This window comes from Prionailurus viverrinus, chromosome X (assembly GCF_022837055.1).
Source record: "Prionailurus viverrinus isolate Anna chromosome X, UM_Priviv_1.0, whole genome shotgun sequence".
NCBI classification, from domain to species: domain Eukaryota; kingdom Metazoa; phylum Chordata; class Mammalia; order Carnivora; family Felidae; genus Prionailurus; species Prionailurus viverrinus.
This window is the reverse complement of record NC_062579.1, coordinates 75820396-75892484: the sequence shown is the minus strand read 5'-3', so window position 1 is coordinate 75892484 and position 72089 is coordinate 75820396. Positions and strand designations below refer to the sequence as shown.

At 39.4% G+C, this 72089-nt stretch overlaps 1 protein-coding gene and 1 pseudogene across 1 annotated transcript in view; one reads left to right on the top strand and one right to left on the bottom strand.

Moving 5' to 3' along the window:
• Positions 1-19840: 19840 nt before the first annotated feature.
• On the top strand, positions 19841-62217 carry LOC125157019 (NADH dehydrogenase [ubiquinone] 1 beta subcomplex subunit 5, mitochondrial-like; annotated as a pseudogene).
• A 7274-nt stretch (positions 62218-69491) lies between these two features.
• Positions 69492-72089, bottom strand: part of LOC125157104 (endogenous retrovirus group K member 7 Env polyprotein-like) — a 3826-nt gene continuing 1228 nt past the window's right edge. Inside the window, exon 2 of the mRNA XM_047843327.1 lies at positions 69492-70810. Within this exon, the coding sequence (XP_047699283.1) occupies positions 69843-70649 (807 nt within the window). The 5' untranslated portion in view covers positions 70650-70810 and the 3' untranslated portion in view covers positions 69492-69842. The remainder of the gene's footprint in view (positions 70811-72089) is intronic.

Genomic DNA, 72089 nt, shown 5'->3' with positions numbered 1-72089 from the left:
AATAGAAGGAGAGATAAAGGTCTTCCAAAACATACAAAATCTGAAGGAATTAATCACCACTAAAACAGCCCTACAAGAGACCCTAAGGGGAATTCTGTGAGTGAAATGTTGCAAGGGCCACAAAGTACCAGAGACATCACTACAATCATGAAAACTACAGACATCACAATGACTCTAAACCCATATCTTTCTAAAATAACACTGAATATAAATGGACTAAATGCTCCAATCAAAAGACATAGGGTATCATAATGGATAAAAAAAACAAGACCCATCTATTTGCTGTCTACAAGAGACTCATTTTAGACCTGAGGACACCTTCAGATTGAAAGTGAGGGGATGGAGAACTATCTATCATGCTACTGGAAGACAAAAGAAGGCTGGAGTAGCCATACTTATATCCGACAAACTAGACTTTAAATTAAAGGCTGTATGTAACAAGAGATGAAGAAGGGCATTATATAATAATCACAGGGTCTATCCATCAGGAAGAGCTAACAATTATAAATGTCTATGCACCAAATACAGGAGCCCCCAAATATATAAAACAATTAAACACACGCATAAGCAACCTTATTGATAAGAATGTGGTAACTGCAGGGGACTTTAATACTCTACTTAGAACAATGGATAGATCATCTATACACAGGATCAATAAAGAAACAAGGGCCCTGAATGATACATTGGATCAGATGGACTTGACAGATATATTTAGAGCTCTGCATCCCAAAGCAACAGAATATACTTTCTTCTCGAGTGCACATGGGACATTCTCCTAGATAGATCATATACTGGGTCACAAAAAAGCCCTTCATAAGTATACAAGAATTGAGATCAGACCATGCATACTTTCAGGCCACAATGCTATGAAGCTTGAGATCAACCACAGGAAAAAGTCTGGAAAACCTCCAAAAGCATGGAGGTTAAAGAACACCCTACTAAAGAATGAGTGGGTCAACCAGGCAATTAGAGAAGAAATTAAAAATATATGGAAATAAATGAAAATGTAAACACAACAATCCAAACACTTTGGGATGCAGCGAAGGCAGTTCCGAGAGGAAAATACACTGCAATCCAGGCCTATCTCGAGGAACAAGAAAAATCCCAAATACAAAATCTAACCGCACACCTAAAGGAAATAGAAGCAGAACAGCAAAGACAGCCTAAACCCAGCAGAAGAAGAGAAACAATAAAGATCAGAGCAGAAATAAACAATATAGAGTCTAAAAAAACTGTAGAGCAGATCGACGAAACCAAGAGTTGGCTTTTTGAAAAAAGAAACAAAATTGATACACCTCTAGCCAGGCTTCTCAAAAAGAAATGGGAGATGCCCCAAATAGATAAAATCATGAATGAAAATGGAATTATTACAACCAATCCCTCAGAGATACAAGCAATTATCAGGGAATACTGTGAAAAATTATATGCCAACAAACTGGGCAACCTGGAAGAAATGAACAAATTCCTAAGAACCCATGGACTTCCAAAACTCAAAGAGGAAGAAATAGAAAACTTGAACAGTCCCATAACCAGCGAAGAAATTGAAGCAGTTATCAAAAATCTGCGAACAGGGGCGCCTGGGTGGTGCAGTCGGTTAAGCGTCCGACTTCAGCCAGGTCACGATCTCGCGGTCCGTGAGTTCGAGCCCCGCGTCAGGCTTGGGGCTGATGGCTCAGAGCCTGGAGCCTGTTTCCGGTTCTGTGTCTCCCTCTCTCTCTGCCCCTCCCCCGTTCATGCTCTGTCTCTCTCTGTCCCAAAAATAAATAAACGTTGAAAAAAAAATTAAAAAATAAATCTGCCAACAAATAAGAGTCCAGGACCATATGGCTTCCCTGGGGAATTCTACCAGACATTTAAAGCAGTGATAATACCTATCCTTCTCAAGCTTTTCCAAAAAATAGAAAGGGAAAGCAACCTTCCCGACTCATTCTATGAAGCCAGCATTACTTTGATTCCTAAACCCGACAGAGACCCAGCAAAAAAAAGAGTACTACAGGCCAATATCCCTGATGAATATGGATGCAAAAATTCTCAATAAGATAATAGCAAATCGAATTCAACAGCATATAAAAAGAGTTATACACCATGATCAAGCGGGATTCATTCCTGGACTGCAGTGCTGGTTTAACATTAGCAAATCAATCAACGTGATACATCACAGTAGTAAAAGAAGAGAAGAATGATATGATCCTGCCTATCGATGCAGAGAAAGCATTTAACAAATTTCAGCATCCTTTCTTAATAAAAACCCTTGAGAAAGTCAGAACAAGGAACATACGTAAACATCATGAAGGCCGTTTATGAAAAGCCCACAGCTAATATCATCCTCAATGGGGAAAAACTGAGAGCTTTCCCCCTGAGAACAGGAACACGACAGGGATGTCCACTCTCACTGCTGTTGTTTCACATAGTGTTGGAAGTTCTAGCATCAGCAATCAGACAACAAAAGGAAATCAAAGGCATCAAAATTGGCAAAGATGGAGTCAAGCTGTCACTTTTTGCAGATGACATGATATGATACATGGAAATTCTGATAGACTCCACCAAGAGTCTGCTAGAATGCATACATGAATTCAGCAAAGTCGCAAGATACAAAATCAATGTGCAGAAATCAGTTGCATTCTTATACACTAAAAAAGAAGCACCAGAGAGACAAATAAAGAAACTGATCCCATTCACAATTGCACCAAGAAGCATAAAACACCTAGGGATAAATCTAACCAAAGATGGCAAAGATCTGTATGCTGAAACTATAGGAAGCTTATGAAGGAAATTGAAGAAGATATAAAGAAATTGAAAAACATTCCGTGCTCATGGATTGGAAGAATAAATATTGTTAAAATGTCAATACTACCCAAAGCCATCTACACATTCAGTGCAATCCCAATCAAAATTGCACCAGCATTCTTCTCAAAGCTAGAACAAGCAATCCTAAAATTTGTATGGAACCACAAAAGACTCTGAACAGCCAAAGTCATTTTGAAGAAGACGATCAAAGCAGGAGGCATTACAATCTGAGACTTTAGCCTCTACTACAAAGCTGTAATCATCAAGACAGCATAGTATTGACACAAAAACAGACACATAGACCAATGGAATAGAATAGACACCGCAGAATTAGACTCACAAAAGTATGGACAAGTAATCTTTGACAAAGCAGGAAAGAATATCCAACGGAAAAAAGACAGTGTCTTTAACAAATGGTGCTGGGAGAACTGGACAGCAACATTCAGAAAGAGGAAACTAGACCACTTTCTCACACCATTCACAAAATAAACTCAAAATGGATAAAGGACCTGAATGTGAGACAGGAAACCATCAAAACCCTAGAGGAGAAAGAAGGAAAAAACCTCTCTGACCTCAGCTGCAGCAATTTCTTACTTGACACATCTCCAAAGGCAAGGGAATTAAAAGCAAACATGACCTATTGGGACCTCATGAAGATAAAAGGCTTCTGCACTGCAAAGGAAACAATCAACAAAACTAAAGGCAAGCAACGGAATGGGAAAAGATATTTGCAAATGACATATCAGACAAAGGGCTAGTATCCAAAATCTATAAAGAGCTCACCAAACTCCACACCCGGGAAACGAATAATCTAGTGAAGAAATGGGCAGAAAACATGAATAGACACTTCTGTAAAGAAGACATCCAGATGGCCAACAGGCACATGAAAAGGTGTTCAACGTCGTTCCTCATCAGGGAAATACAAACCAAAACCACACTCAGATATCACCTCACGCCAGTCAGAGTGGCTAAAATGAACAAATCATGAGACTATAGATGCTGATGAGGATGTGGAGAAACAGGAACCCTCTTTCACTGTTGGTGGGAATGCAAACTGGTGCAGCCGCTCTGGAAAACAGAACATAACAAAACAATTTGGAGGTTCCTCAAAATATTAAAAATAGATCTACCCTATGACCCAGCAATTATTGCACTGCTAGGAATTTACCCAAAGGATATAGGAGTGCTCATGCATAGGGGCGCTTGTATCCCAATGTTTATAGCAGCACTTTAAACAATGGCCATGCTATGGAAAGAGCCCAAATGTCCCTCAACTGATGAATGGATAATGAAATTGTGGTTTATATACGCAATGGAATACTATGTGGAAATGAGAGAGAATGAAATATGGCCTTTTGTAGCAATGTGGATGGAACTGGAGAGTGTTATGCTAGGTGAAATAAGGCATGTAGAGAAAGACAGATATCATATGTTTTCACACTTATATGGATCCTGAGAAACTTAACAGAAGACCATGGGGGGTGGGAAGAAAAAAAATAAAAAAGAGGTTAGAGAGGGAGGGAGCCAAAACATAAGAGACTCTTAAAAACTGAGAACAAACTGAGGGTTGATGGGGGGTGGGAGAGAGGTGAGGGTGGGTGATGGGTATTGAGGAGGACACCTGTTGGGATGAGCACTGGGTGTTGTATGGAAACCAATTTGACAATAAATTTCATATTAAAAAAAAATTGCACGGCAAAAAAAAAATCCCATGAGCAAACTAATGTAAAAAATTACAAACAGGGCACAATACTTACAAGGTAGGTCAGAAGGTTTGTGTACCTTGTAACAGAGATTGTGGAAAAGCAAGGGCAAATCACAACATGTGAGGCAGCAAAGGCACTAGATACAAACAGGTGTTTCACCAAGAAAATTCTTAAACATATAAAAGAATGCTAAATCTTACTCTTTTTTTAAGTTTCTATTTTAATCACCCAGTGCTCATCAGGACAAGTATACTCCTTAATCTCCATCACCTATTTCACCCATCCCCTCCACCTCCCCTCTGGTAGCCATCAGTTTGTTCTCTATAGTTAAGAGTCTGTTTCTTGGTTTCTCTCTCCTGTTCTCTTTTTACCCTTTGCTTGTTCGTTTTGTTTCTTAAATTCCACATATGAATGAAATCATGGTATTTGTCTTTCTCTGACTGACTTATTTCACTTAGCATTATACTCTAGCTCCATCCATGTTATTGCCAATGGGAAGATTTCATTCTTGTTTTTATGGCTGAATAATATTCCATTGCATATATATCCCACTTCTTTATCCATTCATCAATCGATGAGCACTTGGGCTGCTTCCATAACTTGGCTATAGTAAGTAATGCTGCAATAAACATAGGGGTACATGTATCACTTTGACTTGGTTTTCTCATATTCTTTGGATAAAAACCCAGTATTGCAATTACTGAATTGTAGGATAGTTCAATTTTTAACTTTTTGAGGAGCCTCCATACTGTCTTCCACAGTGATTGCATCATTTTGCATTCCCACCAACAGTGCATGAGTGTTGCTTTTTCTCCACATCGTCCCCAACACTTGTCATTTCTTCTGACTTTGATTTTTAGCCATTCTGACAGGTGTGAGGTGATATCTCATTGTGGTTTTGATTTGCACTTCTCTGATGATAAGTGATGCTGAGAACCTTTTCATGTGTCTGTTGGCCATCTCTCTGGATGTCTTCTTTGTAGAAAGGTCTGTTCATGTCTTCTGCGTATTTTTTAATTGGATTATTTGGTTTTTGGGTGCTGAGTTGTATGAGTTCTTTATAGATTTTGGATACCAACCCTTTATTGGACATGCCATTTGTAAATATCTTCTCCCATTCAGTAGGTTGCCTTTTAGTTCTGTTGTTTCCTTCACTGTGCAGAAGCTTCTTAGTTTGTTTGATGTAGTCCAATAGTTTATTTTTGCTTTAGGTTCCATTGCCTCAGGTGACCTATTTAGAAAAAAAAAAGTTATTAAGCTGACCTCAGAGAAATTACTGCTTTCTAGGATTTTTATGGTTTCAGGTCTTACATTAAGTCTTTAACCCATTTTGAATTTATTTTGTGTATGGTGACAGAAAGTGGTTCCAGTTTCATTCTTTTGCATGTAGGTGACCAGTTTCACCAACACCATTTGCTGAAACTACTGTCTTTTTCCCATTGCATGTTCTTTCCTGCTTTGTTGGAGAGTAATTGACCTTATAATTGTGGGTTTATTTCTGGGTTTTCTATTCTGTTCCACTGATCTGTGTGTCTATTTTTGTGCCAGTACCATACTGTTTTGATCACCACAGCTTTGTTTCATAAGTTGAAGTCTGGAATTTCGATGCCTCCAGGTTTGCTTTTCTTCTTCAAGGTTGTTTTGGCTATTCAGGGTCTTTTGTGGTTTCATATAAATTTTAGGATTGTTTTTTTCTTGTTCCGTGAAAAATTCTGTTGGTATTTTTATAGGGATTTCATTAAAGGTGTAAATTGCTTTGGGTAGTATAGACATTTTAACAATATTTGTTTTTTCCAATCCGTGAGCATGGAATGTCTTTCCATTTCTTTGTGTTGTCTTCAATTTCTTTTTTTTATTTCGGTAATATTTATTTATTTTTGATAAAAGGAGAGAGAGAAACAGAGAGAGAGAGAGAGAGAGAGAGAGAGAGGCAAAGAGAGAAGGAGACAGAGAATCTGAAGCAGACTCCAGGCTCCAAGCTGTCACCACAAAGCCTGATGCAGGGCTCGAACCCACAAATCGTGAGATCATTACCTGAGCCAAAGTCAGATGCTTAAATGACTGGGCCACCCAGGTGCCCCATCAATTTCTTTCATCAGTGTTTTGTAGTTTTCAGAGTACAGGTCTTTCACCTCTTTGTAAATCTTACTCTTGATAGGACATGCAAAGAAAAATAAACTGTGATGCCTCTTTTCATTATTTACCTCGCCTGTGAAGAAAGAGGCAGTCTCAAGCATTGTTTGCAGTAATGGTACATGGTACAACCCCCATTCAGGGGATTTGATATTATCTTATAAAATTAGTAGGGTACTTACACTTGGAACCAGCAATTTGTCTTCTAAGAATCTATCCCCCCAAAGAAATGCAAAAAAAATAAGGCATAAGCACAAAGCCATTCCTGGCATAACAATTCATAAAGAAGACAAGAAAAAGAGACATGTCCACCAATAGGGGGCTGGTTGAATAAACAATGGTATGTATACTTCCTGGAGTACTATGCAGCCATAAAAACCAACGACTCTACCTATAGTGCTTTGAAGTAATCTCTAAGATATATCGTTAAGTGAAAAAATCCAGGTGCATAAAAGTGTGCAGAGCTGCTACTGTCCAGTATGGTAGCCACCAGTCAGGAACAAGTATTTACATTAAATTAAATTAAAGTACACGGAATTTCAAAATCAGTTGCTCAGTCTCAGTTGCGACATTTTGGGTGCTAAATGTTTAATTCCCAAATAAAACATTCATGTAGCTAGTTGCCACTGTGTTGGACAGTGCAGATACAGAATATTTCTTTCTGCGGAAATTTCTACTGCACAGCACTGGTGTAGAATATAACAACTTTTACCTATGAAAGGTATAGAAAATTAAAACACATGATGTATTTCCTTATATTAAAAAAGAAACCTCTATGGTTAAAACAAAAGATGATAAAAAATGCTTGCCTATAAAGGGACAGGGGGACAGCCCAAGATGTAAGTTGATGATGTATATTCTCTAAAAAATATAACATAGATTCACGGGGTCCATGCCCTGGAAAAGGCAAGAAACAATGAGAAACCCAGTAGCAAAGAGCAATTCTAGTCCCCAGACGGTATCCTTTAAGCACATTTCCCACTAAATGACTGATTCCTGGTCTAAGTTGGGGTTGTACCAGGTGAGTCTGGACTGAACTCATGCCAGAAAGCATGTCAAAAAGAGTAAGAAGCCAATTTGAAGGGGCTCCCACCGGCCAAAGATACTAAAGCACATCAGATACAGAAACATCCCTGAACTCATGATAAGAATCTGAAAAAAAAAAAAAGAAAAAAAAAGCCAACTCATTGCTCACCTTTGAGGATCCTAGGAAAATAACTCATCGTTTTAGATTGTGGAAATATTGCAAAAGAACTAAGCATTCGCCTTACCCTCCTGTGCTTCCTATACTTAAGCTTAACCTAACAGTTGATGAGGGGACGTTTCTTTTATAAAAGGATGTCAGCTAATAACACGCAGAAGAAATCAAAGAATTAGTACATCGTGCTTTTGTAACCTTACTGAAATGTAGTCCTAGGCCATAATCATTAGAAACGGTGAAAAACATGAGGTGAAAAGCAGGCAGGAGATTTTATACTGGCTGGATCAGGCTGACAACAGTTGAGCCCAGTGATCGATCTCATCATCGCAGGAGGAGATACCACCAGACACTACTAGGCTCCTGGTGCAAGGCTATGGGAAGTCCATCACCACATCTGAGGTACTCTTGCCAAAAGATCCAAATCTAAGCAAGGCTCTAAATCTAATTACTGATTTAAAGGAAAGAAGAAAGCCATAGGAGCATAATAAACACAATAAGGATACAATTGGCAAAAACCCAGAATGCAAACTCCACAGGAAAAAGATCCAGTTTCTTAAGTAAATAAATCGGGAGGTTAGAAAAAAAAGAGGGTGGAATTTCTTTAGAGTAAAAGAGACTAAAAACTTCAGAGAGAGTTAAGTTCAAGAGAAATTAAAACAGATAAATTAAAATTAACACCGCAATGGGATACCACCAAAACAACAAAAATGAAAAAGATGGAAAATACCAAGCGTTGGTGAGGATGTGGAGCAGTGCAACTCTCACACACTGCTGGTGGGCATGCAGATTAGAACAAACATTTTGAAAAACTTCTTGGCAGTATCTTCTGAGCTCAATGTGAACACACTCTATGACTTGGAAATGCCACCCTTTGAGACATGCCCAAGAGAAAGAAAATAAATGTCCACCCGAAAGACATGTACAAGAATGTTCAGAGCCTCATTATGATAATAAGTCAAATATGGAAAATACCCAAATCCCCCTAACAAGCATATAGGTTGTGAAATAGCCACACAATGCAATACTCTACTGTTGTGTTAGTCCCAGCCTAATGATAGTGATAGCGTCACTATCAATATCACAAGGGCCAGCCTATTGATAGTGGCTAGGAATGCCTGATGCACTCATCTACACCCATATTGCTCCTAGGAAGACCCCACAGACATTTCCCCCACAGGGGCCAATGTTGTGGCTGGACTGGCCCTTGTGGTTCTTCCTTGTGGTTTATTATGATTGCATTATTATTGCAGGATGTGCTTCAGCAAAAAGCCATCAGGGAACTTTGAGGAACGAAATCTATTACTCACAGATCCAGGAGGACACATGGAACACCTGAGGGCTGCACAGCATGTTGTTGTGGGGGGCGAGGTAAAGGGGGGGGGAGTGAGCAGGGACCTGGGATTTGCCTTTATTAGCGTTGAAGACTGGCGTGTCTAGGGTTTTGTGTGTTCACTCTTTATTGGCTAATTTAAATCATGACAGCAGGAATTAAGACATAGGAAGGGAAAAGTGGGGTCACTCAAGGGCTCAGTTATCTAGGTTTATCCAGGGCTTTCTGAAAAAGGGATCTTCATGGGTGGAGGTAGCCCAGCTCCTTACCTGGTTGTTTTGCTAGTAGTTATGTCATACAGCTGGAAAATGTTTTTTCTAGATGGTTGGAGAAAGAGAGGAAAACAAGTACTTTGTTTCCTTTTATTTCAATGTACTTAGAACATCTATGATGGTTAATTTTATGTGTCAGCTTGCCTTGGCCACACTATCCAGGTATTTGGTCAAACATTATTGTGGATGTTTCTGTCAGTGTTTTTGAATGGGAATAACATGTAAATTGGTGACTTTGCATAAATCATTATGTGAGTAGGCCTCATCCAATCAGTCGAAGGCCTGAATAGAACAAAAGATTCACCTCCCCCAAGCAAGGGTGAACTAGGTAGCAGATGGCCTTCAGCCTCCATACCCGTGTGAACCAATTCCTTCAAACCTATGTCTACCTATATCTATCTATCTATCTATCATCTATCTATCTATCTATCTACCTATCATCTACCTATCTATCTATCTACCTATCATCTATCTATCTATCTATCTATCATCTATCTATCTCTACACACGTAGAACACATCCTATGGGTTCTATTTCGCTGGCGAATGATGACTGATACAGTGTCTTCTTATATTACCTGCAGGGTAATCTCAAATATGTATCCTTTGAATCCTTGCAAAGTGACTTACTAAACATAGGAACAAAGTTAATGCTGTCTGATGGACAGGCAACTGGGTGCATGACAGGAGACATACCTGGCCACAGTGGCAGACCTAACCTACTACCTCTAGATGACACTCATCTGACCTCATTTGCCAAGGAGGATCAGTCCAGCCCTGCCTGCCAACAAGCAAGGTCTCAGACATAGAGAAATGCGATCCCCATCTGGAAATTGGCACTCTGAGTTAATAACAGGGGGCAAAAAATTAGCCATGGGTGTCCAAAGAATTATCTTAATAGCCAAGTTGTCTAATGTGTAGTGACTGTGATGATTATTAACTTTTCTGTTTTTATGATTGTTACCTTTCTGTTTTATTAAATAATTACCACCTAGCACATGGCAAAATGCTTCCCAAATATAGTATCCACCCAAACGGGCCCTGTGAGCTACCTCAGAGAGTTGGTTTTGTTTATTTATTTATTTGTTTGTTTGTTTGCTTGCTTTTTAGAGTACCAAGAGACCCCAGCTTAACATCAACCACCATGGGTTGACATAGTTCAACACATGTCTTTTTCGTCTTGCTAAGTGTACTGGTTAGGAATGTGGGCTCTGAAGGTAGACTAGGTCTAAACCCTAGTTCTGCCACTTATAAATTGCGTGAATGTGAATACTTCATTTCTTCTTACAGTCACTGGATTGGCTCTTGTCTTCCTATTTGACTTCATCTCCTATCTTCATCTGTATTGTGTCTGACAAGCTCCAGCCCATTGAAGTTTTTCATGTGTCTATTTGTGTCTGCTCCTAGAAAACTGGTACTCACACACTTTGCTCATGCATACACAAAAAGGCCTGCCCAAGCCTGTTTTTTTTTTTCTTGTTGTGCAGGATTCGATTCAAATGTACTTCCTGAGAAAGAGCTTCACTGACAGTCCCATTTATAGTTGTCCCTGACCGGTCATTTTCTACTCGATTCATGTGTTCATGTTTCTTAAAGCACAAATCCCCATATAGAATTCTCCCACTTATTGATTTTTCTGCTTATTTCCAGTGTTCCAAAACTAGAATGAAAGCTCCTGGGACCCTTTTTACCTTGTTCTCTGTGCTGTGTCCCCTATTCTGGTTCAGTGCCTCACATATGAATCACTGAATAAATATTACTTACAAGAAGGGATTGATTCCTATGGGACACACTGGAGAAGACACAGATATTTAGAACTGAATGGCAGGAGAAGTTGACAAGGAGATTAAACATCAGGGAATTCAAATTTTTAAATGAGTGTTTATTGCAAACCCTCAGCAGTGCTTTTTAAACTTGGATGGGTGCCAGAAACAGCTGTAGATATCACTCGAAATGTAGAGACTTCCCATGCCACCTCTCTGGTTTTGAGTCAGGAGACCTAGGGTGGCCCCAGGGATTTGGAAATTTAACAAGCACTCCCTGTTTATTAAAGAAGTGCTCTGAGAACCACACTTGGAGAAATCCTGACCTAAACAGCTGAAATTTGTGTAGCATTAATGTGATGTCTACCATGCAGACTTCTGTGATATCAGGGGGGTGTCTGAGTGTCTGCTAATATGATTACTCAGAGGGCACTGGTCTTTCCTTCCTACCTATGACCAAAGATTTCTTTTCCACATGGAATCACACTTAAAGTCTGCAATATTCCTGAGTGGTTGGATTGGGTATTGTTACCCCATCATATAGATGAGGCTAGTGGAAAGATAGTGATTTAACTAAAGTGCACCAATGATGGGACCCTGATCTCTTCACTCTTGCTCCAGAAAATTGTCTAGGACACTGGACATCACACGTTTTCCTTCTCTATCACCTCCTGTTTCTGGGGCTCAGAGTTCACACACTTTCTCTGATGTCCCACTAAAAGGGAGAGTCAGGAGATCAGAGAGCACATAGAATAGAGAGGAAGGGGAGAGGAAAGGAGAATGCGTGAAAGGCAGAGGAAAGGGGTGAGGACGTGCTTGCCTGTCTCCACTCAGGTCACTGGAAGCTGTGCAATGACACTGTGCCTCCTTGTCAGCTCCATTCCACAGCCTCTTCCTGCACACAGCAGTGGCACTGAAGTTCTCACATCATGGAAATGTGGGCTCATGTCTGCTTGCAGCTCCATATCCAAGTATTTTCTCTAGGAAGTCATGCTATGATGTTCATGTCAGAGGCATCACACTGACAGAATGAAGGAGACAAAGCTGGAATGGGCAACTAATCATATTTGCCGAGGGCTTTCTAGATGCCACACATAGTGGGTTGTTATTTTCAGACTTTGTCAATTCAAGTCCTCAAAGTAGTCTGCTGAGGTGGCATCACTACTTCCTTTCTACGCATGGAGAAATAGGCCCAGAGAACAAAGTACATATTCAAAGAAATGTAGGGAGGTGTCGAATGGATGCAGAGGCCAACTTGAAGAGCTAACACTGCGCAATTCTGGGACAATTCCAGAATCAAAATAAATAGAGTAACAAATGCTAACACTCTGGGACAAATAAGAATCTATGGGTCATTCTGACATAAATAAATACTTGAATGAGCACATAACTAAATAAACCTTAGAGCAGAAGGGAAGGTCTACCATACAGTCAGATGCCAACTATATCCAGAAGGAATAACAGAATTAGAAAAACAACACTTGACCAACTATCATAGTAACAAGTGATTCAGGCAAGAGCCCTGAATGGAAGCTCAGTCTGCGCCAAATCCCACAGCAGGCACAGTCACCATGGAAGCCATGCTCACCCAAGAATGCTGGAAAAACAACAAGCCACCACCACTCTCTTTTCGTTCCTAATATTACTAAGATCTGTATAACACAGACACGATGTGAAGCAATTAACACCACCTATTTCTCAAAATAAATACTCCTCGCGGTTTTACCGATTTAAGCGTACATGCATGCAAACATACATAATTACAAACATGCATACAGACCCCAATACATGCATGCTTTGTCCCACTTTCTCTTTTACTATTCAAGTTTCCAGGAATTCACGGAAGTGGATTTACGGAAGGGTAATGAAGAAAAAATCCACAATTCAACAAACTCAATTCTAATCACACCTACCAAGTGGAAAGTACCATAACAACTTTATTTTAGTGATTTATTTTTCTGTAGTAGATCTAAATCTGTCTCTGGGACATTTTTCCATATCTTTGGGTTGGAAAACTCACTATTGTTAAGACAAAAATTGTTAGGATGGGAAATCCCCACACTCATCTATGGATTCAATACAATCCAAATCAAAATCTTAGTGGGCCTTATCATTATTATTATTATTTATTATTATTATTATTGGAAATCAACAGCTGAATTTAAAATTCACGTATGGATAGCAAAACGACCTAGAGTATAAAAACAAATAGAAACGGCGATCCATATAATCACCCCATATAGAAGTCTAATGAGAATGGACCATAGACCTCAATATAAAACCTAAAGCTATAAAAACATAGAAGAAAACACAGGAGAGGAAAACATGGAAGAAAATCCTTCTGACCTTGGCTTAGGTGAAGATTTATTAGATACCACACCCAAAACACAATCCACAAATAAACGAATTGATAAATTAGACCACCTCAAAATGAAAAGAAAAAAAAAAAAAAGTCTACTCTTCCAAAGACACTGCTGAGAGAATGAAAAGCAAGCCACTGACTGGGAAAAAAATATTTGCAAGTCATTTATCTGATAAAGGACCTGTATCCAAAATATAGAAAATATAAGCTTGAATCCAAAATATGGAAAATCCCTGGCGTGTTAAGTCAGTAATAGACATGCCATTAAATAAATGAGCAAACAATTAAACAAACACTTCATCCAAGAGATTATACAAGTGACAAATAGGGTCATGAAAAGATGATCAACATCGTTAGTTAATAAGGAAATGTAAATTAAAACTACAATGAAATATCACTACACCCCTGTGAGAATGGCCAACATTAACAATACTGACCATACTAAACATTGTGGAGGATGGAACCCTCATAGAATGCTGGTGGGAATTAAAGATGATACAAAATCTCTAGGACTAGTTTGGTAGTTTCTTACATTGTTCATCTAACATCTACCATATGATCCAGCCATTGAGCTCTTATGTATTTACCCTACAGAAGAAATATTATCCATGTAAAGATTTGTATACAAATATTCACAACCGTTTTACTGAAAAGAGCTTCAAGCCGAAAACAATCCACATGTCCATCACCAGATGAATGGCTAAAACAAATCGTCATATATACATATAGTGGAATATTATTTAGCAATACTAAGGAACTATCCAACCATGCAACAAATGGATAGCTTGACACATAGTTAAGTTGAATGAAAGAAGCAAGAAAACAAAAGTGCATTCTGTACAGTTTTATTGACAGAAGGGTGTTTTTTTTTTTAAGAGAAATTAATGGTGACAGAAGTTTAGTGGTTAGCTGGGAACAGGGAGAGGTCCCAGGGGAGGCAGTCGGAGGCTACAGGAGGGTACAAGAGGATGAAGAGATTACAAAAAAGCATGAGGAATCCAAGAATAGAGTCCAGGGCCTGGCCTGTGTGACATGACCTTAACATTACTACTTTCTCCACTGCTCTGTGGCCTTTCTCATGAGGCTCCTCTTTGAGGGGACTATTCAGGAACTATATTTCTGGTTGTCGGTATGGTGGGACTTCTCAAAAGGCTACAGAGGTGTACATCCTTCACACCAACAATTTCCCTGATAGAGATTTAACTTAAGGGCATAGTTAAGGATGGAAGTAGGATTTGGTTCTAAGGATTGCCATCTTGATAATTCCCTACCAGTTTTTCTCATGAACTAGACCTCTCCCAAGACAGTGTTCTGTGCTCAAAGAGAACACATTTGGCTCACCAGTGCAAAAGCCACATGAACTGTGCTCTTCAGCACAGTCAGGTGCCATCCACAAAGTGTTGATAATTGGGAATATGAGAAACACTCTGAATTCCAAATAACATAGGGCTGTGACAATTGATTATGTCCCATTGAAAAGGTACAATTCTATGCAGGGAGCAAACATGAGTTGTAATGAAAACAACCAGGAGGGACGATTTGTTGCCTATCAGATTAGCAATGATTCACATTTGTAATGTGTGGGGAAACAGGCACTATCATACAGCGTTGTTAGAAATATAAAATAGTTTCTTTCAAAGTTGTGTTCATATAAAATGCAGTTTTCATGGTTTTGAAAAAAACACTTTCAAGAACTTATTAAGAGAAATGCTTACTAAAACATCTGAATGCCTATGAAGAAGAATGTTAAGAGACTCCCCGGGAAGATGGTGGAGTCAGAAAACTCTAAGCTCACCTTGGCTCATTGATACTACCAGATAACATTCATATCAGTGTAAATAACCCATAAGACAACCCAAAGACTTGCAGAAGAAACTCTCCACAGCTAAATATAGAGAAGAAGCTGATGAAAGAAAGTAGGAAGGGTGAAGATGCAGTGGGGTACTAAGTGGACCCACGAGACTGCCCTCAGGAGAGAGGGCTGCCCAGGTGTGGAGAGGGGAGAGAAATAGACTCTCACACTATGTAGCCCGCACAGGAAAGACAAATTCTCATCACATTGGCTGCAAAAACCAGAAGGGCCAAATTTCACTAGTTTGTACAACCAGTGGGACTTAAACCCAGCATGGTGAGGGGGAACTGAGTCCCCACCCTTAAAGAGACAGGACAACAAACAGCCCTGTGGAGATACAGCATAGAAGGGGCAGTTTGAAAATCACATGGGGACATGGGAGGGAGATTTATTTACTGATCTCGGAGCATGTGTTGAAAGGGCAAGGATGTGTGGGGGACTTGCCCACAAACAAAGGAGCTGGTGGGAGCCAGTTTCCTTCCCCCCCACCGCAGCACGAACACACAGCCACCTGGGGGAACAAACAAGGAACCAGTGAGGTGCTGACATTCCCTACTTAACTTGCTGACAGGACACCCAGCCCTCGTGTTTCACTGTGGACATGCCCCCTCCAATCGGGCCTTGGCTCCAGGTCCTCTCCCACAGCAGACCCATGCAAACCTTGCTAACACTGCAAGTCCATTCCCCTCCCCAGCCCCCCACGCTTCCATGGATCCACCCCCTCCAATCCTCTCTTGGATGGAGCTTATGTAAAGCAGTGCCACAAGCCTGGAAGTTTGCAAGCAGCCCCAAGAAGGGCCAGTGCCACCCCAAAGTGACTTCTGCCCTGGGGAGAGAGAAACATAACCACACACAACAATCAGACTATGGTCCCAGCAGTGGGCTGTGGGCAGACAGGGGGTCTGACTGCAGGCCTTGCCCATCAAGGAAAGCTTCTCAGGGGACAAAACAGGGAAAGTGCCCTGTAGTTCAGTGCTAGTGTATCCCTGGGAGATGCCTGGTCTGAATCAAATCAAGCCCAAGGTGGCCCCAGACTGGCCCACCAGCAACACAGGGACCAAGCCCTGCCCACCACAGGCAAAGAGCGCCATTGTGGATGGCTGAACTGAAGGAAAAAGCAGCTCAACCACAAGAGCAGGGTGCACACAACAAACATACGAGAAACCCTGAAGCGCTAAATTCTGGTGAATAGGGGACACTGCACTGCAGGCACTACAGGGTTGCTTCTTCATAAAGCCACTAGTTTTAAGAGCAGGGGATGTGGTTAACTTTCCTAACACATAGAAACAGGTGCAGAGAGTTAGACAAAATGAGGAGACAGAGGAATATGTCCCAAATGGAGGAACAAGACAAAATCACAGCAAGAGACCTAAGTGAAATGGGGATTGCATAGTGTGTCTGACACAGAATTGAAAGTAATGGTCATAAAGATACCATGAGATGCGAGAAAAGTTTGGAGGACCTCAGTGAGACCCTGAACAAAGAGATACAAATCATAAAAAAGAAACAATCAGGGATGAAGAACCCAATAACTGAAATTTAAAATGCACCAGATACAAAGAATAGTAGACTAGATGAAGCAGATCGTATCAGCAACCTGGGGGGCAGGGTAATGGAAAGCAACCAAGCTGGACTGTTGAGAGGAAACAAAACACAAAATGAAAACAGACTTTGGGACCTCAGTGACACCATCAGGCATAATAACGTTCACATTATAGGGGCTCCAGAAGGAAAAGAGAGAGAAAAGGGGGCAGAAAATTAATTTGAAAAAATAATAGCTGGAAAAAAATCCCAAATCTAGGGAAGGAAAGAGAAATCCAGATCCAGGAGGCACAGACGGCCCCCCAAAAAATCAACCTAAAGTGGTCAACACCAACACATAATACTTAAAATGGTAAAAAGCAGTGGTAATGAGATAATTTTAAAAGCAGCAAGAGGAAAGAAAATTCCATACAAGGTAAACCCCATAAAGCTATCAGTGGATTTTTCAACAGAAGCTTTGGAGGCCAGAAGGGAGTGGCATGATATATTCAAAGTGGCGAAACTAAAAAATCTGCAGCCAAGAATATTGTATCCAGGAAGGCTATCACTCAGAATATAAGGGCAGATAAAGAGTTTCCCAGACAAACAAAAGCTAAAGGAATCCATGATCACTAAACCATCCCTACAAGAAATGTTAAAGGGGATTCTTTGAGTGGAAAGGAAATCCATAAGCAGAAATAAGAAATGTAGGAAGCATCAAAGCAGTAAAAATAAGTACATCTATAAAAAACAGTCAAAGGGTCCCTCAAAACACACGGATGTAAAGTATGGCAGCATACACCTAAAACGTGGGGTGAGGGGAGAGGAGTAAAGAATGAGTTCAAACTTAAGCAACCATCAACTATTTGCACAAGATATTATATACAAGCTGAACGGTAAAAGAAAAAAAAAAACAGTAACAGATAAGCAAAAACTAAAGAGAAAGGAATCCAAGTTTATCAATAAAAAAGCCAACTAACTGTGAAGAAAGAGAGCAAGAAAAGTAAGGAACAGAGAAAAACCACAAAAACCACCATAAATTGGGTAACAGAATGGCAATGATTACCTACCTGTCTCTAATTTTAATGTAAATGGACTAACCGCTCTGATCAAAAGACATAGGGTGACAGAAATGTGAAAAAGCAAGACGCATTTATATGTTGCTTGCCAGAGACTCACTACAGACCTGAAGACACATGCAGATTGAAAATGAAGTGATGGAGAAACATTTATCATGCAAGTAGATATGAAAAGAAAGCCAAGGTAGCAATACTTATATTGGGCAAAATAGATTTTAAACAAGAACTGTAAGAGGGGACGAAGAAGCACATTATGTAATCATAAAGGGGACAATGCAACAAGAAGATATAACAATTGTAAATATCTATGCACCTGACATGAGAGCATCCAAATACATAAAGCCGTTCATAACAAACATAAAGAAGGCAATTCATAATAATACGATAATAGTAGGGGGCTTGAACAGCCCACTGACATCAATGGGTGGATCTCCTAAACAGAAAATCAACAAGGAAGCAATGTCTTTGAATGACACTTTGGACCAGACGGATTTAACACATATATTCAGAACATTCCATCCAGAAATAGCAGAATACACATTTTTGTCCGAGTGCACATGGAACATTCTCCAGAATATATCACACATTAGGCCACAAGACAGTCTCAACAAATTCAAAAGGATCAAAGTCATACCACTATGCACCTTTTCTGACCACAATGCTGTGAAACAGGAAATGAGCCACAAGAGAAAAACCTGGAACTGGCACAAATACATGGAAGTCAAATAACATGCTACTAAACAATGAATGGGCTAACAAATAAATAAACGAGGAATTAAAAAACAAATACATGGAGATAAAAGAAGAAGAAAACACAGAAATCCGAAATCTTTGGGATGCAGCAAAAGCTGTCCTAAGGAGGAAGTTTACAGCAATGCAGTCCTACCTGAAGAAGCAAGAAAAATCTAAAAGTAAACAATCTAACCTTACACCTCCAGGAACTAGAAAAAGAACAAACAAAATCCAAAACCAATAGAAGGAAGGAAATAATAAAGATTAGAGAAGAGATAAATGAAATAGAAACAAAACAAAACAAAACAAAAAACAAAAGAACAGATCAATGAACCTGGGAGTTGGTTCTTTGGAAAATCAACAGAAGTGATCAATCATTAGCCAGACTCATCATAAAAAGAGAGAGGAGTCAAATAAACAAAATCACAAATGAAAGAAGATAAATAACAACTGACATCACAGAGATGCAAAGGATTATAAGAGAATAGTATGAAAAATTATATCCCAACAAACTGGGCAAACTGGAAGAGATGGATAAATACCTAGAAACATGTAACCTCCCAAAACTGAATCGGGAAGAAACAGAAAATTTGAACAGAACAACTAACAGCAATGAAACAGAATCAGTAATGAAACAAAACAAAACTAAACAAAAATATCCCAAGAAACAAAAGTCCAGAACCAGATGACTTCACAGGTGAATTCTACCAAACATTTAAAGAAGGGTTAATACCTAATCTTCTCAAACTATTCCAAAAAAGGAATACAAGAGGAAGGAAATCTTCCAAATTCATTCTAGGAGGCCAGTAGTAGCCTGATACTAAAGCCAGATAAAGACATTACAGAGAGACAGAGAGAGAGAGAGAGAGAGAGAGAGAGAGAGAGAGAGAGAGAAGTACAGGCCAATCACTTTGATGAACATAGGTGTGAAAATCCTCAAGAAAATATTATCAAACCAAATCCAACAATACACTTAAAAAATAATTCACCACAATCAAGGGGGTTTAGTCATAGGATACAAGAGTGGTTCAATATTTACAAATCAACCAAATTTAATAAAAGAAAGGATAAGAACCATATGATCAGAATTGCTTGCAGTAGCCATGGTGGTCATGAGTTCATTACAGTGGGTTTCTGTCACTGCAGTGTCCGCTCTCTCTGGCCACTGTCTCGGCACTCAGCTTGGATTCAGGGGCTTCCTCACCCATGGCTTTCTGAAGACTGAAGCTCAGTGCGACACAGTGGAAACAATGAGAAAAGACTGTTTATCACCAAACCTTCTGGATTCTATGACAGGTGTTATTTGAGTTTAATGAAATTCTACATTTTTGTTGAGTGGGATTCCAGTAGCAATTGGCATAACTCTGGTGAATATATTCATTGGTGAAGCTTGAGTTAGCAGAAATACCAGAAGGCCAAATCCTGGAACACTTGAAACAGAATGTTTCAAGCATCCTATATCAAGATGGATTTCCAGAACTTTCTTCGATGGCCCTGAAAAGAATTATGAAAAGACAATGGCTATTCTTCAAATTGAAGCTGAAAAGTCCGATTTATGGTTAAAGTAACTGGAAGTACCAAGGTTAGTTAATGCATCCCAGAGGCGATGGTCCCTTGTATCAGTATCCTTCCGTTGATAAGGCGCTGATTGATCATTCTCCAAAAGCAACTCCCAACATCGAATCTCTTATTTATCTAAATACAAAGTATATTCTCTGTAGGGGAAAATTAATTAAAAATATATTCTATATTTTTGCTCATGCGATGAATAAAAGGCCTTCTATTGCTCTATTACTCAGCATTGGTTCAGATTAAGACTTTAGTGTGGGATTTCATTTTTTTCAGCTTTATTGTATTGGGGCATAGTGGACAATATTGTAAGATATTTAAAGTGTACATTATGATGATTTGGTACCCATTGTGAAGGGCAGATTAAAACTTTTTATTTGTGGGTTTTGGCTTCCTCCTATAAGAAGGTATATAGGTAAATATAGAAACTTGAACAACTAGGAATTTGTGAACTCCCAAAGGTGTAACTTTGAAAGTTTAATGTTTTATTTGACTCATAATTGGAAGTTAGGGAAGTCCAATTATATTAAATACCAAGAAATATAGTAGTTTACACAAATGTCTGTATTGTAGATATCTAGATTACTCACAGGTAATTCATAATTTTAAATTACATAAATATTGAACTAACTATATAAACCATTAACCCCTGAATAAACAATTTTTCAGTGACAATAAAGGAACCATGTAATCATTTAGAAAGATGCAGAGAAAGCATTTACAAATTATAAGATCCATTTATGGTAAAAACCTTCAACAAAGTTGGTTCAGAGGAAACATACCTCAACATAATAAAAGCCATATACGAAAATCCCACAGTGAACATCATACTCAATGTGGAAAAACTGAAAGCTTTCCCCTCCTAGTGTCAGCAACAAGACAAGGATGTCCACTCTCAGCACTTTTATTCAACATAGTACCAGAAGTCCTAGGCGCAGCCATCAGACAAGAAAAAGGAATACAAGGCATCCAAATTGGTACAAAAGAAGTAAAACGTTCACTATTGGCAGAATAACATGATACCATATATAGAAAACCCTAGAGACTCTACCCCAAAAACTACTAGTAATGATAAATGAATTCAGTAAGGTCTCAGGATACAAAATCAACGTACAGAAAGCTGTTGCATGTCTACACACTAATAATGAAGCAGCAGAAAGAGAAATTAAGAAAACAATCCCATTTACAATGGCATCAAAAATAATAAAATGCCTAGGAATAAACGTAACCAAGGATATAAAAGACCTGTACTCTGAAAACTATAAAACACTGATGAGAGAAATTGAAGATGGCACAAATAGAAAGACATCCCATGCTCATGGATAGGAAGAACAAACACTGTTAAAATGTCCATGCTATCCTGAACAGTCTACAGATTTAATGGAATCGCTGTCAAAAAATACCAACAGCATTTTTCACAGAACTCGAACAAGCAATCCTAAAATTTGTATGGAACCATAAGAGACACCGAACAGCCAAAGCAATATTGAAAAGGAAAACAAAGCTGGAGGTATCACAATTCCAGACTTCAACTTATATCACAAAGCTGTAGTACTCAAAACAGTATGGCACTGGCACAAAAATGGACACACAGATCAGTGGCACAGAATAGAGATCCCAGAAATAAGCCCATGACTATATGGTCAATCGATCTTTGACAAAGGAGGCAAGAATATCCAGTGGGAAATAGACAGTCTCTTCAACAAATGATGTTGGGAAAGCTGGGCAGCTACATCCAAAAGAATAAAACCGGACCACAATCCTACACCACACACAAAAATGAACTTAAAATAGATTAAGGAACTAAATGTGAGACTTGAAAATATAAAACATCTTAGAAAGGAGCACAGGCAGTAATTTCTCTGACACTGACTGTAACGACTCCTTTTTTTCTTTTTTGGATATGACTCTTGAGGCAAGAGAAACACAAGCAAAAATAAACTATTGGGACTACATCGAAATAACAAGTTTCTACGCAGCAAAGGAAAAAATCGAAAGTAAAGGACAATCTACTCAATGGGAGAAGATATTTCCAAACGATATATCTGATAAAGTCTTAGCATCTACAACCGACACATGAAAAAATGCACAACATCACTCATCATCAGGGATACACACACACACACACACACACACACACACACACACACAATGGAGTATTACTCGGCAATCAAAAAGAATGAAATCTGGTCATTTGCAACTACGTGGATGGAACTAGAGGGTATTATGCTAAGCAAAATTAGTCAGAGAAAGACAAATATCATATGACTTCACACATATGAGGACTTTAAGATACAAGACAGATGGACATAATGGAAGGGAGGGGAAAAACAACATAAAAACAGGGAGAGGGACAAAACATAAGAGACTCTTAAGTATGGAGAACAAACAGAGGGTTACCGGAGGGGTTGTGAGAGGGGTTATGAGCTAAATGGGTAAGGGTCATTAAGGTATCTACTCCTGAAATCATTGATGCACTATGTGCTAACTAACTTGGATGTAAATTTTAAAAGTAAATTAAATAATAAAAGGGCTTAGCATCCAAAATTTATGAAGAATGCATACAAATCAACACCCGAAAGACAAATAATCCAATTAAAAAATGGGCAGAAGACATGAACAGACATTTCTCCAAAGAAGACATCCAGATGGCCAAAAGACACATGAAAAGATGCTCAACATCACTCATCATCAGGGAAATGCAACTCAAAACCACAGTGAGATATCACCTCACACCTGTCAGAATGACCCCAATCAAAAACACAAGAAACTACAAATGTTGGAGAGGATGTGCAGAAAAGGGAACCCCCTTGCACTGTTGATGGGACTGCAAGCTGGCTCAGTCACTCTGGAAAACAGTATGGAGCTTCCTCAAGAAGTTAAAATGTAACTACCCTACGATCCAGTAATTTCACTGCTGGGTATTTACCCAAAGAATACAAAAACACCAATTCGAGAAGGTACATGCACCTCTCTGTTTATTGTGGTATTATTTACCATAGACAAATTATGGAGGCAGCCCAAGTTCCATCGATTGATTCATGGATAAAAAGTAGTATATATGTACAATGGAATATCGCTCAGCCATAAAAAAAAATGAAATCTTGCCATTTGTAGCAACATGGATGGAGCTAGAGAGTATAATGCCAAGCGAAATAAGTCAGTCAGACAAAGACAGATACCATACGATTTCACTCGTATGTGGAATTTGAGAAACAAAACAAATGAGCAAAGGAAAAAGAGAGAGAGACCACAAAACACTATGAAACAGACTCTTTAACTACAGAGAACTGATAGTACCAGAGAGGAGGTGGGTGATGTAGGTGAAGGGGATTAAGAGAAGACTTATCATGATAGGCACTAAGTAATGTATAGAATTGTTGAATCAGTATATTGTACACCTGAAACTAATAGAACACTGCATGTTAACTGTACTGGATTTAAAATTAAGACAAGAGAGGGCTGCCTGGGTGGCTCAGCCAGTTAAGGATCCAACTTCAGCTCAGGTCATGATCTTGCAGTCCATGAGTTACAGCCCCACACTGGGCTCTCTGCTGTCAGCACCCAGCCCGCTTTGGATTTTCTGCCCCCCTCCCTTTCTGCACCTCCCCCACTCGTTCTCTCTCTCTCTCTCTCTCTCTCTGTCTCTTAAAATAAATAAATAAACTTTAAGAAGAGAGAATGTTAGCATACTATTGTTTGTAATAGAAAATGTGGTAAAAAAACTATATTTACATCACTAGTATTGGAGAAATAAATGTTGGGCCATTCATATGATGCCACAACTGGTCTTTATTTAAAAAATAAGTGAAATTTTGTTGTAAAGTAATTGAAAATATTATCATTGAAATGTGTTTACATAGAAAGATGGTAAAAAAGTGTGCTAAAACAGGTTACAATGATCATAAAGGACACAGATCCATTTTTTGCTTATATAGGCATATACCTATTTATCCAGAGGTCTCAAAGCATAAAATCAAAGTGATCTTGTTGTTCCAGTGGCCTAGAGCTTTTATTCAGCATGGAAAGAAGCTGCACTTTCTGTCTGGACACCTCACACAGGCACCCTTGAGAATGTCCCTGTACCCTTGGGAATGCCCCCTTTCTACTCAGATGTCCTGAAAGCTGTCTGGTGGGTTTTCACCACAGCCCCTCCCTCCCACCTTCCTGCTCAGCCATGCTCAAACTGCAGCTCAGGCTCCTGTCACGAGGTGGCACCAACATAGTTCCACCATCAATTTCTCTACAAGAGGTTTGTTTATTCAAGGAGCAAAAACCAAAAACCAACGAACCAACCAAACAAACAAAAACACCTTCCCTTAAGATCTAGCATGTGAACCAATTGTATACAATTATTTAAATAATTTAAATTCTGTCTGATAGAACTGATGGGTTAGATAGATAGATAGATAGATAGATATAGGTATAGGTATAGGTGTAGATATATGTATAGATTATATCTATATACAGGACATTCTTAAAATCATACACAGGCGATAGTGTTGCACCATGGTAGTAGGAGGTAGGGCAGCAGGTGGGCTTAGGGCAGGGAAGCACAGGACAGGTAGGAGGTGCCTGAGAGAGAATGGGGCACTGGACTGAGACTGGGAAGCCTGTATGGGGGTGGGGTGGTGGAGGGCGAAAATTTGTCTCTGGGAGGGACATGCTACAGTGTGGACATGGTCAACCTGCACTGAAGAGGGAAAAAAATACATCACTAAATGCGATATAGGTTTGGGGCCAAGAGCAAATGGAACTGCTTTAATAGGCATATGAATTTTCCAAACATAATCTTAGTAAACAAATGATTCCAAGACTTTTCTTATTCTTTGCTTGGTTTATTTGAAAAAGAAAATGGAGATGGATGCCACTTGATAGCCAGAGCCAGAATTGCAGCTCTGAGGCACAGACCAGGAGGCTCATCAAGGAAGAAGGAAAGATGGAATTTGTGATCTTGGTTGAATGGTTTCAGCCAGAGTTTTTGGGAATTTTTCACTTCATGGCAGTAATTCCTTGGTGTCCATCATTTTCTGGGATATCTAAATCTGAGTTCAGAATCCACCCCTTGTATGAACTGAATTTATAGCTACACTTGAGATGGGGTGGTTGAGCCAGAGGAAACACACACACACATACACACAGATCAATTCAATTTTGAAATCTACTTGGCTCTCCTATAAAATTGAATATAATGAGTGTTTATGAAATGAAGAATGAAGAATGTACATGTACATGAACATACATGTGCATTATTACCATCATTGTTAAAAGGGGCTTTTGGATGAATACCCATGGTGCCACAATATCAGGGGAGTGTGAAATGCTCATTTATCAAGGCTTAGAAACCCATCTTCTAAAAGCAAGCCTGCTCTGTGTCCTCAAGAGAGGGTGAAGGATGGAACCTCATTCCCATCCTGCCATTTAACTGGAGAGGTGAATTTGGTTTTGTGAGCATGAGCTTTGCCATCTGTGAAATGGGACTCAGGATACTTTTGCCACACAAGTGTCCCAAGGGAAAAATGAGAAAACCTACTCAGAGTATATGGCATGTAGTGGGACTTCAAGGGCCCTTTAAAAGTTGAGACGCAGCAGTAGGTGCTGGCTGAGCTTCAGGGCTAAGGCAGGCATAGTGAAAAGGTATTTCTCACTGTTTCTCCTAATGAAAATATAGATATCCTTATGAAGGAAGCATATATTTCTCTTATACACCTTGTTTTTAAAATCTTGTAGACAGAAGGATCCCTAGTTTCTTGGGTGAATCAGAAGCTTATAAGCAATGCTCAACATCATGCTTCTGAGCAGACCCTAATCCAGTTCCCCACCCTGGGCAGACAAGGCTGCTTATTTGTTTACTTTTTTTTTTGCTTTTTTTAAATTGAAGTGCAGGTGACACAGAATATTATATTAGTTTTAGGTGTACAAAGTGTTTTTCAACAATTATATACATTGCAAAACGCTCACTACTATTAGCGTAGACACCCTTTGTCACCATACAAAGTTATTAAAATATTATTGACTATATTGTCTGTGGTGTACTTTTCATCCCCACGACTTATTTATCTTATAACTTCCATTTTGTATCTCTTAATCCCCTCCATCTATTTCACCCATCCCCCCCCATCTCCTACCATCTGGCAACCACGTTTGTTCTCTGTATTTATGAGCTTGTTTCTGTTATGTTTTGTTTGTTCATTTGTTTTGTTTATTAGATTCCAAATATAAGTGAAATCATATGGTATTTGCCTGTTTGTCTGATTGTTTTACTGAGCATAATGCCCTCTAAGTCCATCCATGTTATTGTGAGTGGCAAGATTTCATTCTTTTTATGGCTGGGTAATATTCCACTGTGGTGTGGTGTGGTGTGGTGTGGTGTGTGTGTGTGTGTGTGTGTGTGTGTATGTGTTTGTGTGTATCACATATTCTTTATCCATTTGCCTATTGATAGACACTTGGGTTGCTTCCATATCTTGTCTATTACAATTAAGGATGCAATAAGACAGCTCTGTTTTTTTTTCTTTTTCAAAATTCTATTTAAATTCTACTTAGTTAACATATAACGTAATATTGGTTTCAGGAGTAGAATTTAGTGATTCATCACTTACATATAACATTCAGTGCTCAACACAAGTGACCTCCTTAATACCCAATCATCCATTTAGTCCATCCCTGGCCTACCTCCCCTCCAGCAACCCTTGGTTTGTTATCTACAGTTAAGTGTCTCTGACGGTTTGCTTCCTTCTCTCTTTTTTTGCCCTTTCCCTATGTTCACCTGTTCTAGTTCTTAAATTCCACATATGGTTAAAAGGACGGGCCCGTTTTTCACTCACCTCAGTGACCTCAGTGATAGAGCACATCATGGCAGCAAGGTGTGGTACTTGCCTAACTGCTGCTCTTGGACTGCTCCATAGGTTAATACATTTACAGGAATATTCTAGGCCAGTCCTGGAGTCACCATTGCAGGAGCCTTCAGACCATGCGTTATCCAGCCATATCACACCAGAATTTCAGCCAACTGCTGCCCCTCTGAGATGCAGAAAACCAAGATTTACTAGCATTTCTTTGACATACAATTGTCAGTTCTTTCATTCACTAATAACTAAATATATATTGTCTTAAAACCCATACTGTCCATTGAAAGTGTTCCATTAATTATGTAGTGTAAATAAGAGGATAAGGAGGAAAATGAATATACTGGAAAATTCAACAGTTAAATCTGAGATGAAATAACTCTTAAACATTAACTTTTAAATTTGTTCAAACTTCAGGGCATCAACTATTTTTTTAACTCCCTTTGGGAATGCAAGCTGGTGTAGCCACTCTGGAAAACAGTATGGAGGTTCCCCCCCAAAAAACTAAAAATAGGACTACCCTACGACCCAGCAATTGCACTACTAGGCATCTATCCAAGGGATACAGGTGTGCTGTTTCGAAGGGACACATGCACCCCCATGTTTATAGCAGCACTATCAACAATAGCCAAAGTATGGAAAGAGCCCCAATGTCCATCGATGGATGAATGGATCAAGAAGATGTGGTATCTATATACAATGGAGTATTACTCAACAATCAAAAAGAATGAAATCTTGCCATGTGCAACTACGTGGATAGAACTGGAGGGTATTATGCTAAGTGAAACTAGTCAGTCAGAGAAAGACAAAAATCATATGACTTCACTCATATGAGGACTTTAAGAGACAAAACAGATGAACATAAGGTAAGGGAAACAAAAATAATATCAAAACAGGGAGGGGGACAGAACAGAAGAGACTCATAAATATGGAGAACAAACTGAGGGTTACGGGAGGGGTTGGGGGGGTGGGCTAAATGGGTAAGGGGCACTAAGGAATCTACTCTTAAAATCATTGTAGCACTATATGCTAACCAATTTGGATGTAAAGTAAAAAGAATAAAAAATAAAAGAAGTTAAAAAAACATAAAAAGAAAGAAAAAAATTCCCTTCTCTGACCCCTAATTCCCATGCAGGCATAAGCCTCTCACTCTGTCTCTCCGTCTTTCTGTCCCCCCCCTTCCCCTTCAAAATCAAAGTTCCAGAGATTTTGACCTTCACTTCCCACCAAATCTTTTGCTCACTGCTTCTGTCTCCATGATTGCAATGATGCAGTCTCACCAAGGTCACAAGCCACTTTATTCTCACTAGGTTCAGATATTGTCTAAGGATTATTCACAGTGATATATGGGATATGTTGTAGTGAGTGTGTTAATTGCCTAGGATGCCATAACAAGTCTCCACAAATTCTGTCGTTTGAAATATCAAAAGTGTATTCTTTCATAGTTCTGAATGTCAGAAGCCCAAAATCAAGGTGTCAGACAGGGCCATGCTTCTTCTGAAGGCTCTAGGGCAAAATTCATTCTTGACTCTTCCAGTCTCTGGTGGTTCCTGGTCTTCTGTGGTTTGTGGCAGCATAACTCTAACCTCTGCCCCATCTTCACATGGCCTTCTTCCTTTTGTGTGATGCCTCCCTTTGTTTCTCTTATAAGGACAACACTCATTAGATTTAGGGACTACCCTAGATCTCAAAGTCCTTAACTATATGTGCATAGACCTTGTTTCCAAATAAGGTTCCATCACAAGTTCAGAGGTTGAGGTTTGGACATATCTTGTTCAGGACATAAATTAATCCATTACCATGACATTTAGGTTAGAAAACTAATACGAGATCTTACCTTTCCTATTTAAATATACAACCATATGCATACATGAGCAAACATAAAATACCTGCATAAGCAAGAATGTAATGCATTCTTGAAGAATATAATGCAGATTAAAACATTCAGGGGTTGTCTTTTGGTTGTATGTTTTGGGGTAATGCTTTGCTCTCTCTCTTCTATATTATCTACTTTACCTAAGATAAATATATATTGCTTTTGTTTAATTTTTAAATTTTTTTATTTTTTTGAATACATGATAATTATTGCCAAATTAGTTTCCATACAACACCCAGTCCTCATCCCAAAACATGCCCTCTTCAATGCCCATCACCTGCCCTCCCCTCCTTCCCACCCCCCCGCCATCAACCCTCGGTTTGTTCTCAGTTTTTAAGAGTCTCTTATGCTTTGGCTCTCTCTCCCACTCTAACTTCTTTTTTTTTTCCTTCCCCTCCCCCATGGGTTTCTGTTAAGTTTCTCAGGATCCACATAAAAGTGAAAACATATGATATTTGTCTTTCTCTGTATGGCTTATTTCACTTAGCATCACACTCTCCACTTCCATCCACGTTGCTACAAAGGGCCACATTTCATTCCATTCTTTCTCATTGCCACATAGTACTCCATTGTGTATATAAACCACAATTTCTTTATCCATTCATCAGTTGAAGGACATTTAGGCTTTTCCCACAATTTGGCTATTGTTGACAGTGCTGCTATAAACATTGGGGTACAAGTGCCCCTATGCATCAGTACTCCTGTATCCCTTGGGTAAATTCCTAGCCGTACTACTGCTGGGTCATAGGGTAGGTCTATTTTTAAATTTTGAGGAACCTCCACACTGCTTTCCAGAGTGTCTGCACCAGTTTGCATTCCCACCAACAGTGCAAGAGGGTTCCTGTTTCTCCACATCCTCATCAGCATCTATAGTCCCCTGATTTATCATTTTGGCCACTCTGACTGGCGTGAGGTGATATCTGAATGTGGTTTTGATTTGTATTTCCCGGATGAGGAGCGATGCTGAGCATCTTTTCAACTAGACCCACAAAAGTATGGCCAACTCATCTTTGACAAAGCAGGAAAGAATATCCAATGGAAAAAAGACAGTCTCTTTAACAAATGGTGCTCGGAGAACTGGACAGCAACATGCAGAAGATTGAAACTAGACCACTTTCTTACACGATTCACAAAAATAAACTCAAAATGGATAAAGGACTTGAATGTGAGACAGGAAACCATCAAAACCCTAGAGGAGAAGGCAGGAAAAGACCTCTCTGACCTCAGCCACAGCAACTTCTTACTTGACACATTCCCAAAGGCAAGGAAACTAAAAGGAAAAATGAACTATTGGGACCTCATGAAGATACAAAGCTTCTGCACAGCAAAGGAAACAATCAACAAAACTAAAAGGCAACTGACGGAATTGGAAAAGAGATTTGCAAATGACATATCAGACAAAGGACTAGTATCCAAAATCTATAAAGAGCTCACCAAACTCCACACCCAAAAAACAAATAATCCAGTGAAGAAATGGGCAGGAAACATGAATAGACAGTTCTCTAAAGAAGACATCCAGATGACCTATTGCTTTTGAAACTACAGTTTAGATCTCAGGAGGGAAGATGGCGGTGTAGGAGGACACTGGGCTCACTGCGTCCTGCGGATCACTTACATTCCACCTATACCTGCCTAAATAACCCAGAAAACCGCCAGAAGACTAGCAGGATAGTTTCTCTGGAGCCAAGCGCAGACAAGAGGCCCACGGAACAGGGTAGGAAGGGCGGAGAGGCGGTGCGAGCTACACAGACTGGCGGGAGGGAGCCGGGGTGGAGGGGCAGCCCGTCGGCAAAGCAGAGACCCCGAGTCTGGCTTGCAAAAGCAGAGGGGCCAGACCAAGTATGTTCTGACAACAGCGGGACTTAACACCTAGAAGGTATAAGTTAACAGCTCTGCTCAGAGAGCGGGAAGGCTGGAGGACAACTGTAGGGAGAGTTGTTGAGCCTTGGAGGACAGAGCTCAGCTTGGCGGGGAACAAAGGTGCTTGCCAGTGCCATCACCCTCGCCCATCCCCCAGCCAAAATCCCAAAAGGAACCAGTTCCTGCCAAGGAACTTGCTTGCACCAAACAAACACCCAATGCTGTGCTTCTGAGGATCCATCCCTCCAGCGGTGGGTCTGACTCCCTCCCGGTGCCACAGGGCCCTTCCCTAAGCGGATCGCCAAAGGATAAGTGAGCTGAGCCAGCCCCTCCCGCCCCTGTGCACCTTGCCAATCCACCCCAGCTAATATGCCAGATCCCCAGCACCACAAGCCTGGCAGTGTGCAAGTAGCCCAGACGGACCACGCCACCGCACAGTGAATCCCGCCCCTAGGAGAAGGGAAGAGAAGGTACACACCAGTCTGACTGTGGCCCCAGCGGTGGGCTGGGGGCAGACATCAGGTCTGACTGTGGCCCCGCCCACCAAGTCCAGTTATTCAAGACAGCACAGGGGAAGCGCCCTGCAGTTCTGCACCGCTCCAGGGACTATCCAAAATGACAAAACAAAAGAATTCCCCTCAAAAGAATCTCCAGGAAATAACAACATCTAACGAACTGATCAAAAACGATTTAAACACTATAACAGAAAGTGAATTTAGAATAATAGTCATAACATTAATCGCTGGGCTTGGAAGCAGTATAGAGGACAGCAGAGAATCTATTGCTACAGAGATCATGGGACTAAGGAACAGTCAGGAGGAGCTAAAAAATGCTATAAATGAGCTGCAAAATAAAATGGAAACGACCATGGCTTGGATTGAAGAGGCATAGGAGAGCATAGGTGAACCAGAGGATAAAATTATGGAAAAAGAAGAAGCTGAGAAAAGGAGAGATAAAAAAAATCCAGGAGTATGAGGGGGAAATGAGAGAACTAAGTGATGCACTAATGAGAAATAATCTACACATAATTGGTATTCCAGAGGAGGAAGAGAGAGGGAAAGGTGCTGAAGGTGTACTTGAAGAAATAATAGATGAGAACTTCCCAGATCTGGGGAATGAAAAAGGCATTGAAATCCAAGAGGCACGAGAACTCCCTTCAGACGTAACTTGAATCGATCTTCTGCACGACATATCACAGTGAAACTGGCAAAATACAAGGATAAAGAGAAAATTCTGAAAGCAGCTAGGGAGAAACATGCTCTAACATATAAAGACAGACCTATAAGACTCCTGACCAATCTCTCTACTGAAACGTAGCAGGCCAGAAAGGAATGGCAGGAGATCTTCAATGTGATGAACAGGAAAAATATTCAGCTGAGAATCCTTTATACAGCTAGTCTGTCATTTAGAATAGAAGGAGAGATAAAGGTCTTCCCAAACAAAAACTGAAGGAATTTGTCACCAGTAAACCAGCGCTACAAGAGATCCTAAGGGGTATCCTGTGAGACAAAGTACCAGAGACATTGCTACAAACATGAAACCTACATACATCACAATGACTCTAAACCCATACCTTTCTATAATAACACTGAACGTAAATGGACTAAATGCTCCAACCAAAAGACACAGGGTATCAGAATGGATAAAAAAACAAGACCCATATATTTGCTGTCTACAAGAGACTCATTTTAGACCTGAGGACACCTTCAGATTGAGAGTGAGGGGATGGAGAAATATATATCATTCTACTGGAAGTCACAAGAAAGCTGGAGTAGCCATACTTATAGCAGACAAACTAGACTTCCAGTCAAAGGCTGTAACATGAGATGAAGAAGGGCATTATATAATAATCACAGGATCTATCTATCAGCAAGAGCTAACAATTATAAATGTCTATGCACCAAATATGGAAGCCCCCAAATGTATAAAACAATTACTCACAAACATAAGCAACCTTATTGATAAGAATGTGGTAATCACAGAGGACTTTAACACTCCACTTACAGCAATGGATAGATCATCTAGACACACGGTCAATAAAGAAACAAGGGCCCTGAGTGATACATTGGATCAGATGGACTTGACAGATATATTTAGAACTCTGCATCCCAAAGCAACAGAATATACTTTCTTCTCGAGTGCACATGGAACATTATCCAAGATAGATCACCTACTGGGTCACACAACAGCTCTTCATAAGTATACAAGAATTGAGATCATACCATGCATGCTTTCGGACCACAATGCTATGAAGCTTGAAATCAACTACAGGAAAAAGTCTGGAAAACCTCCAAAAGCATGGAGGTTAAAGAACACCCTACTAAAGAATGAGTGGGTCAACCAGGCAATTAGAGAAGAAATTTAAATATATATGGAAACAAATGAAAATGAAAATACAACAATCCAAACGCTTTGGGATGCAGCGAAGGCAGTCCTGAGAGGAAAATACATTGCCATCCAGGCCTATCTCAAGAAACAAGAAAAATCCCAAATACAAAATCTAATAGCACACCTAAAGGAAATAGAAGCAGAACAGCAAAGACAGCCTGAACCCAGCAGAAGAAGAGAAATATTAAAGATCAGAGCAGAAATAAACAATATAGAATCTAAAAAAACTGTAGAGCAGACCAATGAAATCAAGAGATGGTTTTTTGAAAAAATAAAGAAAATTGATAAACGTCTACCCATGCTTCTCAAAAAGAAAAGGGAGATGACCCAAATAGATAAAATCCTGAATGAAAATGGAATTATCACAACGAATCCCTCAGAGATACAAACAATTATCAGGGAATACTCTGAAAAATTATATGCGAACAAACTGGACAACCTGGAAGAAATGGACAAATTCCTGAACCCCCACACACTTCCAAAAATCAAACAGGAGGAAATAGAAAGCTTGAACGGACCCATATCCAGTGGAGAAATTGAATCAGTCATCAAAAATATCCCAACAAATAAGAGTCCAGGACCAGATGGCTTCCCAGTGGAGTTCTATCAGACATTTAAAGCAGAGATAATACCTATCCTTCTCAACGTATTCCAAGAAATAGAAAGGGAAGGAAAACTTCCAGACTCATTCTAGGAAGCCAGTATTACTTTGATTCCTAAGCCAGACAGAGACCCAGTAATAAAAGAGAACTACAGGCCAATCTCCCTGATGAATATGGACGCAAAAATTCTCAATAGGATACTAGCAAATCGAATTCAACAGCGTATAAAAAGAATTATTCACCATGATCAAGTGGGGCTCATTCCTGGGTTGCAGGGGTGGTTCAACATTCACAAATCAATCAACGTGCTACATCACGTTAATAAAAGAAAAGAGAAGAACCATATGATTCTGTCAATTGATGCAGAAAAGGCATTTGACACAATTCAGCATTTTTTTCTTAATAAAAACCCTCGAGAAAGTCGGGATAGAAGGACCATACTTAAACATCATCAAAGCCATGTATGAAAAGCCCACAGCCAACATCATCCTCAATGGGGAAAAACTGAGAGCTATTTCCCTGAGATCAGGAACACGACAGGGATGCCCACTCTCACCGCTGTTCTTTCACATAGTGTTGGAAGTGCTAGCATCAGCACTCAGACAACAAAAGGAAATCAAAGGCATCAAAATTGGCAAAGATGAAGTCAAGCTTTCACTTTTTGCAGATGACATGGTACTATACATGGAAAATCTGATAGACTCCACCAAAAGTCTGCTAGAACTGATACATGAATTCAGCAAAGTTGCAGGATACAAAATCAATGTACAGAAATCAGTTGCATTCTTATACACTAATAATGAAGCAACAGAAAGAGAAATAAAGAAACTGATCCCATTCACAATTGCACCAAGAAGCATAAAATACCTAGGAATAAATCTAACCAAATATGTAAACGATCTGTATGCTGAAAACTATAGAAAGCTTATGAAGGAAATTGAAGAAGATATAAAGAAATGGAAAAACATTCCATGCTCATGGATTGGAAGAATAAATATTGTCAAAATGTCAATACTACCCACAGCTATCTACACATTCCATGCAACCCGAATCAAAATTGCACCAGCAATCTTCTCGAAACTAGAACAAGCAATCCTAAAATTCATATGGAACCACAAAAGGCCCCGAATAGCCAAAGTAATTTTGAAGAAGAAGACCAAAGCGTTAGGCATCACAATCGGAGACTTTAGCCTCTACTACAAAGCTGTCATCATCAAGACAGCATGGTATTGGCACACAAGCAGACACATAGACCAATGGAATAGAATAGAAACCCCAGAATTAGACGCACAAGCGTATGGCCAACTAATCTTTGACAAAGCAGGAAAAAACATCCAATGGAAAAAAGACAGTCTCTTTAACAAATGGTGCTGGGAGTACTGGACAGCAACATGCAGAAGATTGAAACTAGACCACTTTCTCTCACCATTCACAAAAATAAACTGAAAATGGATCAAGGACGTGAATGTGAGACAGGAAATCATCAAAACCCTAGAGGAGAAAGCAGGAAAAGACCACTCTGACCTCAGTCGTATAGATTTCTTACTTGACACATGCCCAAAGCAAGGGACTTAAAAGCAAAAATGTACTACTGGGACCTTATGAAGATACAAAGCTTCTGCACAGCAAAGGAAACAACCAACAAAACTAAAAGGCAACCGACGGAATGGGAAAAGATACTTGCAAATGACATATCGGACAAAGGGCTAGTATCCAAAATCTATAAAGAGCTCACGAAACTCAACACCTGAAAAACAAATAACCCAGTTAACAAATGGGCAGAAAACATGAATAGACACTTCTGTAAAGAAGACATCCGGATGGCCAACAGGCACATGAAAAGATGCTCAACGTCGCTCCTCATCAGGGAAATACAAATCAAAACCACACTCAGATATCACCTCACGCCAGTCAGAGTGACCAAAATGAACAAATCAGGAGACTATAGATGCTGGATAGGATGTGGAGAAAAGGAAACCCTATTGCACTGTTGGTGGGAATGCAAATTGGTGCAGCCACTCTGGAAAACAGCGTGGAGGGTCCTCAAAAAATTAAAAATAGACCTACCCTATGGCCCAGCAATAGCACTTCTTGGATTGTACCCAGGGATACAGGAGTGCTGATGCATAGGGGCACTTGTACCCCAATGTTTATAGCAGCACTGTCAACAATAGCCAAATTGTGGGAAAAGCCTAAATGTCCATCAACTGATGAATGGATAAAGAAATTTTGGCTTATATACACAATGGAGTACTACGTGGCAATGAGAAAGAATGAAATATGGCCCTTTGTAGCAAGGTGGATGGAACTGGAGAGTGTGATGCTAAGTGAAATAAGCCATACAGAGAAAGACAGATGCCATATGTTTTCACTCTTATGTGGATCCTGAGAAACTTAACAGAAACCCATGGGGGAGGGGAATGAAGAAAATTAAAAAGAGGTTAAAGTGGGAGAGAGCCAAAGCATAAGAGACTCTGAAAAACTGAGAACAAACTGAGGGTTGATGGGGTGTGGGAGGGAGGGGAGGGTGGGTGATGGGTATTGAGGAGGGCACCTTTTGGGATGAGCACTGGGTGTTGTATGGAAACCAATTGACAATAAATTTCAGGTATTGAAAAAAAAGAAACTACAGTTTAAGAAAATAATAACAAATGACAGGGAAGAAAGTGTATTCTTAGACCATCCCCAGGAAAGCCTTTAGAATGGGTACGTGCTTATGGGACAGGAAAGAAGACAAGATGTGAAGGAAGCCCTTTCCTCAATATAACAAGATAATTTCCCTCCATATTGCAAACCACAGCGATTGTTGTCAATATTTTAAATTCCTGCCTATTCAACTGTGGGGAAATGTTGTAATTCAGTTTTTTCTTTCTTTTCTTTTCTTGTTTTTTTTTCTTTCTTTTTGCTCTGTCTTGATAAACAGTAAGGTTGAGGGCCTTATCAGATGAGAAGCAATAGTGTACACTGGAGAGATATGGGGCTCAGCAGCCACACAGAATCTGTTCAAATCTGTCTTGTGGCTTGCTAGCTCTGCCTTCACTGTGCCTCAGTTTCCTGGTGTTTAAAATCAGGCAACAATAGCTCTTCCTCATTGGCTCTGCTGAGGATGAAATGAGTAAGTTTAGCCTTAGCACATACAACAGGGTGGTGCACAGCAATATTAACTATTCTTATGATTACCATCATGCCAGAATGCACCATTAGTGTTTCTACTTGTGAGAAACCACCTTGGATATTTAGCAGGGGCGATTTCTAGGCAAAGTGTTGAAGTGTGGGCTGGTTTCCCCTTACTACTGATAATAAAATGTGAGAGGAGAGATAAATCCAATGAACTAGCAAGCAAAAAAGAAATGGGCCTTGAAGATATGGAACATTCTGAGCCTACGTATATTATAAAAAAGTGAGAAAGCTTGTTCAGGAGAAAACACCAACGATATGGCTGGGAAATCACTCCAGGAAGAGATTACCTCTGGATTTAATCAGCCATCTCAGCTGAATTCAGAAATAGAGATGGGATTCTACCAGCAGAGACACTGCCACCTGGGATTGAAATGGACAGAAAAAAAAGGGGGGATAGGAGGAAAAAAAGGCTGTGGGAATTGTGGGGACTTTGGGGGAAGGAGCGGAGTGCAGTTATTTGGTTGCAAACATGTTCTATCCTTCAGGAAAAGGGAAGAATCACCCTCCAAAGACTATTCCAAGACATCAGTGCTTCTACCTCCTCCCACTACAAGTCAACGGGGCAAGTCTATGGGTTTATCCTGGGTTTCACTGGTGGGGCCACCTCCTCAGTTTCAGTGGCCAGTGCCTCAGGGACCACACTGCCTTGTAGGGCTATTTTATGCGGGTGGGGATGCTGTCCAGGCCCTTAGAGTGAAACTGCTCTCCCAGTGAGTTGAGAGATCATCCAGCATAAGAGCATTATTACTGAGCTCAAAGAATAATGGAATTTTCCTTGCTGTGTATTTGACTTGTTTGGAATCTGTTTATCCATGTTTTCCTTCTGATATCTCTTTTCTTCAAATGAGAGTGTCTTTTCTATGCCTGTCCCCCTCATTTTGTATTTTGGAAGCACACAGCTTGTCTGGTTTCACAGGTTCACAGCTGGGGAGGAATTATGGCTCAGGTTGAATCATACCTCCAAGTCATCCATATGCCATTTAGATGATATTTACATGAGGCTTTACACTTGGAATTCATGCTGGAGTGAGTTAAGACTCTTGGCGCTGTTGAGATGGCAGTGGATGTATTTTTGCATGCGAGAACATGCATTTTGGGGGTTCAGAGGGCAGAACATTACGGAATTAATTTTACGCTCACATCCACATACTAAAGTCCTGATCCCCAACGTGGCTCTCTTTGGATATAGGGACTTTAAGGAGGTAGTTGAGGTTAAATGTGGTCATAAGGATGGGACCCTAGTCCTATAGGACTGGTGTCCTCATAAGAAGAGGAAGAAAAACTAGAACTGGTTCTCTCCCTGAACAGACGCAGAGAGGAAGGGCTATGTAAGGATCCAGTGAGAATGTGGCCATTTGCAAACCAGGGAGACGGGTCTCACCAGAAATCAACCTTGCCAGAACCTTGATCTTCGACTTCTAGCCTCCAAAACTTCAACAAGTCAATTTGTGCTGTTTAAGCCATCCAATCTGGTAATTTGTTAAGACTAACACAGATGGGAAGGAAACAAACACTGGCATTGATGATAGGTCAAACACGGTTTTGGGATCTTGATAAAGGGTTCACCTCGATTTCTTTACAAAGCTCTCTCTCTCTCTTGCACACTCCCTCTTAGACACACACACACACACACACACACACACACACACATAGAGTTAAATAAATTAGCAAGATGGGGGATAAGGATGCCTACCGTGTGTGTGTTGTGAGTGTGTGTGTGTGTGTGTGTGTGTGTGTGAGTGTGCAGTGAAAGTGTGAACAACAATACTGTATTTTGTTTAAGTAGGTTCTTATATGGCATAAAAGGATAAAGCGATGTGTTAACATGACAATTATTTCACTCTGGATAGTGATTATCTCTAGAGGAAGATAAAGAAGATGTAATTACAGAGGAACAAAATTTTTCCTTAACCTCAATTAAATTTATAGCTTTCTATGCTTTAGTAGAGCTTGTAAGAGCTACACTTTTTATCATAAATAAAAGCCATACTCATCTTAGCAAATGTTTCATACTGAGACAAAGACAGAAGTTAAACATCTCAGTTCACACCAATCCCATCATCTTTGAAATTCACATTTTGCTATTTTGTTCCATCATTTTTTTTCTGTGCATATGAATGTAACATGTATATGTTTCATAGAACTATTATCATACCAAATATAGAGGTAAGTATTCTGGGTGGTTTTTTATTTGCTTTTCTTTTTATCTTAGTTTGTACCTTAAGTACCAGCAAGTAGAAGAGTTCTGATTAAATGTCAGGGCATAAGAGATGATCTAACTTTATTTATTAATGAACACTTAGTGAAGTGACAGAGATCCAAACCTTGAGCACTGAATTTGATTGGAAATGCCAAATTCATTATATATTAAATAATGTTGTACATCCTGGTCTGTTCATGAGCTTCCTAAAGTTCTTTTACATTGTACACCAACCACTTTATCCAACAGTGATAAAATAATAGATTCTTGGGAAATTGTAACAGCTGGCAAGGGAATCGCTACCCCTCTTTATTCACCCTTTGGACTGATGGTAGGAATAATAAGAATAAACAATCACAAAAGACATCAATAGTCATAGAGCAGATAGTAGATTAACAGATAAAACTCTTGGTTAACATCATACGACCAGCAAGTAATGATTCCCAGGGTCAAATCCTGGTCATTTCTGATCCCACATTTGATGCCTCTAACCCCTGTTTGTATATTGAGTGTTCTTCTGTGTTAGGCTGCAGACCAGCACAGGGAAAGGGACTTGCCCAATGTCCTGTGGTCAGTTAATGAGTCTGGCAACTGAGGTGCATGTTTGATGACTCCCATCTTCTGTGTAGCTGACCTGTTCCTATTCTATGCTCTTCCATACTATTTCTCCTTCCTGGAGCACAATAAGAAATTGATTCTAGTCAAGCTAGAAAGAAAATGGAGAGATAGGAAAGTACTTGGAAAAAAGGAAATGGTGAGATGGGACCAAAGTTTACTTCTTGCTGCTACATTTCCAGATGTGGTCTTGTTTCAAATCTTCTATCTTGTGGGACAGAAGAGGTGGGGTGAGCTGAGAGTAACATTTATCAAAGTCCTGCTATGCACCAGACATTCTTTGAGAGTTTCTCTGTTTTTTTTTTCTTACAACAAATCTGTGAGGAAGGCACCACTCTTAGTCCCATTTTAGAGATGACCAACCTCACATTTACAGAGCTGTGTAAATTTTCCAGAGTCAAACAGGCCAACCGGCAGCCTCCTGTTTAGGTGATAGATTTCCTGGGCTTAAGACCCAATTGTGGGAAACTCCTTCAAATGGAAACTGGGTTGTGTCATGCCTCCATTGGGCATGAAGATGATGGTGGGCATGAAATCCTGCCCCATGGGCCAATAGGCCTCGGCATGGGGACACATAGAGTGGCTGATTCCTGAGATGTTTAAATGGACCCAAGGAAGCAGCACTGACTGTTGACTTTTGGAAAGGGAACCTGAATGGTAAGATATTAACAGGTACAAAAGTATCTTATGCAGGTTTTTTCTTCTTTTTCTGTTCAATCTCATGTAATACTAATAGCTCCATTCAAGAGCAATAATTATCCCTATTACTCAGACAATGGAACTGAAGTCAAAAGAATAAGTAACGTGACCTAAGAAAACACCTTATAAATTAATGCTCCGGGACTCAAAACCTGAAATTGCACAAAAGACTAAGCTTTTTGCCACTCTGTCCTATAAGCGGACATTTGATATACCTCAACGCATTATTAGTCAGTTGTTCTTTTTAAAACAATGTGCGGGATAAAGAAATTGTGGTTTATATACACAATGGAATACTACGTGGCAATGAGAAAGAATGAAATATGGCCTTTTGTAGCAACGTGGATGGGACTGGAGAGTGTTATGCTAAGTGAAATAAGTCATACAGAGAAAGACAGATACCATATGCTTTCACTCTTATGTGGATCCTAAGAAACTTAACAGAGGTCCATGGGGGAGTGGAAGAAAAAAAAAATGAGAGGTTATAGAGGGAGAGAGCCAAAGCATAAGAGACTCTTAAAAACTGAGAACAAACTGAGGGTTGATGGGGGGGGAGGGTGGGCAATGGGTATTGAGGAGGGCACCTTTTGGGATGAGCACTGAGTGTTGTATGGAAACAAATTTGGCAATAAATTTCATATTAAAAATAAACAAACAAATAAATAAATAAAAACAATGTGCTGAGGTACTTTCTAAATGCTAAACATCATTATAAAGTGTAGAATGCCATCCGTGTACCAAAAATTAAAAATCAAAAGGCATGTGAAAAGTGATGAGAAATTATTTACAACTTCTATTCAGCTACAGTGTTTATATCCTTGATGTATGAAATACTCATAGTATAGAGATGAGTCAATAATATCAAGGAAGAATGTACATATAAGAAGTATAAACCTCCAATAAACACTTGGACATATGTCCCCAAACACAAATTAATTAAAATGAAAATGAATCATATTATGCAAAACAGAAGTTGTTGAATATTATGAAGAATATGATTGCATTATGCAAAATAATATATATCAACATGAGTGTACAAGAGTGTGTGTGATTGTTAAGAGGTGCATTACACACAGAGGAAAATTCTGGGAAACAGGCACAAATAAATTAACAGAGACTGTCTTTGTGTTATGGGGAGCAGAAAGTGGGAGAGTAGGGTAGGATAGAATAATTTCAGTTTCTAAATAAACATTTGTATATTGTTTCATACTCGATAAACAATGAAAGGTATTAATTGGTAATCTGACAATGGTAAAGAGGTAAAGTTTAGTAAAATGGGAAAATCTGTAAATTGAGTCACAAAATGGTAGTGCAGGAATACATTTATTGACTTAGACATATGTTCATATACTGTTGCAAAAAAATAACACAGTAAAGGTTTCATTTGAAAATAATTCGATGTGTGCATGCTGGTGAGAGTTAGAGGATATTTTTATTTTAAATTTCAATTTCTGTAGGGTTTAAAATATGAAAATTTTATTGAATAAAAGGTTGGAAATATAGGATGATTTTGAACTGATAATGAATATGATGCTTTTATATTCATTGCTTTGGAAATATATTCCCAGTATAGGTTTTATGGGTAAAGAAGCAGATTAGAACAATTTATTTGATAGCATTTGCATGCATGTATGTATGCACACATGCATGTCAGTGTGCATGTGGGCGTATGTGTGTTTCTATGTCTCAAGCATCTTCACAATAATTGAACATGCTAACTCATGCAGCTTTCTCTTCAGTTTGCTTAGAAGCAGGACTTCCAGGCCCAGGACTTGAAGATCCCATGATGGACACATATATATAGAAGGAAGGATAAGTGCCTGATAGAATCTCTCTTAATAGAGACGGAAGGACAAGGCAACCATTGTGTAGTTTCAATCTTGGTTCTTCTCCTGGGCTTGAATTAGAGGTTTTAATTTCTCCATTACCTCTTTGTTATTCAAAGTGGTAGATTTTTGATCTGTCTGCCTTATTCCCAGGAGGGTGGTCTCTCCGATGTAGTCTATGAAAGGGTCCATCTGAGATGACAGGAGGTTTCTGCTACATGTAAGGCCTTCTCTCCCAGTTAAGGGGGCCTGCCTATGCCTGCCTTCTCCTGTTCAGGACTCATTTAACATGTCACTTCCTGAGAAAGAGCTTCACTGAAAACCCCATCCATAATAATCTCCATTCCAGTCATTTTCTACTCAGGTGTTTATTTTCTTCAAAGCACAATTCCTCATATGACATTTATATGCTTATTAATTTCTTTGCCTACTAACTTCCAGTGTTCCCAAACCAGAATGAGAACTCCAGGGAGCCTGCCTGTCACATTCTCTTTGCTGTGTACCCAGCGACATATAAATCACTAGAAAAATATTACTTAAATGAAAGAAGTGTTACTGATCTAACACGCTGGAGCAGATAGGCACTTAAAGTTGAGTAGCAGGAGTAGTTGACAACGAAATTAGACATCAGAGGATTCAAAAAATTTTAAGTTTTTGTTGCAAATCTAACAGCAATGCTTTTCATTTTTTAATTTTTTTAACGTTTATTTGTTTTTGAGACAGAGAGAGATAGAGCATGAATGGGGGATGGTCAGAGAGAGGGAGACACAGAATCTGAAACAGGCTCCAGGCTCTGAGCTGTCAGCACAGAGCCCAACGCGGGGCTCGAACCCACGAACTGCGAGATCGTGACCTGAGCTGAAGTCGGACGCTTAGCCGACTGAGCCACCCAGGCGTCCCGTATTTTACCAACCACTTAAAGGAGAATTTACGTCAGTCTTTCCAAAACTCTTTCCAAAAATTGAAGAAGAAAGGACGCATCAAAACTCATTTAAAAAAAAATAGTTTTCTTAAAATTTGCATCAAATTAGTTAGCATGTAGTGCAACAATGATTTCAGGAGTAGATTCCTTAATGCCCCTTACCAGTTTAGCTGACCCGCCCCCCACAACCCCTCCAGCAACCGTCTGTTTGTTCTCCATAGTTAAGAGTCTCTTAAGTTTCGTCCCTATCCCTGTTTTTATATTATTTTTGCTTCCCTTCCCTTATGTTCTTCTGTTCTCTGTCTTAAAGTCCTCATATGAGTGAAGTCATATGATATTTATCTTTCTCTGACTGACTAATTTCGCTTAGCATTATACCCTCTCATTCCATCCACGTAGTCGCAAGTGACAAGATTTCACTTTTTTGATTGCCGAATAATACTCCACTGTGTGTGTGTGTGTGTGTGTGTGTGTGTGTATACACGCCACATCTTCTTTATCCATTAATCCATACATGGACATTGGGGCTCTTTCCATACTTTGGCTATTGTTGATAGTGCTGCTATAAACATGTGTCCCTTTGAAACAGCATACCTGTATCCCTTGGACAAATGCCTACTAGAGCAATTGCTGGGTCGTAGGGTAGTTCTATTTTTAATTTTTTGAGGAACCTCCTTACTGTTTTCCAGAGGGGCTGCACCAGCTTACATTCCCACCAAAAAGGCAAAAGATATCCTTTTTTCTCCGTATCCTCACCACCATCTGTTGTTGCCTGAGTTGTTAATGTTAGCCATTCTGACAGGTGTAAGGTGGTATCTCATTGTGGTTTTGATTTGTATTTCCCTGATGATGAGTGATGTTGAGCATTTTTTCATGTGTCGATTGGCCATCTGGGTGTTTTCTTTGGAGAAGTGTCTATTCATGTCTTTTTCCCATTCCTTCATTGGATTATTTGTTTTTTGGGTGTTGAGTTCGATAAGTTCGTTATAGATTTTGGATACTAACCCTTTAGCTGATATGTCGTTTGCAAATATCTTCTCCCATTCCGTCGATTGCCTTTAAGTTTTTCTGATTGTTCCCTATGCCATGCAGCAGTTTATTTATTTATTTTTTTAATCTTGATGAGGTCCCAATAGTTCATTTTTGCTTTTGCTTCCCTTGCCTCGGGGACATGTTAAGTAAGAAGTTGCTGCGGCCAAGATCAAAGAGATTTTTGCCTGCTTTCTCCTCGGGGTTTTTGATGGCTTCCTGTCTTGTATTTAGGTCTTCCATCCATTTTTTTATTTTTATTTTTTAGTTTTTTTTTTAATTTACATCCAAATGAATTAGCATACAGTGTAACAATGATTTCAGGTGTAGATTCCTTAAGGCCCCTTACCCATTTAGCCCATCCCCCCCTCCCACAAACCCTTCAGTAACCCTCTGATTGTTCTCCATAGTTAAGAGTCTCTTATCTTTTCTCCCCCTCCCTGTTTTTATATTATTTTTGTTTCCTTTCCTTTATGTTCATCTGTTTTGGGCCTTTTGTCAATTTTGAGTTTATTTTTGTGTATGATGTAAGAAAGTGGTCCAGGGTCATTTTTCTGCATGTCACTGTCCAGTTTTCCCAACACCACTTGCTGAAGAGACTGTCTTTATTCCACTGGGTATTTTTTCCTGTCTTGTCAAAGATTAGTTGGACATATGTTTGTGGACCCATTTCTGGGTTCTCTATTCTGTCCCATTGATCTAAGTGTCTCTTTTTGTGCCAGTACCATACTGTCTTGATGATTACAGCTTTGTAGTATAGCTTGAAGTCCGGGCTTGTGATGCCTCCTGCTTTGGTTTTCGTTTTTGAGATTGCTTTGGCTATTTGGGGTCTTTTCTGGTTCCATACAAATTTTAGGATTATTTGTTCTAGTTCTGTGAAGAAGGCTGGTGTTATTTTGACAGGGATTGCATTGAATATGTCGATTGTTTTGGGTAGTATTTACATTATAACAATATGTTTTTCTTCCCATCCAGGAGCATGGCATCTTTTTCCATTTTTTTGTGTCTTCTTCAATTTCTTTCATCAGCTTTCTATAGTTTTCAGTGTATTGATTTTTCTCCCCTTTGGTTAGATTTATTCCAGGCTTTTTTTTTTATGGCTTTTGGTGCAATTGAAAATGGGATCAATTCCTTGATTTCTCTTTCTGTTGCTTCATTGTTGGTGTATAGGAATGCAACCGATTTCTGTGTGTTGATTTTATATCCTGCAACTTTGCTGAATTCATGAATCAGCTCTAGTAGTTTTCCGGTGGAATCTTTTGGGTTTTCCATATAGCGTATCATGTCATCTGCGAAGAGTGCAAGTTTGACCTCCTCCTGGCCCATTTGGGTGCCTTTTATTTCTTTGTGTTGTCTGATTGCAGAGGCTAAGACTTCCAACACTATGTTGAATAACAGTGGCGAGAGTAGACATCCCTGTCTTCTTCTTGACCTTAAGGGGAAAGCTTTCAGTTTTTCCCCATTGAGAATGATATTCGCGTTGGGTCTTTCACATACGGCTTTTATGATCTTGAGGTATGATCCTTCTATCCCTACTTTATTGAGGGTTTTTATCAAGAAAGAATGCTGTAGTTTGTCAAATGCTTTCTCTGCCTCTACTGAGAGGATCCTATGGTTCTTGTCCTTTCTTTTATTGATGTGATAAATCACGCTAATTGTTTTGTGGATATTGACCCAGCCCTGCATCCCAGGTATAAATCCCGCTTGGTTGTGTGAATAATGTTTTTAATGTACTGATGGAGCCGGTTGGCTAGTATCTTGTTGAGGATTTTTGCATCCATATTCATCAGGGAAATTGGTCTATAATTCTCTTTTTTAGTGGGGTCTCTGTCTGGTTTTGGAATCAAGGTAATGCTGGTTTCATAGAAAGAGTTTGGAAGTTTTCCTTCCTTTTTTTTTTTTTTTTTGGAACAGCTTCAAGAAAATAGGTGTTAACTCTTCCTTAAATGTTTGGTAGAAATCCCCGGTAAAGCCATCTGACCCTGGACTTCTTGTTTTTTGGGGGGACTTTTGAATACTAATTCGACTTCATTACTGGTAATGGGTCTGTTCAAATTGTCTTTTTATTCCTGTTTCAGTTTTGGTAGTGTATATGTTTCCAGGAATTTGTCCATTTCTTCCAGATTGCCCATTTTATTGCCATATAATTGCTCATAATACTCTCTTATTGTTTTTATTTCTGTTGTGTTGGTTGTGATCTCTCCTCTCTCATTCTTGATTTTATTTATTTGGGCCCTTTCCTTTTTCCTTTTGATCAAACTAGCTAGTGGTTTATCAATTTTGTTAATTCTTTCAAAGAACCAGTTTCTGGTATTATTGGTCTGTTCTAGTGTGTTTTTGGTTTTGATAGCATTGATTTATGCTGTAATTTTTATTTCCTGTCTTCTGCTGTTTTTGCGTTTTATTTGTTGTTCTTTTTCCAGCTCTTTAAGGTGTAAGGTTAGGTTGTATATCTGAGATCTTTCTTCCTTCTTCAGGAAGGCCTGGATTGGTATATATTTCCCTCTTATGACCACCTTTGCTGCCTCCCAGAGGTTTTGGACTGTGGTGTTATCATTTGCATTGGCTTCTATGTACTTTTCAATTTCCTCTTTAACTTAATGGTTAGCCCATTCATTCTTTAGTAGGATGTTCTTCAGTCTCCAAGTATTTGTTATCTTTCCACATTTTTTTCTTGTGGTTGTTTTCGAGTTTCATAGCATTATGGTCTGAAAATATGCATGGTATGATCTTGAACTTTTTGTACTTGTTGAGGGCTAATTTGTGTCCCAGTGTGTGGTCTATTCTGGAGAACGTCCCATGTGCACTGGAGAAGAGTGTATATTCTGTTGCTTTTGGATGAAATTTCCTGAATATATCTGTTAAGTCCATCTGGTCCAGTGTGTCATTCAAAGCCATTGTTTTCTTGTTGATTTTTTGATTAGATGATCTGTCCGTTGCTGTGAGTGGGGTGTTGAAGTCTCCTACTATTATGGTATTACTATTGATGAGTTTCTTGATGTTTGTGATTAATTGATTTATATATTTGGGTGTCTTCACATTTGGTACATAAATGTTTACAATTGTTAGGTATTCTTGGTGGGTAGACCCCTTGATTATGATATAATGCCCTTCTGCATCTCTTGATACAATCTTTATTTTAAAGCCTAGATTGTCTGATATAAGTATGGCTACTACGGCTTTCTTTTGTTGACCATTAGCATGGTAGATAGTTTTCCATCCCCTTACTTTCGATCTGAAAGTGTCTTTAGGTCTAAAGTGGGTCTCTTGTAAACAGCATATAGATGGATCTTGTTTTCTGTTCCATTCTGTTACCCTATATCTTTTGGTTGGAGCATTGAGTCCATTGACATTTAGAGTGAGTACTGAAAGATATGAATTTATTACCATTATGTTGCTTGTAGATTTGGAGTTTCTGGTGGTGTTCTCTGGTCCTTTGTAATCTTTGTTGTTTTTGGTGTCTTTCTTTCTTTCTTTCTTTCTTGTTTCATCTTTTCTCCCCTCAGAGAGTTCCCCTTAAAATTTCTTGCAGGGCTTGTTTATTGCTCACAAACTCCTTCAAGTTTTGTTTGTCTGGGAAACTTTTTATCTCTCCTTCTATTTTGAATGACAGCCTTGCTGGCTAAAGAATTCTTGGCCGTATATTTTTCTGATTCAGCACATGGAATATATCCTGCCACTCCTTTCTGGCCTGCCAACTTTCTGTGGATAGGTCTCCTGCAAACCTGCTCTGTCTTTCCTTGTAGGTTAGGGACTTTTTTTGTCCCTTGCTGCTTTCATGATTCTCTCCTTGACTGAATATTTTGTGAATTTGACTATGGTATGGCTTGTTGATGGTCTAATGGTTTTTGTTGAATCTAATGGGAGTCCTCTGTGCTTCCTGGATTTTGATGTCTGTGTCTTTCCCCAGATTGGGGACGTTTACCACTATGATTTGCTCACATAACCCTTCTACACCTATTTGTCTCTCTTCCTTTTCTGGGACCCCCTATGATTCTGATGTTGTTCCTTTTTAATTAGCCACTGATTTTTCTAATTCTTAAATTGTGCTCTTTTGCCTTAATCTCCCTGTTTTTTTCTGCTTCATTATTCTCCATAAGTTTGTCCTCTATATCGCTGATTCTCTGTTCTGTCTCTTCATTCCTTGCCACTGTGGCATCCATTAGAGATCGCAGCTCAGATATAGCATTTTTATTTCATCCTGACAAGATTTACTTCTTTTATCTCCACAGAAAGGGATTCTAATCTATTTTCGACTCCAGCTAGTATTCTTATTATCGTGATTCTAAATTCTGGTTCAGACATCTTGCTTGTATCTGTGTTGGTTAAGTCCATGGCTGTCGTTTCTTCCTGCTTTTGTCTTCATTTCGTCATTTTGAAGGCAGAAAAGGAATTAATGAGGTAAAGAAATTAAAATGAAAAATGTTAAAATTAAAAAAAAACATATGAAAATTACAAAAAAAGAACAAACACATGCACACACACACAAGTGGAATAAATGATGCTAGATACTAGGTGTGTTTTGGTCTGGGTGTTGAAAGGGGCTTGATAGATTAGAAAAAAAGGGGAAAGGAAAAATAAAGAAAGAAAAAGGAAATTGTTTGAAAATTTGAAAAAAAAATGAATACATGAAGTAGACTAAAATGAAATGATGGAAGTAAAATAGAATTTGAAAAAAATTTGCACAAAAGCAGAAAATGTAGTTGAAAAATATATTTTTAATAAAAATTGAAAGTAAAAATGAATTGTTTCTCTTTATGTATTCATGAAAAAGACAAGAAACGAAAAAGAGAAAAAAGAAAATGAAAAAGAAAGAAAGAAAATTGAATAGATGGTCCGGTAAACAGACTGAAATACGAATGAGGTTACTTCGTTTTCCCCTAGAAGTCAAACTATGAAGAATTTTATAGTCCATAAAGTAAGCAGGTGGAGAGATTTGTGTTCCTGAAGATCGAAGTTGGCCAAGTTGGGTGGGGCTTAGTGTAATGGCTCAATTCTCCACTAGATGGTCGTGCTTAGCCTACTGGGGTGGATTGTTGTGGCGCTTGTAGGTGCATATGCACATGCGTGGAAGCGGTGAAAATGGCATCACCCAGCTACCCAGTCTCTAGTATCGGAACTCTGTTCTCCCTGATCAGCAGTTGCACACCCGTCCTTTGTCTTCAGCTTCCGTCCACTCCCTGCTTTTACACTGTCTGTGACCAAGCCCCAGGCAGCACCTCCCTCCTGAGTTTTGTCTCAGATGGGGCTGCTTTTCCTGACCCCTTCTGAGGGACTGCGGCTTTGACCTTTTCTGCCCCTCTGTGGAGGGTCTTACTGAGCAATGGCCAGGTGCTGGCTGCACCCAGAAACGTTTGCGGGTCTGCGCTGCTGCTGCTGCCCAGAGACTGCGGCCGGGTGCTGGCCCACCCCAGAAAAAGTTCACGAGATAATGTAGCAGCAGCGCTTCAAGGCTTATGAAAAATCACAACACACATCTGGCACCAGGCTTCACCCTTAATGGCCTTGTTCCAGCCCCAGTGAATGTGGTTGTTCTCCTGGGTCCATTGGGGCCTTGCTTTTGGAGGACCCACACAGCCTCTACCAGGTGTCTTCCAAGCAGGGGAACTGCCTCTCCCCATGTGGCCTGAAGAACCCTGGGCTCCACTCTGCTCCTGGGGAGTTGCCCTTCGCACCAGAGCACCACCTGGTATCGAGCTGTGGAGTTTCAGACCCTGCACTCCCTCTGTTTATATTCTTAATGTAATTTAAACTCCCCCCCCTTTCTCCTTTCTCCCTTTTTAGTTCTGTCCCTGCGGCTGTTTCCACTTTTCCACTTTCTCTCCAGCTGCTTTGTGGGGGGCGCTTTTCCTGTATTCTCCCCCCTCACACCTTCTGCGTCCTCTCTCCACACGCAAAAGCGGCTCCCTGCCCTACACTGCTTCCCTCTCCCCCAGTTCACCTCTCTGTGCCATGTACCTGCTGAATTCTGTGGTTCAGGTTGTGCAGATGGTTGTGTTAATCTTCAAATCAGTTTTCTAGGTGTGCAGGATGGTTTAGTGTTGGTCTGGCTGTATTTCATGGATGCAAGACACACAAAAAAATTCCATGCTTTTCTGCCATCTTGGCTCCTCCTCTCTCAAAACTCATTTTTATGAGGTTGGCATGATCTTGATGCCAAAATTAGACAAAGATTCTACAAGAAAAGAAAACTAGAGACCAATATACCTGAGGAATATTGATGGGATAATCCTCAACAAAATATTAGGAAACTCAATTCAACAACCCACTAAAAGCGTTATATTGTATGACAAAGTAGGATTTATTCCTGGAATGCAGTGATAGTTTAAGGTAGGGAAACCAATCAGTGTAATACACCATATTAAACTGAATGAGGGACAAAAATCACATGATCTTCTCGAGGCAGGAAAAGCATTTTCAAAACTCAACACACTTTCATGTCAAAAACACTGCACACTAAAATTATGAATAGAAGGAAGTTATAGAAATATAACAAAGACCATGTAAGAAATGACCATAGCTAACATTATTCTCAACAGTGAAAAACTCAAAGTGTTCCTTAGGAAAAAGACAGGATACCCTCTTTTGTTACTTCTATTCAACAGAGGACTGGAAGTCCTAGCCAAAGCAATTAGGAAGGAAAATGAAATAAAATACATCCAATTTGGAAAGTAAGTAGTGAAATTATCTCTGTTCACAGATGACAGTATCTTGTATGTAGAAAACCCTAAACACTCCACAACTACCAAATACATTCAGCTAAGTTGCCTGACACAAAAGCAACTGTTGTGTTTCTACGTACTAACAGTGAACAATTCAAAGAGTAATCTCATGTTATATAGCATCAAAAAGAATAAGATCCTTAGAATTAAACTTAGCCAAGTGGTCAAAAGACTCGAACAGTGAAAACGTATAAACCATGCTGAAAAGAATTAAAGAAGACATAAACAAATAGAAAGACATCCATGTTCATGGATTGGAAGCTATGAATTGCTGAAATGTCCTTTCTACCTAACATGATCTACACATTCAGTGCAATCCGTATCAAAAGACTTATGGCCATATTGTTTTGATTACTGCAGCTTTGTAGCATACCTTGATATCTGGGATTGTGATACCTCCAACTTTGTTCTTTGTCAAGATTATTTCGGCTATTTGGGGTCTTTTGTGGTTCTATACTAATTTTAGGATTGATTTTTCTGGTTCTGTAAAAAATGTTGTTGATATTTTGATAGGGGTTGCATTAAATCTGTAGATTGCTTTGGGTAGTATGGACATTTTAACAATATTGATTCTTCCAATATATGTGCATGAAAAGATGTTCAACATTAGTAATCATCATGGAAATGAAACTTAAAACCCGAATGGGATATCCACTTTATACCTGTCAGAATGGCTAAAATCAAGAACACAAGAAACAACAAGTGCTGGTGAGGATGTGGAGAAAAAGGAACCACTGTGGCAGGAACGCAAACTGGTGCAGCCACTGTGCAAAACAGTATGGACATTGCTCAAAAAAATTAAAAATAGAATTGTTATATGACCCAGAAATTCCACTACTGGGTATTTACCCAGAGAATACAAAAACACTAACTGGAAAAGATATATGCATGTGTATGTTTGTTGCAGCATTATGTACAATAGCCAAGATATGAAAGCAAGTCAAGTGTCCATTGATAGATGTATGGATAAAGAAGTGCTACACTATGAGAAAGAATGAAATATGGCCCTTTGTAGCAACGTGGATGGAACTGGAGAGTGTGATGCTAAGTGAAATAAGCCATACAGAGAAAGACAGATACCATATGTTTTCACTCTTATGTGGATCCTGAGAAACTTAACAGAAACCCATGGGGGAGGGGAAGGAAAAAAAAGAGGTTAGAGTGGGAGAGAGCCAAAGCATAAGAGACTTTTAAAAACTGAGAACAAACTGAGGGTTGATAGGGGGTGGGTGGGAGGGAGGGGAGGGTGGGTGATGGGTAGTGAAGAGGGCACCTTTTGGGATGAGCACTGGGTGTTGTATGGAAACCAATTTGACAATAAATTTCATATATTGAAAAAAAAAGAAGTGCTACACACACACACACACACACACACACACACACACACACACCATGCAAAGGAATACTATTCAGCCATAAAAAAGAATGAAGTCTTGCCATTTCCAGTGACATGGGTGGACTCAGAGGGTATAGTGCTAATCGAAATAAGCTAGTCCAGAGAAAGAAAAATAAGATGATTTCACTCATAGGTGGAATTTAAGAAGCAAAACAAAGGAACAAACAAATTTAAAAAAAGACAAACAAACAACAGACCCTTAAATAGAGAGAAAAAACAGATGGTTGCTCTAGGGGAGGTGGGAGGGGGGATGGGTGAAATAGGTCATGGGGATTAAGAGTACACTTGTCTTGATGAGCACTGAGAAACATACAGAATTGTTAAATCATTACATTGTATAGCTGATACTGTATAACACTGCATGATAATTGTATGTCAGTTTTTAATATGGCATTTTTTTGCAGAAATAGAAAAAATATTTTCCTAAGACTTATGTGGAATTTCAAAGACTCCCCTCCAATAGTGAAAACAGTCTTGAAACAGGTGTACAAAGCTGTAGGCCTCACCCTTCCTGCTTACAAATATATGACAAAGGCACAGTAATCAAAATAGTATGGTAATGGCATGAAGACAAATATATAAACCAATAGAACAGAATAGATAACCCAGAAATAAACCCTCATGTGTATGATGAAATGATCTCTGACAAGGTTGCCAAGGCTATGGAAAGCAGAAAGTATAGTCTCTTCGATATATGGTGTTGAGCAAACTGGGTATCCGCATGAAAAGACTGAAGTTGGAGCTGGATCGTCCTTCCACCATATTCAAGAGTTAATTTAAAGTGGACTAAAGATTGAAATCTAAGATTTGAAACTATAAAAATCTTAGAAGAATACATGGGGGAGAATCTTCATGACATTTGATTTGGTAATGATTTCTTGAGTATGACGCCAAAATCATTGGCAACAAAAGCAAAAGTAGTCAAATATGACTACATCAAAATTTAAAACTTCTGCACAGCAAAAGAAACACTCAAGGGGTTGAAGAGGCAAGCTATGGAATAGGAGAAAATATTGGTAGAAAATATTGGTAGACCATTTATAAAAGGTAAATATCTAGTATATCTGGTATATATATATATATATATACTATATATACTATGCTATATATACTATATACTATATAGTTACTATATATATATATATATATACACACACACACACAGATGTCCTACAAGTCAACGACAGGAACAGTGGCAACAAAAACTCTAAATGATCCAATTAAAGCATGGGCAAAAGATTTGTATAGACTTTTCTCTTAAGCAGATATACAAATGGATAGCAAGTATATGAAAATATGTGCAACATCTCTGACAACCAGGGAGATGCAAATCAAAACTGAATGTGATGTTACTTCACAACCGTTAGGATGCCCAATCTCAAATAAAACAGAAAATAGCAGGTGTAGGCTAGGATGTAAAGAAAATGGAACCTCTGTGCACTGTCGATGGAAATGTGAACTGGTGAAGCCGCTATGGAAAACCTCATTGAGGCACCTCAGCAAACTAAAAATAGAATGATCATGTGATCCAGCAATCCCACTTCTGGTATATATCCAAAAGAATTGAAAACGGGTTCTCAAAGAGATACTGGCAAACTCATATTCATCACAGCATTGATCCCAGTAACAAAGAGGTGGAAGCAACCCAAAATGTCCATCATAGAATGAATGGATTTCAAAAGCGGTATACACCTACAATGGATTATTATTCGGCCTTAAAACAAAAGGAAGTTCTGTCATATGCTACAACATGGATGGACCTTGAGGACATTATTTAAGTTACACATGTCAGTCACAAAAAGGCACATGCATGATTCCAGTAGTATGATATATCTAGAGTAGTCAAACTCGTAGAAACAGAAAGTAGAATGGCAGTTTCCAGGGGCTTAGGGAGGGAGAAAAGAGAAATTGTTTTTCGATGGCCATATAGCTGTAGTTTTGCAAGTTGAAAAATTTAAGAGGCCTTCTGCACAAGATTCATAAGGAAACAGTATATCGTACAGCTAAAAGGATGAGATACTAAATTTTAAGTTATGTTTTTATACCACAATTTAAAAAAGAAATGTCTATAAGAAAGACACAGTCCAATAAATAAACAGGCAAAAGATTTGAACATAACTCCATCAAAGAAAACATGAGAATAGCAAATAAGCACACAAAAATATACTCAATACCATCAATCATTAGGGAAATGTAAATTAAACCTGCAGTGAGGTACCTTTGCAACCTCTTGTAAATAGCCACAATTGAAAAGCCTGACCATAGCAAACATCAGCAAAGTTGTGGAGGGTGGACCTCTCATACGCTGCTGGTAGGACAAAAATGGTAGAACCACTTTGAAAAACTGTTGGGCAGTTTCTTACAATGTTAACCTTACATCTACCATATCATCAAGCCATTGCAGTTCTAGCATTTGTCCTAAAGAAAGTATGTGTCCATGTAAAGACCCACACACAAGCGTTCCTAGTAGCTTTTTTTTTTACCATAGCCCCCAAATGGAAACCACCAAATAAGTATCAACAAGTGAATGGATATAACAATTTGTGGTATATTAATATACCAGAATACTACTCAGCTATAAAAGTGAAGGAACTCCTGACATATACAATAATATTGAAAAATCTATAAATAAATAGGCTGAAGGAAAGTAGGAAGACCTCCCCTAATAAAGTAATACAACCTTTATGGTTCCATTGACTCCATTTAAACACAATTCTAGGAAATAAAAAATAATCTATAGTGGCAGAATATCAGTGGTTGCCTGGGGACAGAGCAAGTTGTGAGTTGGGGCAGAGGAATAAGGAGAGAAAGCCTTACAGTACAGAACTGAAAATGTTATATCCTGGGAAAATAACCATAGTGCTCTTTAAGAATGCCTGGTTGTTTTAGGGAATGTGGCTGGGTATTACTACAGCAGCGAATATTCTATAGTAATTATTATTTTAGAAATTATCATATTCTCATAACTGACAATTTCTAAGTAACACTTGCAAGCTTTCTGGATTTAAAAAATTGATTGCAAAATGGATAAAATGTGGCTGTCAGGGAGAAATCCATGCTAAAATCTCAACTTGCCATGAAGAGCTTCTAACCAACTGCATATATCAAATCCATCTGAGAGAAACATAGGAATCTCTGAATAATATTTATAAAATGAGGACAATGTAGGTACATTCATTCCAAATGCATATTGAAGATCAAATTCCTTCTTCAAGTAGGACAATTCATTCCTTTCAGCAAAAGCTGGAATCTCTAAGATGGGGCTCAAGGGCTGCTACACAGCACATAGCTGCTGGTGGAATGAAATTTCACCTGCTAAACTTCTTCTCCCATAATGAGATTAAAGTAGCTTCTCTACTTTAAGGCTCATGTGTGAACCTCACAGGAGAAATTCCACAACATGCTTTTTTTTTTTCAGATCTATGAACGCATTTGAGCCAGGCATCATATCCCAATAACAATGTGAGGACCGCTGCCCTTGAATCTGTAGTAGAAGCTTCAGCAGCCATCAGGACACAGAAACTCAGGACCTGTCTCCATCAGGCTCTTTATATGAGCTCTTCCACTGGCATGAAGAGATGTACACGGAAAAAGAGGGAGAGAGAGAGAGAGAGAGAGAGAGAGAGAGAGAGATCCAGCAATCACCATGCTTTGCTGATGTAACTTGGTACTGGGAGCCATGTGAGGCACTGGGTTAGTGACAATGATACAATGATACAACATAACAGGGACATGTTATAATGGACTTGTCACGAGGCCTTTTTCTTCATCTTCCCTCATCTACCTCCTAAGTACAAAGTTGAAAAGGAATAAGAAGTGGCCTAAATTCATACAGGCATTCATGATCCTGCAATAACCACAAGGGCAGAAGCTTGCTCATGTGTATCACTGAACGTTCTCAGCGATCGTGTGGGTGCAGCATTCTCATCCCTGTTTTGCAGAAGGAGAAGCTGAGGTTCAGAAAGAGTCAGTCACCCTGCCTTTTAAAAAAGAAAATAGTTCCAGGACACCCCTGTAATTGGACACTACACTTACTGGAGCCAGGTGGTACCCCAAAGGCCATTTCATCTCTCTAAGAGACGGCCAGGACATTGAGTCCCAAAGCAGGAAAGAGATGAATGGATCTAAGATCCCTTTGTCTCCCCACACCCCAAGTCGACTCATCCACCACAGTAAGACACTCACAGTTTCTTCTGAGACCCAAATAACTGAAGACAGGACCTGCTCTTCTCCATGGCCATGTCTGTCTGTAAAGTCATGATGAAAAGTCCACATGTTCACCATAATAACATTAGGTTTCTATAGCAACCATGATTCACTGACTTGTTCTCTGTATCAGAAGTATCTTGGCATTGCCCTAGGTCCCTAACTCTTTGCTGAAAACAAAACACCTTGGCTCTTCACACCACTGACTGCAAGAGCATACTAGAGGCACTAGATTTGGACCCAGGCAATTGGCAGAACTCTGCTCAGTGTTGTGAAGCAAAACATTTCCCTGTTGTCAAGGATTTTGTGTGGTTTAAAAAACAGACACTATGATATGCTAAATGAAATAAGCCAAATAAGACAAATACCATATGATTTTACTTACATGTGGCATCTAAAACAAACAAACAAACAAACAAAAAACACACTTGAACTCCTAAGTACGAAGAACAGATTAGTGGTTAGCAAAAGCAGTGGTGGTGCGGGGGGAGGGGAAGGAGGAGTTGGGTGAAAATGGTCAAAAAAAATACAAACTTCCAGCTATAAAATAAAGAAGTCTTGGGATGTAATGTATAGCATCGTGACTATAGTTTACAATGCTGTATGGTATATATGAAAGTTGCTAAGACAGTAAATCCTAAAGGTTTTCATCACACGGAAAAAATTTTTTGTAACTATGTGAGTTGATGGATGTTAACTTTATGTGATGATCATTTTGAAGTGTCTTTGTATGTTAAGTCGCTATGCTGCATGCTGTAAACTTATACAGTGTTGTGTGAAAAAACCCCAAAGAAACAAAAAAGAGACACTATGAGAGTATTATCAGTACACAGAGACCCAGTGAGGTAATCTACAGTTTTTGCCCTCTGACAGCAAACTTGAACTTCCTATAGAGTTGCACCAGAAGGTTCATTGTGTCTTGTCTCTTCTCTGACGTTAAAGATGATTGCTGGGTTTGAGTGTTCTCAGCCTGATACATCTAGTATAAAATTTCCATCTCCTTTTTACCACATGTTTTTTGCAGTCTGAAGATAGTTGCCAGAACTGCATTTCATTAAATGTTGCAAAAGGGCGCTATTCTAGTTCTATAATTACCTCTTCATTTATTATCTGGAATCCATATATACAAGAAACTTCCTTTCATCAGCTATTAGATCACACTGCATATGGTATGCACAAGAAGGGTAGGATGACTGCTTAATTCTCTGGCAACATTTCCACTTTTCGCAATAATGAGTTGTTTCTCTAGAAGCCTCCAAAGATGAGCAATGAGCTTGTTGTTTTGTTTTGTTTTGTTTTGCTTTGCTTTGCTTTTAGACTGTCATGCGGAGTTCATAAATATTTGTATGTGTGTTGTGTTTTGATCCATTGTAGTCATTATTTTATTTGATGCTCAAATTGTTCTATGTTTGGCCAGTGGGAGTCTCTTTAGGTTGGCCTCTGATTGGTTTTGACATGATTTCAGGAATGATAGTTTGGTCCAGACTCTCCTGTGAAAAACTCTACCCCAGACCTGGAACCCACCATTTCTCCAAGGAATCCTGGCTTTCTTTCAGTGGGAAATTATTTTAGAGGAATCAGCCTGGATACTAGAATTGCTCAGTACTACTGGATTGACCACTGTTTCTTGCCTTCTCAGTTCATGGAGCCAGTAAATATGTATTATATTTTTCAGAAAACATACATCATAAGCTTCCATCCTTGCTATTCCTCTAACCCTGGAATAACTAAATTTTGAGTGTCTTTTAAATTTAATAAATTTAAATACAAATAGCCATGCATGACTAGTAGATACCGTATTGGAATGCAGCATCTCTACACACATTTCTGCACCTTCCTTTTTTCACTTAACAGTATAACCTAGAGAACACTGCATAGCAGTAAAGAGACGGGGTCTCTATTGTCTTCATAGTGACATAGTACTCTCTAGCATGGATGTATGTTGGATTATTCAACTATCTACCTATTGGTGGACATTAGTCTTGTTTCTAGTATTCTGCTGTCAGGAATTGTTCTAGGTGGAATGGCCTTATGCTTATGGGCATCAAGTTATCACAGTACCATTTTGTAAATAATCTGTGATATATCTGCTGATTAAAAATACTGCCTTAATTATATTTTAAATTCTCAAATGTAGTTGGTTGTAAGTATTCTTTGTGCTGTTTTATTAATCTTTCTGTCTATTCATGGGAAATGCCACACTCTTTTATAGTGCATATTCTATGCTTTAGTATCTGTTAAGACTACCTGTCATCCCCTCCCATGATACTTCTTTTCCAGAATGTATTGATTATGCTTGATGCTTGTTCTGCCCAACGTATTTGGTAATTAACTTGTCTAAACCCATTTCAAAAAAAAAAAAAAACTAATGAATGCTAAAGTTTATATGGAGAGGCAAAAGCCCAGAATAGCCAACACAATATTGAAGGAGAACTACAAAGTTAGAGGGCTGAACATACCCAACTTCAAGACTTACTATAAATCTACAGCAATCTAGACAGTGTAATTTTGACAAAGTCATATAAAATTATATCAAATGGAGGAGCACAGAAGTAGATCTACATGCATGTAGTCAACCAATCTTTGACAAAGGAGCAAAGGCAATACAATGGGTAAAAATTGTCTCTTCAAAAATAGTGCAGGAACAAACAGACATCCACATACAAAACAATAAAAATCTAGATACAGACCTTATACTCTTCATAAAAGTTAACTTAAAATGGATCACAGACATAAATGTAAAATGCAAAACTATAAGACTTCTTGAAGATAACATAGGAGAATAACTAGATGACCTTAGGTATGGTGATGGCTTTTCAGATAAAATTCAGAAGTCACTATTCATGAAATAAATAACCGATATGTTGGACTTTATTAAAATGAAAACGTCCGCTCTGTGAAAAACAATGTCAAGAAAATTAGAAAACATGCCACCGTCTGGGAGAAAGTATTTGCAAAAGACACATGTGACAAAGGACTGCTATCCAAAATATACAAAGAATTCTTAAAGCTCAACCATAATAAATGAATAGCCTGATTACAAAAATGGGCCAAAGATCTTAACAGACACCTCATCAAAGAAGGTAGGTAGATGGTAGATGAGCCTATGAAAGATGAGTCACATCATATGTCATCAGGAAAATGCAAATTAAGACAACAGTGAAGTACCACTATGCACTTATTAGAATGGCCAAAATCCAGAACACTGAAAACACCAAACGCTGGCAAGGATGTAGAGCAAAAATAACTCTTCTTCATTGCTGGTGGGAATGCAAAATAGTACAGCCACTTTGTAAGACAGTTTGGTGGTTTCTTACAAAATTATACATCCTCTAACCATACTACCTAACGATCATGTACCTTGTTTATTTATCCAAAGAAGTTAAAAACTTATGTCTACGCAAAAACCTGTACACAGATGTTTGTAGAATTTTTATTCACAATTGCCAAAACTTGGAAGCAATCAAGTTTCTGAAGATGTCCTTCAGTTTGTGAGTAGATAAACTATGATACATCCAGACAATGGCATATTTATTTATTCGGTGCTAAAAAGAAATGAGATATCAAGCCATGAAAAATCATGGAAGAACCTTAAATATATATTACTAAGTGAAAGTACCCATCTGAAAAGTGTAGGATTACAATTATATGACAGTGTGGAAAAGGCAAAACTATGGACTCAATGTAAAGGCGACAGTGTGTGTGTGGAGGGAGTGAGAAATGAGTAGACAGAGCACAGAGGACTTTTACAGCAATAAAAATGCTGTGTGTGATATTATAGTGATAGAAATGCATCATTATATATTTGTCTAAATCCACGTAATGTACAACACCAATGGTGAGCCTGAGGTCAAATTATGGGTACTGGGTGACTATGGTGTGCCAATGTAGGTTCATCAGTGGTTAAAAAAAAAAGAAAAGTATCATTCTGGTGAAAGATGATAATGAGGGTGATTATGCATGTGTGAGGGCAGAAATTATTTGGAAAATCTCTACCTTCCTCCAAATTTTGTTGTAAGCCTAAAATTACTTTTAAAAAATATGCCTTTAAAAAATGAAGTCAAGAAATTTCTCAGGGAGGAGGGCTTGTGTTTTTACTAACTAAAGTAATACCCCCCCTCCGATAAAATAAATAAATAAATAAATAAATAAATAAAATAAGTGCAGATTTATGTGTGGAAGCTGGCCTTGTAGAGAGTGCAGTCTTTCTTACTAGTTGAAGTCATGAACACCAGTTGCAATATTTATTTCAGGTTTTGACCTTCAACCAACACATTACCTATAAGCAGGGGAGGTCAGGGGGTTTTCTTACTGGGATTATAAACAAGGGCCTGGGAATGTGTAAAGCCTTCCTCATAAGTCCCCATCTCCTTACAAGCCACTGACGGTTGGTGTCTATTAAATCAAGATACATATGCTGTTTTAATGAGGACTTGAGGCAATTCTTACTCAATAAGAGGCCAGAGTGTACAGCTTTGTAGGCTGAGTCATCACTAGAGCATGAGGAGGAAAGCAGTAGCCACAGTGGAGTGCCCAGACCCAAAGCTGACATCACAAAGTGTTTCTCTATTTTGGGAGCTCAGAGAGGAGCCAACAAGAGCAATATTACAATTGTGAAAGAAGGTCGGGTTCAGAAAAAGGAGGAGGATTTCTGGCTATGGCCACTGAGAGGACTGGCAGCTCCTGTCCCCAAAAAAGCAACTACCATGCTGGACAACATTTTAATAACCAGCCATTTCCATGCCTTGGAAAGCGACCAGAGGTGTACAATAATCTGAATGTTTTGAAAACTGCTGAACTTTACATAAAATAGTGGGATTCTGTGATGTTTGGGTGGGGCTGCTCCCATTCCATTTCATTCCACCCCCCAGCTTGATAGGTATGGAATTCTACAGTGTGGCAGGTCAGGAGGAACAGGAGGTTTTCTGATGTGCTTAAAGGGATTGGCTGAATTTGGGAAGCTGTTGGTGGCATTGATGATCTCTGAAGTGGATAGGTGGGAGCTGTAATGACTCTGCTAGCCTGAGCTCGTGGTCATGGTTGCGGTGAGCATGTTCCTGGCTGCAGCTACATGAATGCATAGCAGAGATCAGAAAGAGCCCAGCTGTCCAAACACTCCTGACTAGTGGTGAGTTTCCAGGGCCTGAATGGAGCCTCAGAGGAGGATCTGGGGCCCAAACTTAAGCATGGGACACACAATTGGTCGTCCACTGCACCCAAACCCTATGCTTGTCCCACACCCTAACAGGCTCCCTCAACTCAGCCCTCCAGGGAAGTCACTGGACTGCTGTCGGTTCAGCCCCTGAACCCTCCTGGGATCTAACCCTATCCCTAGCCAAGGCTCTTTCCTTATGGGGGCCCAATTCCTAGGTCTGAGAACAGAATGGATTTGGAGCCCAGAACCGGTGCAAGATTATTGAGCTGGAACCTGGAAAGTCGTCATGCCATCTCTAAAGCAGGGATGGGGCTGCACAAGGGGGATGCTGAGGTCAAAGCTAAGCTTGGCCCACACCAGAGGCTGGAACTTGAACCCAAAGACTGAGCCTGACCTGCATCCTAACCTGAACCCAAAGACTGAGCCTGACCCGCATCCTAACCTGTGCCCTCAACTCAGCCCTCTGGGGAGACTACTGCACTGCTGGGGGTCCAGGCCCTGACCCCTCTTGAGACCTAACCCAAACCCTAGCCAGGGCCCCAGCCCTGAGAGAGCCAAGCATTCACAGACAGAGGAGATGTGACAAGAACCCAGAACTTTGAATGCACTCCCCTACCCACACACAGATATAATGACAGAGCACAGAAGCCTTACTGGCTGGAGTTGTTGGAGCACAAACTCTATCCAATCATTTATTCATCCTTAGACTACACAGAACCAGTGGATGCCCTTAATAAGACAGACCTATAAATAGAAGCAAGAACAAAACTGAGCAAGACATGCTCCTACATGTGCACAAAAGTACACACACACACACACACACACACACACACACACACTAAACAAGGCATCATCTGCTGTATTTGACAAAGGAAGCAAATTTCAAAGGTTTCTTCCAGACATATGGCTAAACAAACAAACAATATAGATTAGCAACAGCAAAATTGTTGAAAAATATCAGAAGCCAGAGTTGCAAACATGTATTATGTAAAAGGTCTAATTTTCAAAAGTATTACAAGACATACAAATGAGGAAAAGGTGAACACATTAATCAGCTTGGGCACTCATAACAACATACCATAGGCTGGGTGACTTAAACAACAAAAATGCATATTTTTTTTTTTGCAGTTATGGAGGCTGGAAGTCCAAGACCAGGATTCCAGCACAGTTGGTATGTGGGGAGAGCTCTCTTCCTGGCTTATACATGGCTGTCTTCTTGCTGAGTCCTCAGTTGGCAGAGAGGGAGAGAGAGAGAGGGCAAGATCTCTAGTATTTCCTCTTCTAAGGACACTAATCCCATCATGAGGGTCATACCCTTATGACCTCATTCAATCCCAATGAGCTCCTGAAAGCCCCACTCCAAATTCCATCATCTTAGGGGATAGAACTTACACATGAACTTGGCCAGGGTGTGGGGGCATGGGGGCATGGGGGCATGGGGAGGTGGACAGAAGCATTCAGTCCATAACCGTGACCCACACTCAGTTAAAAAAAAATAATAATCGGGGCGCCTGGGTGGCTCAGTTGGTTAAGTGTCCAGTCTTAGCTTTGGGCTGAGGTCATGGTCTTGGGGTCAGCGTGTTTGAGACTCGTGTTGGGCTCTGTGCTGACAGCTTAGAGCCTGGAGCCTGCTTCAGATTCTGTGTCTCCCTCTCTCTCTGTCCCTCCCCAGCTCATGCTCTCTCTCTCTCTCTCTTTCTCTCTCTCTCTTTCTCTCTCTCTGTCAAAAATAAATAAACATTAAAAAAAATAAGTCAATAAAATTGCCTTTGAGTGCCCTTGACATTGGAGGGAAGGTTCTCTACTTTCTTCAGTGACTCAGAAGCCCCAAAGGGCTGTTTAATACCATCCTGCCTCTGAGCAGAACCTAATTCAGTTCCCCACGCTGGAAAGACAGGCTTGTTTTTGACTCACCTGATGAGCTCAGTGAGAAATGACACCAGGGAAACAGTGTGGTATTAGCTTAACTGCTGCTCCTGGACTGCTCGGAATGCTAATACATTTATAGGAAAAATTTGGACCTTTTGTGCAGTCATCAGTACAGAGGTCTTCATTTCATATGTTATCTCACCACATCCACCAGGATTTCAGCTGTCTGATGCTTCCCTGAAAGGCAAAAACCTACAAATTGCTAACATTTCTTTGATACACAATTATTCATTTATTTCATTCACTGATAATTAAATATATGTGGTACTCAACTTAAAACTCATACTGTTGCATTAGAGTCATTTCATTAACTCTAAAACAAGAGACTAAGAAGAGAAATAAATATGTGGGCATATTCAAGTGTTAAATCTGAGATGAGATGGCTCCTTCACACGAACTTTTAAATTAGCCCTTTCAAGGCATTAAAGATTAAAAACAAGAAAAAAAGTCTCTCCTTGGACCCCTCATCTCCTTTAAGCCAGAGGTGGCACGCTCTCACTCTCTCTCTCTCTCTCTCTTCTTTTCTTTCTCTCTCTCTCTCTCACCTTTCCTCTCTCTTTCTCCCTTTCTCTCTCTCTCTGTCTCTTCCTCTTTCCTTGATTCCTTCAAAGACAAAGTTACAGAAGTCATTTCCTGCATTTCCTGTTATCATTCTTCACTTCCCATTGACTCCTTACCTCACTGCACTGTGTCTTCCTTCCCCATAATTGCAATGAATGTGCTTTCACCAAGATCGCAAGCCATCTTTTGTCACCAGGTCCAACTTTTTTCATATACGTATATTGACACATACTGAATATTCATTTAAATAACCTCCTAAAATAATAATATTTGTGCACACTGCTTCTGTTAATGAACAGCAAATCTTTGACAGTTTCCTAGGCATGGGGCATGCTCTGGAGAATGAAGTACTGGGTACAAACCCAAGCTGTCCTGCTCCTTAAATGTGCGGTCCTGGCCAAGTCCTTGTTCTTTGTGTCCCTCAACTTTTTGCCTACAAAATAGGAATTGGCAGCAGGATCTACCTCGTAGGAGTGCTGTGGCCATTAAATGAAACAATTCATAAAATATTAGCACATAAGAAATTTTCAGCCATATCTATTTTTACATATCATAATTGATATTACCATTCCCACAGGAATTTAAAAAAAAAAAGGATATAGACTGACATGAATTCACAACCGATGACACTGAAGTATGTTGCTAATAGGTGTATTAGTTTCCTAGGGCTTCAATTAAAAAAAAATATGACAAAATTTGTGACCTAAAACAAGGGGAATTTAGTGTCTCACTGTTATGGAGACCAGAAGTCTAAAATAAGGTGTTAGTAAGGCCGCACTCTCCCTGAAGCCTCAAGAAGAGAATCCTTCCTTACCTCTTCCAACTTCTGGTAGCTCCTGGATTTCCTTGGTTTGTGGCAGTGCGACTCATCTTCTTCCCGGTGTGTGTGTGCAATCTCTCTTTTGTTTCTCTTAGGAGGACAGCAGTCATTGAATCCAGGAAACACCTTAAATTCAGGGTAATCTCATCTCGAGATCTTTAACTTAATCACATTTGCAAAGACTCTATTTTGAAATGAGGTCATGTTGACAGATATGGGGGTTAGGATTTGGACATACCTTTTGGGGGGCAAAAATAAATCCACTAGAGTGATATAAGTTTATAAGACTACATGAAACCTGAGACCTCATCTTTTGAATATAAACATATAAATACATGCATGCAGAAATATCTAAACACCTGCATAAGAAAACTTTTGGAAGAATACAATGCAGGTGAAAACATTAGCAGGAATGATCTATGAGTGGCATATTTGTGGCAAGTAGGATTGAAATGCCCAGAGTCTAAGAGACCCCCAAAACGAACCACCAGAGTCCAGAGTCAAAGCTAAGCAGCAAGGGTCATTTATTGCAGGTTCGAACCTGGACCTCTGCGCCCCCGTTGCCGGTGACGCCAAGAGGCCCTGAGAGAGGTTTTTACACCCCTTTTATAGACAGGTACAAACAAGTCATGGGGAAATCAGGAATTTTCCACAGTTACAGAGCTGCGATTGGTTGGTGTTTAAAGTTGGACACTTAACAGTATTCGATTGGTTCCTGCCTTCAGGTCAGACCACAACCGGGGGTACGGGTATCACAATGATTGATCAGGAATACACGGATGTGCCAAGCAACAATGATTGATCAGGAGTACACGGATGTGCCAAGTAACAATGGTTGATCAAGAATATACGGATGTGCCAGGCAATAATGATTGATCAGGAATACATGGGTGCGCCAAGCAATTGTACAGAAGCGGAACAAGCTGGTTAAGCTTGGTTAGGTTTCAGTTTTCCATAACTTAAGCTTTTAAGTTTCAATTTTCTCAGGCCTCTCAGGATAACACACATCAAATAAAAAGTAGTTGGGGGATGATTTGCTTCCTCTCCCACACCATGCGTCGGTATCTCCTCCTACAAAGAAATGACAGCAAAGCTCATTTATCATATAAGTGTGTATACATTTTGTTTCTTGCTGCCTCCGATCCAAGTACCTCTATGAGATATCCATGCTTAAATGAGCCCTTTTGTGAGAGGAAGAACACAGGGGAGAACAAACTTTAATTTATTTAAGCATTATGGGTCACACATTTTCTATAGTTTTTGTCTTCTCTACTCATAACAGCTTCGTGAGGTAAGTATTACTATGACCATTTTACAGACAACTGAGGTCAGTCAGGCTTATGAAAGGAACTCAGGAACTCAGTACTCACGATCCCATTCATCTACCTGCTTAGAGACGTGCATGTGTGTGTGTGTGTGTGTACACATTCACCTACTTAGAGATGCGTGTGTATGCATGTGTGTTGAAATACACAAAACATATTCACATACATATATCCTTTTGCAAAATTGAGATAGAATTATATATTCTTTTCAGCAACGTGCCTGTTGCACTTAGCATGATAGCCCAGGGTACTAATTTGTATTTCTCTAATTATTTTGATTAAGCATATATTAAAAGGGCAGTGGGTATGCAGTTGGTTTTTTCCTCAGCCATATTGAAGTATAATTGAGAAATTAAAATTGTATATATTTTGAAGTGTACAATTTGATGATTCGATATACGTATACATTGCAAAATGATTGCCACAATCAAGCTAATCAACACATCCGTTGCGTCACATGGTTACTTTTCTTTAATGAGAACTCTTGAGACCTAGCCTCTTAACAAATTTCAAGTATGCGATACAATACTATTAACTATGGTCACCATGCTGTACACTAGATCTCCAGAACTAATTCAATCATATAACTGACAGTTTGTATGTGTATTGTTTTTATGTGAATTATGTATTGATATCCTTTGGCCACCTATTTATTTACAAATAAGTGTCCATTCCATATCAAGAATATTAAGTAGGCTATTAAGGAGTAATGGAAGTAACTACTGGAAAAAAATAATAACCATTCTGAACACCAACAAAAAGGAGAGAGTGAAGTGGACAACCTAGTGAAAAGACCTACTGAGGTTACATATATAGTTTATATGTGTGTATGAACATTATAACAGATCAGAGCCAAATGACCAAACATAGTGATCCTATCAAAAAGTGTAAATGGTAGAAATATTTCAAGATTGCCATTGAAGCAACATCCAAAACCATTCTCTTTCAAGAGATACACCTAAAACAATGTCATTCACATGGTTAAGCCAATTGCAAATAAAAAAGAAAGCAGTGTTTACAATCCTGACATTCAAGAAGATAGAATTGACATCAAAATGATTTAGATGAGAAAAAAAAGAGCACCATTGATAAAGCTAAAGGATAAAATTTACAAGGAAGATGTGAGTTATGAATAATTATGTACCCAGTCACACAGCAAAACTATTCATAGAGCAAAAACTGTAGGAAGTATAAGGAGAAATAGGAAGAAAGACACTGATGATCAATGATTTTAACATAAGTCCCTCATTCCAAGAATGACCAACTTGCCCCCCAAAAATGTAATAATCATACAGAAGATCTAAACATCAGAATGCAAAAGACACACCTTATAGATAGACATCTGAATTCTGAAGCTTTACATTAGGTAATACATCTACTCTTCAGACGAACATGGAACATTCATGAAAACTGACTCTTTCTGAGGCTGTTAAACAAATCTTAGAAATAAGTGGAAAATTCAGGTTAAAACTACAGAATTTGATGGGAGTAATGATAATGAAAATGCAATATATCAGAATTGGAAGCTAGAACAATTGTCAGAGTAAATTTTATGGTAAAAATACCTGTGTCAATAAAAATAAGCATAAATAAATAAAACATTCAGTCAAAAAGCCAGATAAAGGACCACAATGGAAACTAAAAGAATGTAGACAGAGAGAATCATTAAAAGTAAAAGTAGAAATAAAAGGGTTAGAAAACAAAACTACAATAGAACTTATGCATAAAGATATTGGCATAAGTTCAGGAGGGATCAACAAGATGCACAAATCAATGGTATAGTAATCAAGAAAACAGGCAGGAAAGGACAGACACAGAACATTTCAAGTAACAAGTGGGAAATTGTCATCAAAACAAAGGAAGATCTTAAGACTCTCAAGTGAAGAACTTGCACAACTCTATTCAACTACACTTGAACACATAGATGAAATGGACGTATTTCTAGAAAATTACAACTTACCCCAGTTGACCCCAGTTGAGACAGAAGGTCTAAACAAACCCATTACTTGGAAGAAATAGATGAACTGGCTCAAGACTCCTGCCGTAGAAAAGCGACTGGAATCCCACCAACAGGGCAGGAGGGTTCCCATTTCTCCACATCCTTGCCAGCATCTGTAGTTTCCTGAGTTGTTCATCATTTTAGCCATTCTGACTGGTGTGAGATGGTAGCTCAGTGTGGTTTTGATTTGTATTTCCCTGATGATGAGTGATGTTGAGCATCTTATCATGTGTCTGTTGGGGGGAGAGGGGAAAATGGGTGATGGGCATTGAGGAGGGCACTTGATGGGATGAACACTGGGTATTATACGTAAGCGATGAACCACGGGAATCTACCCCCAAAACCAGGAGCACACTTTACACACTCTATGTAAGCCAATTTGACAATAAATTATATTAAACAAAAAGAAAGAAAGAAAAGTGACTGGAGTGGTACTTTCCTCAGGCAAATTCTACCAAACGTTTAATGATAAGATGATGAACCAAGTACATAATTGATTCCAAAATCTAGCAAATTTTCACCAAAAATGAAAATTACAGTCTAATTGCACAGAAGAATACGACGAAGGAAGTTTCTTAAATATCAGCAAACACAATCCTATGACAAAAGCATACACACACACACACACACACACACACACACACCAGTTCATGACACGGTGCAGTTTATCCTAAGACTGCAAAGGTGTAATGTCATGAAATCTAATAATATGACTGTTGTATTAATAGAGCTGAGGAGAAAAATTACATGACCACCTCCACAGATGCAGAAAAGGCATTTGACAGCATGAATACCCATTCACATTCATCCATTGATCCATTCATGTTATAGAACTCCAGAAGGTAGAAAGCAGAGGATAATATGTATATATATTTGTGTATATACATATATACATATGTTGCAACCGGCGCAACAAACACCGAGATCAGGGTCCTGAGGGTAGGGGAATGTAAGAAAAAAAAGAGAAGAGAAGCCAGTTTAGGAACAGGAGGGTCCCCTGGGCTGATGGCCCAAGTGATGGCTTTATTTTTGCTGTACACAATCTTTTATATCAAGACTCTTATGGGTCAGGTCATTCTAAGAATAAACAGGTTTCACATGATCGCTGACCAAAACATTTAGTTCTATGTATCTTGTGAACTTTCTAAACGGGTCACAACAAGACCTTGTTGATAGATTGCTAGCAAAACACAGTTCCCATGTTTGTTTCTATTTGACCCGGGGTAGAAAAGGGGGGTAACATTACTGCCAACACCCACAGACCACAGGCTTCAGGAATTAGCTTTCTCAGCCTTGACAAGGCTTTCGTATGCCTTTGCAAGTGGGGGAATGGGAGGGGGAACCACCGGGTTGGCTGAGTCAACAAGGAAGCCATTGCTCAACCCGGTCTCAGCCTGGCACTCACTCCCACATTTCCCCCTATTGTTTGTAATTGCAACATGTGCATCCTGGCTTGGTACGTGGTAAAGGCAGTGAGACCCCATCTCCAGAAACAACACAGCAAGACAAGTATAACAGATATTTCAGAGACAATTCCAATAAAGATCCAAAAGGAATGCTGAAGAATATTAAATGGATTAAACCCATTAAGTTGGTGCAGTATGGTTCCAGCGAGATCCCCAGGGTCAGGGAAACTGAGTGAGCTACTTGCAATAGCATTTATCTCTTCTTGTAGCTGTAAGAGGTCTAAGCTAGTGTTAGTGTCATGCCAAACCCCTTGTAAATGACGACGCACTTGTCCCCATGTCATATTAGTATACTCTAAAGGGGTAACACAGATATGCTTATATGCATCATGACAAATTATAGAAAGTCTGGTACGCAAAACAGCAAACTGATCACCAAGATATATCAATGCTTCTTGTAGTGCCTCCAATTGGGCTTCCAATTTACGGTCTATTCTCTCTTGAGTGGCAAACACCTTGGATACATTATGAGCCAATTCATTTACATGGGATGCTGTTTGGGCACTTTCATGTAAGGATATTACAGATACAGTTGCAGAGGCAATTACAGTCACTGCTACTATGAGTCCAGCAATCAAGAGTCCAAGAAACCGTCTGGTCCTGCGCAGCCGTTTACTGATTTCTAAGGCAAATTGCATTCCATAATTAGGATACCAAGGTCCTGTAACATTTACTGGCAACATCCAATAGGGAGGTTGTAAGAGCAGATAAACCTTCATTTCACTTCTACAGGGTCCATCTACTGGTAGACAATTGGTCAAAACACAAGCAGGACAAGTCAGCCGGTATAACTGATGATGATCTTCTTTCACTGAAGTAATGGTCCCATCTCCAACAATCAAATAGTAGGGAGGTGGAACACAGGCACGCAATTGTAGAACTGGAGAAAGATAATATTCTGGAAAACTAAAACTGTCATTAGTATATATTTTATCAAAGGCAGCATATAACTTCCAAAGATCAGAATGAATTCTTCCTTCAGGGGATTGCAAAATGGTTTGTGGGATAAAGCACTACCATTGTCAGTTTTTATTTTACGAGGTTTGCCCATTGCTGCAAAGGCAGAAAATAGGTGATTTTGAACATCAACAAATGCTTCTCCTGAGTGGGCTGAAGATGTATATAGCCTGAGCAAGTATCTACAGACACATGTATATATTGCAATTTCCCAAAAGGTAAATATTGGGTGATGTCCATTTGCCACAAATCATTGGGCCGAAGACCTCGGGGAATAATGGCATAGACTGGCTGTGGGAAGAATTGTGGACAGATGTCGCGTTGTTTAACAATTTGTCTGACCACCTCATGAGATATTTTGAATTCTCATCGAAGGGCTGCCGCATTCTGATGAAAATTATCATGACTCCTTTTGGCTGTTTCCAAAGGAGTGGTAATGGGCAGAACTTGCAGTAAATGGGTTGCTGCATCGGCTATCCGATTCCCAGCAGCTAGGGGACCAGGTAGACCGGTGTGAGCTCGAATGTGGGAAATATAAATTGGACTGTGCCGTAAATTAAGAAGTTTTTGTATAGCATGAAATAGATGATAAAGTTCCTCATCCGCTGTCAGTATAAAGGCAGTGGGAAGCTGCAACACGGCTTTGACAATGTACTGACTGTCAGAATAGACATTTATAGATTCCGGGTAAGTTTTTAGGGCTACCTGTACAGCACAAGGCTCAGCCCTTTGGGCAGATTTAGTCGTATAATTTAAAGTGATCAAATTTTTATGTTGGGAAGTGACATAATACACTGCAATTTTACCCTCTTTACTAGCATCCACAAAGATGGAAGCAGCATCTTCAATCGGCTGACAAACAATAGGATTATAGGGCAAAATATCTATAAGACTGAAACCTTGTATTAAAGAATCAGAAGGTAGATGAAATTTAATTTGGCCTGTAAAATTAGCCAAGGCGAATTGCCATTCGAAGGACTGGGCAAAAGCAGCGTCCACCAGCTTCTGTGTCAGAAAGACACATGCAATAAATTCTGGATCGTGTCCAAAGAGCTGAACAGCTCAGGATCTTCCTCTAATGATAAGAAGACAAACGATAGATAGCAAAGGATTAATGACATGCAGGGAGTGTAAGGCTAAATGTAGCCATTCAAGTGGGCCATGAGATTGCCACAGAATTGCAAAGGGGATGACTTGAGGTT